Source organism: Camellia sinensis, unplaced genomic scaffold, assembly GCF_055761805.1.
Source record: "Camellia sinensis isolate YWXY unplaced genomic scaffold, ASM5576180v1 Unanchor3, whole genome shotgun sequence".
NCBI lineage: Eukaryota > Viridiplantae > Streptophyta > Magnoliopsida > Ericales > Theaceae > Camellia > Camellia sinensis.
Window position 1 is genome coordinate 5754352 of NW_028129178.1, and position 72089 is coordinate 5826440.

Consider the following 72089-nt stretch of genomic DNA (forward strand, 5'->3'; position numbering starts at 1 on the left):
AACCTTAGAACAATGGTGGAGGTGTGTGGCTATGAGGTGTGGTGTAAAGGTGCAAGAACAAGACCCTTTTGAACCCAAAATATAGAGATATAGATAGAGATATGTCTTGGACCCTTAGACCAATTTCAGAACCCTTGCAAAGGAAGATGAGGCCTTCCTTTATAGACAAGAGGGACTAAAGCTTCTCCAAGATGCTTCAAACCAAGGTGGAAGATCCTTCATGTATGGAGGATCTAGTCTGTGCCTCCCAGCTGGCACAGCTGGAATCAACTCACTGAGACAAGACTGGAGGAGGTAGGCCGACTAGTTTAGGTGGTCGTCCAGCCAGTTCAAAAGGGTCAACTCAACAAAAAGCGGTCGGCAGCCCCATTTGGTGGTCTCCCAACTGAATGCAAGCTAGTGGTATGGTGGGAGACCAGCAATTGTGGCCCAAAAATAAGGGAGACCAGTTACTTGACAAGAAAATCGGTCGGCGGGGGAAAAGTGGTCTCCAAGGAGAAAAGGTGGTCTCCCACCCTTGTACCACCTTTCAAACAATGAAAACAAGGTCCATGCCAAAAATGAACCAAGACGGATGCAAAACGAGGGTTCAGGGGTCAAAACGCGCAGCCGGGTGTCTCGAAAACAGGCTGTTAAGCATTGAAAGTGGAGTACGATCACGAAGGTGGTCTCCCGGGCCACAGTGTCTCTCTAGAGAGAGGAAACAAGGTGTGTGCCAAAAATCGGAGCAAACGGAGAAAGTTAAGCGGTCCCGAACCGAGGCACACGACCGACGGCTTCGAAAACTAGAAACTTGTCTCCAAACGGGAACAGTGGTTTACGACCACGAAAAGTAGCCTACGGCCACTGAGAGATGGTCTACGAGACCTCTCCCTCCCTTCGGGAAGAGAAAACAGAACTTGATTCGCAAACCGAGGCAAAGCACAAAAGAGTCCCGAAGTCCGGAGGCATGGCTCTTAGCCGAGACTCCGTAACCTCAGAACGAGCACAACATGCGCAATCACTGAGCGCTCAATCGATGACGTCTGAGTCTTAAGGTCAGTCAAAAATGGGGTGTCTACACCGGTTATGACACTAAACTTATAGGAGCGGGTTTAGGTCGTGACAGCTCACGCCACACAGGCGCACGTGTACGTGTGTGGATGGTGCGAACCACCATCCTTGCGGTGTGAGTGTATGTGCACTAGCATCCATTCTACAATTCCATATTCAAAGGAATATTCCATGTGACACTTTATTAAGGTAGTGTTTGATAAAGATGAAAACTAAAGACCGAAAATTAAGTGTTGAAAACTGAATGCTAAATTTTTTAAGTTGAAAAACTGTTTGATAAAAATTTATATGTTGAATTAAAAATAAATTGTTTGTCATGTGTAACATAAATGTTGAAAATTATATATTTTAATTTTTATATTGTGATGATTGTAATTGTAACAACCCCGACCCATGATTAACGTTAATCCATGTTTAATTATGCCTAATGAGTAATTAAAGTGAAATTTTGCATCATATGTTACCTTATTTGTGTTTATATATGTTTAACGTAGAAAGATCTGTTCATGTTTCTGTTTCGGTTTGCGAAATGAAGGCCTTATCGGCATCCGATTTAGAAATTGACTTAATTTATGTGTTATTTGGGATTTATAGAATTTTGTGGTAGGTTTAATTGAAATTCGATTCAGAACGATTATATTAGAATAAAATAATTCCAAATGATTAGTCTAAGCAATAATTCATGAAGCTTCACTAATTAGCCTATATAAGGCCACTGCCAAGCCTAAGACTCCCTTTTTCCTCATTCATTTTGAGCTCAAACGTGTGGAAGGAGAGAGAGAGAGAGAGAGAGAGAGAGAGAGAGAGAGAGAGAGAGAGAGATTGAAGCCAACATTAAAGGAGGAAGAGAATTAAAAAGGAAATAGGGGAGATTGAAGAGAATTGAGTGAACTCCAACACTTGCTAACTCAAGGCTTAAGGTAGGAAATTCAACTCCTTAATTATGAATTTGAATTACTTGGTGTAAGAATTCAAGAAAAATTGAAGATTAAGCATGAGAATCAAGCTAAAATTTGAGAATTATAACTCATACTATGCATGCATGCATAATTCCTTCTATTTTGAGTCTAATGGTTAAGGATTTTCACATGCATGTACTAAGTCTACAATAGTCTTGTAATTTCATCAAGTTTTCCATCAAATTACCTTAGTTGATCATGTTTTGGAAGCTATGAGTTCAAATGAATACATACATGTCATATTTATAGCATGTTCTTACATTTCAAGTTAAATTTTTGCACAATTGACTTATTTTTGGGCCTTGATTTCATGAAATGAACTTCAAACCATGATGTTTTACAAGTTCTTAGATATTTTCCAGAATTTTGGTCCAAGAAAATGAGTTTTGAGGTATGGAATTTGAGTTTGGAGCTTGAGGGTGCAATCTAGAAATTCCAAATTCTGTACTTCCGCTCGAGCATGAGATTTTGTGCTCGAGCGGCCACCTTTATTTTTACATCTCCGCTCGAGCTACTAGAAGCTCGCTCGAGCGTGAAATACATGGTCCTAGAAGTTTTATGTTTTTGCAGACCGCTTGAGCGTCAAGAGTTGCGCTCGAGCGAGGACATGAGTCTCACGCTCGAGCGACCATCGAACGTGAAAATCACATAACCACTACTTTTCAAAATTTGTAGAATGCTCGAGCGTGGGAAGTTTCGCTCAATTGTTCCCTCACACATTGTATATCCGCTCGAGCGGGGGAAGTTACGCTCGAGCGGGAGACCCTATTTTAAAAAATTTGACCAAGTGTTTTCCAATACATTTTAGCATCCTCATTGCATTATAGGCATTCCTAAGCCAAGATTAAGACATAGTAATGAGGGTAAAATGTAGAAACACACTAAGAACGGAACGTAATGAGTTAAATATATTCCAACGTGTGTTTCAAATATATATTTGTTATGTGTTGATATAGGTCACGTGCCGTAAACCGTTTGATTAATCTGCTCTATCTGTCTACACCCAAAGCTATCTGTGATTAATAACTTAGTAAAGTTATGTTCAACTTTATTTATTTTTTGTATGATGAATTAAGATCTATTTTCTGAAATGATATGTTTTGTACAATGAATGATTGTCCAATTTCTAATAATGTATTTGTGGCATTATTAGCATCATGTGATATCTGTTAGCTGTTTCCCGGTATCGGTGGTTCCATTATGGAACTTATTATGTCTGTCATCTATTATCCGTACCGGAGGCTCTATTATGGGGCTCAGCATGTTTATTCTCTATTACTCGGATCTGGAGGTTTCTTTATGGAACTAGTTACTCATAACCACTACATGTTCTGCATCTGTTCTGTATCTGTTTTATTAGCCCTAATGGATGTACCATGTATGATTAAGCATGAACTCTGATTTTTGTATATGATTTGAACAAGAATATGAATTTGTTTATGAATCTGAATTATGATTTTTGAATCTGGTATGGATATCATTCATTAAAACCCTTTACTCTGTTATTATTCACTGGGCTTTCGCTCACTATTTATATTACGTATGTAGGTGATCGAGCACGTGACCAGGCTCAAAGTTGAGGACCTGGCGTCTCAGTTTTTTTCAGCCAACCTTTGTGCCTCCCGATGAGGTTCCGGATTAAGTCAAGTTTAGTGGCTGTTTTTGTGAATATACTAGATTTTGTTTCTTTTGAATTACGAGCAAGATTTTTGATAATGTGCTCATGGAGTGATGTGAAAATATTGTATCTTTTGGCGCCACTCGCTATTTTATAAAAGTTTTAAATTATTAGTCTCATGTATGTCTTCACAGCTCAATGGGCTACATATATTTTGTATATTTGCTTCCGCAGCCCCTAACTATATGTTATTCTATTCGGAGGCCTTTGGTAATCCAATGATTACTGGCTAGTTATAGTGCTAAACCTGTAAGGGCGTGTTTGGGTCATGACAGTAATGGTGGTGGTGGTGGTGGTGGTGGAGTGGTATAGTGGTGGTGATGATGGTAGTGGTGGCGGTGGCAAGGTAGTGGTAGTGGTAGTGGTAGGGATGATAGTAGTAGTAAAATGATGGTGATGTTCATGGCAATAATAACAATGGTGATAAAGTTGATGGTAGTAGTAGTGGTGGTGGTGGCAGCTATGATGCCATGATGGTAGTGGCGGTGGCGGTGGTGGTAGCGGTTATGGTAGTGGTGGCATGGTGATGGTGGTAGTGATAGCAATAGTGATGCGAGTGGTAGTGGTAGTAGTGGTGGTGATATGATGGTGGTGGTGGTAATGGTAGTGATGGTAGTGGTAGTGGTAGTGGTGGCGGTGGTATGATGATAGTGGTAGCGATGGTGGTGTTAAGTTTATAATAGTGTATATCGATATTTATGTTTAATATTTATAAATTCAGTCAGAATTAAGTAAGTTTTATATGACTTAAAATTTTCTTAAATTTTAGCTTATATTTTAAGAGGCACTTAAATTTTTAAATGATATCAATTATGATTATCAAACCTTAATTGATTATCACTTAATCAATTCAATTTTAGACACTAAATCATATTATCAAACATCTCTTAGATGGTGTTTGTTTTAGGGGATTGAGGGGTGGGATTGAACTATTAGTCCATCTGGACTAATAGTCCGTTGTTTGGTTCAAAATTTTTGCATCAGACTATTAGTTCCAAATCCATTAGATTATTATATCCCAGCGGAGGCGGTGGGAGGGGGGTGGACACAAATGGAGGGATAAGGGGAGATATGAGATTAGATGGTGAAATGACCATTTTGACCCTCTACTATTTAATTATATATTATATTTAGTAAAATTCAATAAAATTTAAATGTTTCAATTTAAAAACAAAATAATTTTATTTAATTTTTATTGATGTTTCATTTATTTAACTTTTTTTAAATAATTTTTTATAGATATTTTATTGATGTTTTATTTTAAAATTTTGTTTATATTTTATTTAATTTCATTATTTAAATTTTAATAGATGTTTTATTTAATTCCATTATTTAATTATTATTATTTTTAAAATAAATATATTTAAAATTTTAATTAAAAAAATAACATATATTTTTATTGATATTTTTTTTTTTAATTTTGTAAAAAATAAAATAAAATAAATTTTTATTTAATCTAGTCAAAAATAATTAAAATATTAAAGATATGTTTAATATTGGTATTACTTAGTAAACAATTGAATATGTTTAATATTGATATTACTTAGTAAATAATTGAAAAGGGTAAAATAGTAATTTAAACATTTATCCTTCTCCATAATATCTCAAACAAACATAGGATTCATATCCTATCCAACCAAATAGTTCTTTCCTAACATCTAATCCCATGACTAAACAAACATTGGATACAAATCCAGTCCAACCAAATAGTCCGAGGACACTGTATTCCATGACTAACAATCTAGTAGATTCTAATCCCATCTCCAAACAAACACACCCTAAGGCCATGTTTGTTTGGGCAAACTGGATTAGGTTGGATTAGTATCACCATGACTAATAATCTTAGGACTATGAATCCCTTTGAATTGTGTATCATATCCTATGTTTAGATTGAGTTAGAATTATGAGGAGTGACTAATAATCCAGACTTTGACTTAGTCCTTCAATTTATATCCAACCCCTCTTTGTGGGATTGAATAGTCCATCATGTGTGGAATACTATGTCTGGATGGATTGTTAGTTCGTACTTCAATTGTTTAATCAAATATCGGATTAATAATTTTATTAGACTATTAGTCCAATCCCAAGCTCATGTTCACCCAAACAAATATGGCCTAAGTGTTCTATGTTTTTCTCTCTTTCCAACATGGGACAAAATCCCCCAAACTTATTTAAAACTTTCTAAAGAAAAACAATAAAGGTTTTAAAAACACCCAAAATCTAAATTATAAAATTTGAAAATCCCCCAACACGTATTGTCTTTTAGTCTTGACTGAGATTTCGTTACTTGGTTTTCAGTTTAACTAATCTACAAATAAAAATAAAAAATAAAAACAAAAGAAAAACTCCACTGTTGTTCCCACAACAAGGACTCCTCTTGGAGAAAAGAAGTTCAAAAAGAATTTTAAATTGTACAAAAGTTGGGTCTAGCCTAATAATTTTGAAATTATGAATTCAAATTTTGGGACAATTATTTTGTGCATTATATCAAAAAATAAGTGTGTATCTAATCTTTTATTCTCAAACACGCATTAATATGTAATAATTGAAAATTGTTACAAAAGTTGTACGTAGATTAATGAAAATTAATAAAAGGAATAAATATATTTGATTGACAAAATCAATAGATTAATCACATGAAATTGATGGAGGCATGTCCTTATTTTAAACTGTTCAAAGTTTGTTAAAAATTGAACATCAATCCACTTTATTTTATATATAAAAGCCAACATCAAAGTTTGTTTTTTGAGGGGGTGGTGGGAACTGAAACATTCCTATGAGATTCTGTGTGAGAGTGCTCAATTATTGGACAAGTTGTGCAGTCTTATTTTTAACATTATATTTTTTCCGTTTAGTAGAATTGTGGAAAAGTGATTATACCTTATACCTTAACAGCTTATACCTTATAACTGTAAATATAAGTTAATTTTGACTTATAAATTAAGCTTCTCCTCCCTCACTCAAAGAATAACTTACAAAAAGTTATAAGCTGTATTGTTAAGCTAAACCAAACACATCAAAATAACTTAAATTAAACTAAAAGCTGAAATAAAGTGAAAATAAGTTCTATCAAACAGGGCCATTATAGATAAGCAAAGTTAGAGACAAATAAATTATCTTAAGTTTTGGTTACAAACGCACGCATAACTCGTCACTCACCTTAAGTATTAATTTCGGCCTTTTTTTTTTATTTTAAAAATACAAAACCTCAAGTATTAAGTTAGATAGCCAAAGGATCACTTTGATTTTTTATGAACTCTGTCAAGAAAATCTATCTTTTGGTCGGTCTAGGTTTTCTTATTAACATTGAACTTTCTTTTTTTATTCAATTCATGAATGAAGTAACGAACATTTTGCCAATTTCAACAAAAAAAAATTTATGGAGATAACCAAAGAAAACATAAATATATACACAATGTCTATACATTTTTTTTTTTTTTAAAGATTGATAACAGCTAAAACGAAATACATCAAATAAGAAAATTTGAAGTCTCGGACAAAACAAGATGCACTAAGGAGGGAGGGACCTCCTCCATTCAAATCATGGGTTCTACCACTAAGGGGTTGTTTGGGAGATTCTAAATAAGTGTATTTTTTGACTTTTTATGAAATATAGGTTGGGTTTGAAGTGATGTGGTAGAGAGGTGATGTGATTTAAATGGGATGATGTGACTTAAATAGGATAGTAACTTTTTGACTTTTTGACTTTTTTTGAAGATGCCAAACTTAGCCTAAGTTGCCTTGACACTTCACATGTTGGAACACCTTTTCTTCAGAGGAGGGAGGGACCTCCTCCATAATGGAATTGGAGAGGCTGTTATGCAATCTGCGAAGCTGTTGTATTGTAAAATAGGCCTATTTCGGGGTATATTTTTATAATTTGAACGATTCAAATTTTAGAATATATCAAGTAAAACATGCTTGTAAAAAAATCAAGTTAATCGGATATCTTTTACCTATTCATCTACTCACATTTATATTCATTTTAATATTTTAAATCACAATTATTATTTATTTTTATAGATACAAATGTGCGTTGATAAATGGGTAAACGATATTTGATTAACTTGATTTTTTACAGGCATGTTTTACTTGATGTGTTCTAAAATATAAACTGTTCGAATTATCAAAATAAATCCCGAAATAAACCTATTTTACCGCACAACAGTTATTGTTGCGCGGACGCGGCAACCCCAATTCCAGTGATAAATAATATGGTCAAACCCAAGATCCTAGTTTGCAGGGGAACACACAGCACAAAAAACACCTTCCAACACCACCCATCAAATACCCAAATCTTTGTGACCCATCTTCGAATGCACTTTGAACAATATAAATTAATAATTGAATAACGACGTACATATAAAATGGCATAAATTTACACTTTTTGAATCATAATTAAAAAAATTATAACAAAATATAAAAAAGTCATAATTAAAATTTTAAAATAATGTCATAATTAAAGAAAAAATTAGTCATAATTAAAAAAGAAAAAGAAAAAGAGTAACTAAGTGTGTATATGATATGGGGCGTGTATAATAGAATTCTCCATAATTTATATATAAAATAATGTAATGGTGTTAGAACTTAGGAAAATACTATGGTGCACATCCTTCAAAGAGTGTATACCATATATACCTCATAACTATATAAAAAAAATGACATAATTTTAATTTTCTGAGTCATAATTAAAATATATATATATATATATATATATATATATATATGATAACTAAATACAACGGTTTATTTTGAGAAGTATGTTAAAAGTTAGCTTTTTAAGTTTTTTCTTGGAAAAATATGTAAAAAAGTAGAGAGGTGATGTGACTCAAAAAAGTCAAAATTAAAAAGTTGGCTTTTAGCTGAATTCCCAAAATGGGCCAACATAAGGCATAATTAAAAAATTTATGAGTCAAAAGTAAAATAATATCACAATTAAATAAGAAATTTTATCATAATTAAAGAAGAAAATTAGGTAGTTTAATTCTAATATACATTTTTAAAAGTAAATATGATTTAAACATGTCATTATTTATACATGATAAATTTAATTTTTAAATAAATAATCTATTAAAGTCATTAAAAATTAAATGTTCAAATTAATAGATTTATAACGTACTGAATAAGAAGTTACGATTCAAATAATTAATGGGATTAAAAAACATCCTATGTAAAATTTATCATATTTTTGTAGAAAAATATTGAGTTGTATCACATAGCATAAGAAGCAACATAAAATAAATAAATAAATAAATAAAATTGATGAAGTAATTAAATAATATATAATAGCTCTTTTGTAAATAAGTTGAGTGAGGAAAAATAAAGAATTGAGGTTTTCTCTAATGCAGCATAGCATAGCATAGTAACATAGTTAGAGTATTTGTGAAGGAATTTAGAAAGGGAAAAGAAAAATGTGTGTGAAATAAGGTGAAATGTAGATATATTTTATTCATATTTCACTTATTTTTGTCATTTTTCTTTTTAAATCTCTCAACCAAATACAGCATAAGTGACCTGTAAGGCAGGCTCCATTTCTTGTGAGAGAAGTCAAGGGTCTGTACAGAATTTCTCACTCAAAAATAATTAAAATAGAAATATTATCACTATTTTTCGTAGTAAAAATTGAAATCAAATATATATATATATATATATTGGGTCGGGCCTGATATACAAATATATTGAGGCTCAGAGCTTACCGAGCTGAGTAAACCCAGCGTTTACAAGGTGGACATAAGCCCATTAGTTTCTGGACCCTTGACCAAACCCAACCATGGTTATCAGAATCCCGATCCGGATCTTACGATCCTACGATCTTACGATCCATTTGAGTACAATCGATCCGAATCGTGTAAAAAATTCATTATAGGTAGGATCTTTCGATCTTGGTAATGGGATCTTATAGGATCGTGGAATCTCGATCCGAATCCAATCCTATCCGATCCAATTTACAAGCCTTGTTTTGTATTGTATGACATATTTTATTGTAAATTTTATGTTTGTTGTCTAAATACCAATTTATGTGATCAAAACAAATAATAAAAAATAAGTAGTGTTGAATCAAATAGACTAAAAAAAACAAATTAGGAAATAAACATTCAAATATTACGGTAATTTAAGAAAATTAACGAGTTGAAAAAACAAACTTAGCTTTAGCAGAGTTTACGGAGGGTAAGATTATTGCAACTTTATCCCAATTTTTGGAGAGATTATTTTTGTGACTCGAATCCGCTTCACCAGGGATGCTAACGACAAACCTTATCATTCGGTTGAGCTGTTCTTTTGAGTTCTTAATCTATTTTCATATCCAACTTTGTTAAATATTTTTTCTTCACTTTTTATGCATTATTGTAAATTGTAAAGTATTTTATTATAGAATTCTTCTTCTTCATCTTCTTTTTTGATGAAATACAAAACTTTTACTATCGAATTTGATATTGTATAATATTATATGTACATTTTACATAGATTATTATATTTTTCACAATATCTTCATTTCTTTTTAATAGAATATAGGCTCATTTTGTGTATACTTTCAAGAAATATTTATTTAAATTAAATTATTATGTAATTTGTCTTTTTATTTTACGATCCTCGATCCGATTCTACGATCCGATCCTATAAACACCTCCAACGATCCAACGTAGGATCCTGATTTTAACAACCTTGAACTCAACTCATCTACAAAACACACCCACCATGTGGACTATGGTCCATACGGGTTGGCCCGAACTGCCCATTTGCACAAACAAATAAAAAAAACCTTGAGGAAAACTCTACCCAAAAAGAAGCTCCAAATTATCGTGAGAAATCGAGAGAGAAAATGGCGATGATGAGGTCGTTATACCGCTCGATCTGCTTCAGATATCTCTATTCCTCTTCCGCCGCCGTCAACACCTCCCACAGGGCCTCCACTATTTCCATCTCTCTCTCTCCTTCTCCTCCTCTCCCCTTTCCATTTTCTCCCAAAACCATCCCTTCCGGTACTTTCTCGCTCTCTTCCTCATTTTTTTGTTTTTACCCATATATCTAAACAGGTGCTTTGTTGATTGAGACTAATCTGAATATACATATTATTCTTCTTTTTAGGGCAAGAATTTATGTATTTATGAAATTTAGTGTGCAATTCTTTTGAGCGCTTCACCTGTTTGATTATATGGCTTTAGTGCACTCTAATATAATGTCCACTGTTCCTATTTTTTTTTTTTTTTTTTTTTTTAATATTTAAGTGGAATTACCTCTGACATGGGTAAGCCCATAAAGGATATAGTCCACTGTTTAGAGCCCAATACATAACTCAAATATTAAGATCCAATATTGCTGGAGCTCAAAATGGCATTAAGAACCAATAACACCTAAACACGTGGCAAGAGAAGGACAAGCCACATAAGCAGACAAAGATCCTGCAAAGTTATTGCACTGCACATCAGCCATTAATGAAGGCCCTTACAGCATTTATTGTGATAAGCCCTCCCCGTCGAGACAGAACGGCCTCACCATGAACAAGGCAAGCTAGAGTATAGACTTTCGGCCATGGCGACAGGTCGGAAGGAACAACAAAATGATTACCAGAGGATATAAGCAGACGTCGAAAACAAGAAGAAGGGTAAGCTTTCTATCTCTAATCTATCACTACATTCCGCCTCTCTTTCAAACTTGCTTGTCGGAGGGTTCGTTGGGGGACTCTCCGTTCCCCGTTGAACTCTTGTGCAGGTCTTCTGGTGGGCTTGGTACCTCGGGCACCGGTTAGAGAAGTGTGGATCAATCCGACCCGTTCCATCTGGAACACGTTGTATCATCAGTTGGTGCCGTCTGTGAGAACCCTTTTTGCTCCGCGCGCCAGTTGTGCTCATTGTCGCCGGAGAGCCCCTCTTGATAATCCCTTCCTGCCACCCACTAAGGTGGATGGTCACAACTAGATCCATGGCTTCTCACCACAATGTTGCCGACCACCAAGCCGACCCTACCAACCCAAACAACCCACCACAGTACTTCACTGAGCTCACCAACAGCATTAACCTCATCGCCGAGCAAAACCAAGTCTTGATTAATGCTCTACTCCACAGAAATCTTCCTATGCCTCCTCCACCACCTCTAGATATACCACCCAACCAAGAACGAGCCCCGAGTCATCCCATCCAACAGCCCTACCCGCCCAACTTGGAGGGTTTGCAACCCCTTCCCCCAGATATGAACCTGCTTCCCCAGGCCCCTCACCCGTCGGTCCAGGCACCCACTCCCAAGGGGGAGGCCAGTAGTTTCTAGCCTTCGCTGCATTCCGGTGGTGACAACGTTCCTTTCTGGGATGCAGAACTCCAAGCCATGAAGCTCAAACTCCAAGGAGTCATGCAGAACATGCAGAATAAACCATTTACCACAGCCAACTCATCGTTCATTGCCTCCATCAGGGACAAACCCTTACCTCCTAAATTCAAAATCCCCTCGCTTGACTCTTTCGACGGCACAACAGAGCCGGTTGACCATTTGGAAACTTACAGGACCCTCATGATCCTCCATGCATTCCCTGACGAGATCATGTGTCTCGCCTTCCCTGTAACTCTTAAGGGGTCGGTGCGACTCTGGTTTAGTCAACTGCCAGCAGACTCTGTCTCCACTTTCCAGTACCTAAGTGACTCCTTTCTCAGCCATTTCATTGGTGCCCAGCGCCAGCGGCGTTGGGCAACCCAACTTCTCAATATCTGCCAGATTGAAGGGGAGTCGCTGCGCAGCTTCGTCACCCGCTTCAACACCAAAGCCCTACAGGTAACGAAAAACGATGACAAGGTCATCCTCACGACTTTTATAGCCGGTCTACGATCATCTGACTTCCTTTTCTCCCTTTCTAAAAACCCCCCGACCTCCATGGCAACCTTACTTTCTAAAGCCCAAAAATACATGAACTTAGAAGATTTCCTAGCTGCCCGACAATATCCTACAATCAAAAACCCGACCCACAAAGAGAAAAGAAAGGACTCTGAAACCAGAAACACCCACTACACTCACCTAACACCTCAGTATCCCGACCGACCACCCCGAGCTGACCGGTCGGCGCCAGCCCGACCGCCCGGCCGGTTCGAGCGATACACATCCCTCAATTCCCCTATGGAACAAGTCCTCAACCAAATCCAATGAGACTATCCCCTAAAATGGCCCCAACCGTCACGGTCTCCTTCCAATCGATGAGACCAGTCCAAATACTGCCACTTTCATTAGGACCACGACCATAATACGGAGGAGTGTGTTAACCTCAAAGACCAGGTCGAGGGTTTGATACGTCAGGGACGTCTCAGTCGGTTCACGGCAGCCGCCCTCAGCAAAGGCAAAGGACCGAACCTATCAGAAACAACCGACGGCTCACCCTCGACAACTTGCCCAACCTAACCAAGGTCATGATAGGCCTCCACAACAACCCCGGGCACAAGGCAATCCTGCTCCCCCTGTCGAAGAGATCAGAGTTATTACTGACGAACTTGCTTGTGGAGGACCATCCCGTTCGGCCCAGCAGGCAGAACTTAGAAAAATAAGGCAGGGCTCAGATAAAGAAGTTGCAACACTGGACCGCCCTTCTAAACATCCCAAGCAGTGGATGGAGCCCATCACCTTTACGGAAGCCGACTGCACAGGCATCCGTTACCCCCAGACGACCCCCTCGTCATCTCTGCTCTCCTCTCCAATTACAAAGTCAGACAGGTTCTCATCGACAACGGCAATTCTTCAGACATCATCTTCCTCAATGCTTTTCGCCAGTTCATGGTTGGAGAAGAAAGTCTGTTTCCTCTCCAAACCCTACTGGTAGGCTTTATTGGAGATCGGGTGACCTCTATTGGCTCCATCGATCTTCCCATCACACTCAGAGAATACCCGCGGCAGACCACAAAGTTGCTCACCTTCCTCATCGTCAACTGTCCCTCTGCTTACAACATTATCCTCGGTCGCACCGCCTTGAATGCCTTTCGAGCTGTGACATTCATTTTCTATCTTGCCGTCAAATTCCCCACCGACCTTGGGGTCGGCACGGTGAGGGGAGAGCAGACCGTAGCCAGAGAATGTTACGCGGATTCACTTAAAGAGGTCAAACTAAATGAGGTTATGATTGTCGAACCACTCGACGTCAGAGATGAAGACGAGCTGATTAGAGGGGATATAGCGATCCCGGTTATCCCTTTACTGTTCTGTCATTTTCCGGACGCGGTTCCGTGGAGTTGGTAGTTGTACCTATCGTGTTGTCAACCTTTAAACTCTTTTGTTTGAGTTTTAGAATGTGTTGGGCTCGGTTGTTTCAGGTTGTTAGAGCTTTAGCTCCCATTGTTGTTGCCCAATTTTTGAATGGTCCACTCGAGCGGGTCTTCTTGCGCTCGAGCGGGGTTTTCACAGTTTCAGTATTTCGTGCCTCTGCAAAACTTCTGCAGATGTGCTTTCTGCGCTCGAGCTGGTTTCTTGTGCTCGAGCGGGTCGCGCTCGAGTGGGATTGGTAGCGCTCGAGCGGGTAGTACCTTTTTGGTGTAAGTTTTGGGAGGGGGAAATCTACGCTCGAGCGGACTGGTTTTCACGCTCGAGCGGATGTGCTTTATTTTTGTGTCTTGGCGCTCGAGCGGGCCTTTTTGCGCTCGAGCAGACCTAGTTTTTGTTCTTGACGCTCGAGCGTTGTGTTCTCCGTTCGAACGGGAGAGTCGTATATCAGTTGACAGCTAGGCTATTTTAAATCACTTTTTACATCCGCACTCTCTCTCTTACTTTTCTAAAATCCATTTTTGAGAGCTCCTCTCTCTAGAATCTCCCTTCTCTCTAGGGTTTGATCTAGCTAGGGTGTTCTTCTTACCTTTGGTCTTTTTAAAAGTTGGGTTGATCGTCGAGGGCTATCATTTGATCCAAAAATATTGAGCTTTGGAGCACGTTGAGTTTCTTCGTCTTCTCCGTTGAGAGCCATCTTTTGAGGTAGGGATATCCTACTCCTCTTTATGGATTTTGTCTTTAAATTTTAGCATTTTGATATGTTGGGTGTTGTTGGGTAGATTTGAGAAAGTTTGGGCCTTTTGTGTAATTATACAAAAATTGGGGTTTTGTTTGGAATAAACCTATGTGCAAGTTGGATGATGGATTGTGGATGAAAGTGGAACCTTAGAGTTGTTTTCTTAATTAAGGTAATTTGCCATAATTGTTTAATTTAATTAATGTATATAATTGATTAAAGGAAATAAGGAACTGAATTGGAAATGTTGAAATTGGGAATGTATGGGACTAAAGGGTGTAGTTAAATCATTTATTGCTCACCTAATTGGAATGTTGATATATTATCCATTTGTGCATTTATTTCCTGTTTAGAAATAATTGCTTTGGGCTACCGGTGGAAGGTAGTATTGATTGTTGTAGACAATGTATAATGATTAGGTAAACTAAAACTAATCAATTGGATGTGTCATAGAGCATGACGGTTGATAGAACGCATTAACTTTATGTGTTGGTTGATTGTGCATATGGCCAATGTGTTTATATGCATTATGTGTGGACAGTTGATAGAATACATTAACTTTATGTATCGATTGATTGCGTATGTGATTCCGTGTTTATATGCATTACTTGTGTATGGGAGGAGATGGGGGATGTACTCCATGGTTTAGGGAAAGATGTGGGATATACCTCTAAACCGGTTAATGGTTAATGGTTAAGGGAAGATGGGGGATGGACCCAGGGATGCAGCTCATATGCTTTCCCATTGAAGTGTTGATACAGCTCATATGCTTGTCGTTGAAGTGTTGATACAGCTCATACGCTTATCTGTTGTAGTATTGATATAGCTCATATGCTTATCTGTTGTAGTAGTGATATAGCTCATATGCTGATCTATTGAAAAGTTTGTTTGATTTGATATAGCACTAACATGTATATCATCATCGTTTGTGAAGTATGGAAGTAGCTTATGTGTTATTGATACAACACCAAAATGTGTATCCACCTTGAATTTCGAAAATGTTCCAGAGATGAACTATAATCTCATCAAATGTTTTGGCCTGAGTACTGAGCCTTGTTTTCAAACTCAAAGTTGAATAAGAATCAGAAAGTGAATTGTAACATAGACTTAACCGTCATGGAATTGTAATAAGATGTAAATGGATGTGTAAGTATTGACCATCTATTAGTTGCTAATCTTTTAGGCATTGTTTATAGTTGGTTTAGTATATTTCTGCTAGGCTGTGGCTCACCCTATATGGAAACATCATTTTCAGGTACAGGTAGCATGCCACCTCTAAGGACATAGCTTGGGAGGCTAGAGGCGGACATACTTTGGCTGTCTTATTTTCCTTGATTGTATTACATATAGTTTCAAGCCAAGAGCTTAAGGTGTAATTGAGTTAGCACTCTCTTTTGTAACCAAGAGTTAACTTGGAAAGCTGTAAGCCCGTAGGGCATTTGCTTTTGTGTTGTAAATATGTAACACTGTTGTAATGAAATACCCTGATGAATAGATGAATGTGGACCTTTATGTATCAATGCATGTCCCTATATGGATGGGTTTAATGTTATTATTTTGAGGGTGTGACAGAAGAACCGGTTGAAAAGCTTGTTGAGGTCCCTATCGACCCCACCAACCCGACAAAAACGGCCAAGATCGGTAGCCAACTATCCCCACAAGCCAAGGCCGACCTTACGACCCTCCTGACTGAACACAAAGATGTGTTTGCCTGGACCCACTCCAACATGCCGGGCATTGATCCCTTCTTCATCACTCATCATCTTAGCATTGAGCCCCATTTCCGATCCTTTCGCCAAAGGCAGCGCATCTTTCACCCGGAACGCAATACCCTAATTGCTTCTGAAGTAGATAAGCTCCTTGAGGCACAGTTCATCAAAAACGTGGACTACCCTAGGTGGCTGTCGAATGTGGTCCTAGTCCGTAAAAACAATGGTAAGTGGCGACTCTGTGTCAACTACTCTAATCTCAACCGAGCTTGTCCCAAAGATGGCTATCCCCTTCCTCGCATAGATCTACTTGTCGATGCCACGGCTGGACATCAAATGCTCAGCTTCATGGATGCTTTCTCTGGGTACAACCAAATCCTGATGTACCCTTCTGACCAGGAACACACCTCCTTCATCACCGACCGGGGAACCTACCATTATCGTGTCATGCCATTTGGGTTGAAAAATGCTGGAGCCACTTACCAACGGTTGGTCAACACCGTCTTTCATCATCAGATAGGCAAGAACATGGAAGTATATGTCGATGACATGCTAGTCAAGAGCAAACTCTCCACTGATCATCTGGTCGACCTGCGAGAGACCTTCGGCACCCTACGAAAGTATCAAATGAAGCTCAATCCGGAGAAATGCACCTTCGGCGTAGGATCTGGAAAGTTCTTGGGTTTCATGGTCAGTCAGCGAGGCATCGAAGCTGACCCCGAAAAGATCAAGGCCTTGATAGAAATGCAGTCACCTAGAACGGTTAAGGAAGTTTACAGGCTTACTGGCAGAGTTGCCGCCCTCAACCGCTTCATTTCCCGTGCAACGGACAAATGCCTCCCCTTCTTCAAAGTTCTTCGGCAAACTTTCGAGTGGACGACCGAATCCGAAGAGGCTTTCCAATAGTTGAAGCAGTGCATGGCCAACCCTCCCTTACTCTTCCAGGCACTCACGGGCGAGCCTCTTTTCCTCTATTTAGTTGTCTCGAGCACCGCAGTTAGCGCGGCCCTCATCCGGGAAGACGGTTCAGTACATCGCCTGGTTTATTACATTAGCTGAGCTCTTAGAGGCGTCGAACAGAGCTACCCATTGCTAGAAAAAAATGTCCTTGGTATTGGTCACCATCTCAAGACGACTCCGTCCTTACTTCCAAGCCCACTCCATAGTGGTTCTCACTGATCAACCTCTGAAGAAGATAATGCAACAGCTCGAGCTGTCTAGCAGACTCATGCAATGGTCGGTCGAGCTCAGCCAATTTGATATCTCCTACTGACCTCGAATGGCGATCAAAGGTCAGGCTGTTGCCGATTTCATCCTGGAATTCACTAATCCCAATCTAACCACGGCCCCACCGCCCCCGCAACCCCATACTGAGGCAGAAGACCCCCATTCTTGGACCCTCAATGTTGACGGATCCTCCCGCAAAGAAGGCAGTGTGGCTGGCCTCATCCTCACCGCCCCCGAGGGTGGTTATTTCAAGTGTGCTCTCCGCTTCTTGTTCGACGCAAGTAATAATGAGGCCGAATATGAGGCATTAATAGCAGGTCTCCGCCTAACCAGAGACATTGGTGTCAGCCATATTCGGGTGTTCAGCGATTCCCAACTTATTGTCGGACAAATTACGGGGGAGTTCGATGCCAAGCTTACAGGGATATTGTACTCCCCTTTGCCCGTCTCTTCAATACTTTCCACATCAAGCACATCCCCTGGGCAGAAAACTCCAAGGCAGATGAGATGGCTTAATTGGCTTCTATAGACCAGTCCGACCTCTGCCATGGTGTCCGCCTCGAGTATCTAGCCCACCCTGTCATTTCCCCAAACCAGCAACAAGTCCACTTCCTCCAAAACGAACCCATTCCATGGGCGGCCGACATCTTTCTATTTTTGACAAAGGGGGAATTGCCAGACGACAAATAGCAGGCCGCCAAAGTCAAGTCTCGGTCGTCCAACTACATTCTCATCAGCGACCTCTTGTACAAATGTGGCTTTTCACGCCCATACCTGTGATGCCTCAATCCTACTCAAGCGACCTAAGTGATGAGGGAGATCCATGAGGGTATATGTGGTAATCATTCGGGTGCTAGGTCACTAGCCTACAAAATACTTCGCACTGGTTACTTCTGGCCTACTCTCAATCAAGATGCCACTGAATTCGTGCTTAAATGTGATAAGTGTCAACGCTTTGCCAACATCTCTCATGCTCCTCCGACAGAACTGATCACACTCTGCAGTCCTTACTCGTTCGCCAAATGGGAGATCGACTTAGTTGGCCTATTGCCCACCCGCCGAGGCCAAACCAAATGCGCAATCGTCGCCATTGATTACTTCACTAAATGGGTGGAGGCGGAACCCCTCGCCACAATCACTGAGCGGAACACAACCAGATTCATCTGGCAGTCGATCATATGCCGATTTGACATCCCTCAAGCCATCGTCTCCGATAACGACAAACAATTCGACAATGCCAAGTTCAGGAAATTCTGTGCAGAGCTTCAAATCCAGCCATGTTTCTCTTCCCTAGGTCATCCCCAAGCCAATGGCCAAGTTGAGGTTACCAACCGTTCTCTTCTGAAGATCATCAAAACTAAGTTGGAAGCTGCTAAGGGACTCTGGGCTGAGGAGTTACCAAACGTACTCTGGGCGTACCGCACTATCGCCCGAACCCCCACTGGGGAGACCCCCCTCCGCTTAACATACGGCGCTGAGGCGGTCATCCCAATGGAAATTGGTTTGCCCACCCCAAGGGTTCTGCACCCGAATCTAGAACTAACTGAAGAGCTGCGTCGGGCAGACCTGGACCTGATTGAAGAGCTCCGAGAGACCACTGTTATCAGATGGGCCTCATATCAACAAAAAATGAGAACACACTACAACTGCAAAGTCTGACCGAGGGAGTTCTCCGTTGGGGACCTTGTTTTGCGAGAAGCAACTCTTGCCACCAAAAATCCGGCTGAGGGCAAGCTGGCAGCCAAGTGGGAGGGACCTTACGTTGTTAAGGCCAGACCTCGTCCGGGTACTTACCGACTTCAGGACATGGAAGGCCGAGACCTTCCCCATCCATGGAACGCCGAGCACCTGAAGCGTTATTTTCAATAAAAGCTGTATTTTTTGTATTGATCAATTGCTATATGTTCTTTTTGACAATCTACATACTTGGATGTTTTTGTCCTTCGCTTGCATTGTGTAAATTTGTGATCAATGGGTTACGCTTTAAATGAGAACACTCTTATATCTCAGTTATCTGTGTGGTATTTCAATAACACCCTGTTTGCAGCCTCAACTAGACTAAGTTACTTAAAGTCTCAGCCCGATTGAGCACGAAGGGCTCAGCCAGACTGAGTTACTTAAAGCCTCAGCACGACTGAGCACGAAGGACTCAGCCAGACTGAGTTGCTTAAAGCCTCAGCCCAACCAAGCACGAAGGGCTCAGCCAGACCCCGACTGAGCATGAAGGGCTCAGCCAGACTGAGTTACTTAAAAGCCTTAGCCAGACTGAGCACGAAGGGCTCAGCCAGACTGAGTTACTTAAAGCCTAAGCCCAACCGAGCACAAAGGGCTCAGCCAGACCCCGACTGAGCACGAAGGGCTCAGCCAGACTGAGTTACTTAAAAGCCTCAACCAGACTGAGCACAAAGGGCTCAGCCAGCCTTAGCACAAAGGGATCACCCAGATTAAGTTAATTCTGGCTCAAGCATTCTCACAATTTCATGTTTGCAGCATAGTTGCCATACTTGGTCCAATTCTAGGTCCATGTTTTTACGCTTCTTAACATTCTTTACATTTTTTTTAACTTTCATTTCCCAATCATTTAACATTTCAAGACTATCACATTTTGAGACCTTTTCACTCTCACATTTTCTCAATTTAACACTTTAAGACTCTCACATTTTAAAGACCTTTACATTTCAAGACTTTCACATTTTTATTGTTAACATTTTTTGCCTCATAGTTTTCTCACAAGTTAGATTGGCTCCCTACTTCCCAAATTTCACTGTGGTTCATACACAAACATTATTTGAATAACCATTCTCATTTTTTTTTTTTTAAAAAAAAAAAAGACAATAGTATGAAAAACACAGTTCATAATTTTATTTACAAAGCTTACACATCCATCCACTACAGAAATTACGCGCCCAACATATACAAAAAAAAAAAAAAAAACAAAACAAAACAAAACGAACAAAACAACAACAAAAATTTTTTTTACACATCTGATCTGCCTCCATCACTCATCTTCACTCGACGCAAGGTTTTCTTCATCAACACCTTCGTCTAGGGGGGTCTAGGCCACGTCATCTTCATCTATTCTCACATTGTTGAAGTCCAAGTCTGGGAACGGCTCTTTTGTTTTACGCTTGAAGGTTTTCCAGCCGCTGTCCCAGAACTCAGCCATCTCATGCTTATAGAAGTCTGACTGCTGGAAGCTCTGGATTACTTCCTCTTCACTCCTGCTTCCAGCGGTCGCCCCCGACGGACCAGCCCCTCTATCCCTCTCTCTCGCCAAGTTGCTGGCAATCGCGGCATCGATAGCCATCTGGAAGTCAGCGGACCCCTTGAACTGCTCTACTGCTGCGACACATAAGTCGGGGTACGCTGCCCTCTCAGAGGCTAACTTGGTCTTTTATTCCTCCAAAGCCTTCTCCAGCCCCGCCTTCTCCTCCATTGACTTGGCCCGCTGGTCTGCCAACGTCCTCTCCAGCTCAGCGATCTTCAGATCCGCTTTTTCTTTTTCTTTGATCGACTGAGCACGAAGATCTTCATTGCAGGTCATGGCCTCATCCCACCACTCGTTGGCGACGGTGTAGGCTTTCTGGGCCTCTTCCAGCTTTTTCTGCTCGCCAACCAGCCGGAACTCGAGCGACACTACCTTGCGGCTTTCCATCTCCAACTCCAACTTGGTTGCGACCAGCTCAGCATGGGCACAGTCGGCAACATTGCTCTGCACTATCGCTAACACCTCCATTTTCTTCGCCTTCTGTGCCTCTTCCAGCCCCCTGACACACGCGCTCCGCGCAGTCTTCCTCCAGCCTGTGCTCTCCCTCTTCAAACTTTTAAGTTAGGCCTTCACCTCCTCCAACTTTGTCTTCTGTGGCCTTACTTTGCCTTTTGCTGCCGCCTCCTTGTTCAGTAGGGCCCCTGCTAAGGCGGTCACCTCAATTTGGGCAGAGCACAACCCCCTTAGCAGCTCAGCCTCAGTAAAACTGGCCATCAAGCGCACGACTGCGTTTTCCACTACTCCTAAGAGGCAATCTGCAGCAGTCCTGACTTCTCTTCCTTCTCCTTCCAATCGCCCGGACACTGCTGGGGCGTGGTAAAAGGTAGTCTTTAACCTGGCCCTCTCTTCTTCTCCTTGGGGCGCAGGACCCCCCTTGGGCTGCTGCCCTGCCCCCTCCAAAGGGCCAGTCGCCCCACCCTCCACTCCCTTTTCAAGGGTAGTCGCCCTACTCTCCACCCCATTCGCCGCCTCCTCCAGTCCCATTTCGAGGGTCTCCTCTGCCATCACCACCTTCGTTCTCTTCAGGGCTGGCCCCTCCTCCCTCTCCCTTACTCTTTTCTTCTTCTTCAATACAGCCTCCACCTCCTTTTTGCTCTTCTCCTTCAAAGGATCGATTGGAAGTGGTCGTGGCTTAAAACCACTCAGATCCTTCTCCCCCAGTGACTTGGGGTGCGGTCGGACTCACTTTCTTGCGACCGATTTCGGAGTAGGCCCCAACTTTGCCTCTTTATATTTGTCCGCTCTGGCGAACAATCTTCTTTCTTCCTCCTCCTCTGCACCTCCAACTCCTCCCTTGCTGGATCTTCCCCCAACGGTTGTGGTCCTAAGTTCAAGGAAAACAACGTTGAAGGAAGAACCAGCTTGTCCCACCTCTCCCCATTCTCTTCCCTCCATTCCCTCACCTTCTTCACTCGGTCTTCGGCCGCCCCGTCCAACTTGGGCTCGACCGATTTGGTGAGGACCTTCCACATTGTGCGAACCCCAGCCCCACCGTTCGCCGTCACAAAGAACCATCTCGGCCTCCACCCCTTTACCGAAGATAGAAGACCCGCCACTAGACCTCGCCCCGCCACTACTTGCAGAGTCACCCAAGTCTCCTGCTGACCGGAGGCCTTGTAGCAGGAGAAGAACTCCTCTACTGTCATTGCCGTCCCTCCGGTCGCCTGCAGCCATGCACTCGCGCAGGCCATTACTATCTTCCAGGCGTTCTGCATCAACTGCCCTAGCGCCATTTCCAGCTTATTCAGCACGTCCACCACAACTTGAGAGAGAGGTAGCCTGAAACCTCATCGCAACGCTTCCTCGTAGATACTGAATTCGTCCGACCGTACATCCGACGCTCTCTCTCTAGATGTGGGCAGCCTCAGGCCTATTTTCGTGGGAATTTGGTACTTTCTCCTTATTCCCTCCAACTCCTCCGCCGTCAGTATGGATCTGTTCGGTTTGGTGTGCCAGTGGTTCGACTCCACTTGACTAATAAGCCTCGCGGCCGCAATCATTGTCCTGGGGCGAGCCCGCACCGCCTGACTCGCTACCTCCCCCTCCCTTCGCCCCGTACGATATTATTCCACCAAGTCCACCGCATCGTCACCGCCTAACGGATCAACTCTTGCGGTTGCTGCTTCCTCTTGGGCCATTTCTCTTGTGTGTCTACAAATGGCTTCGGATGCAGGCACAAAAAAGTTCACAAAGTGTTGCAGGGGTGTATCACTGGAAACGAAAGAGTTTACTTCTGGAACGTTTTGATTTTCTGCAAAAAGGTAGGTAAAGCGAATAATACCAAAAGCCCAAGGTTTGCCTATATTCCAAGGGTCACAATTAAATTTCGCCAGTTTGAAAATTTTTAAAAATCCGCCAAAACTGTATTATCAACACCCTATATTGACCTATCGCTTCATTTCTTGCTCAACGCCTAACCTTTCCCATTACGGGATTCCGCCACGTGTACGACCACGATCCACTGCCCCTTTTCCCTACCCTGTCTTTTCTACTTCAAATCACCACGGGCCCTGCCACTCCTCGAGCCCCGCGCACTGTCCCTTCCCCCTCCACTCGACCACCCTTCGCAGTCGGCCCTCCTCATGGTCGGTCCCTCCACTCGGCCACCCTTCACGTTCGGCCCTCCTCATGGTCGGTCTCTCCACTCGGCCGCCCTTCGCGGTTGGCCCTCTTCATGGTTAGTCCCTCCACTCGGCCACCCTTCGCGTTCGGCCCTCCTCATGGTCGGTCCCTCCACTCGGTCGCCCTTCGCGGTCGGCCCTCTTCATGGTCGGTCCCTCCACTTGGCCGCCTTCACAGTTGGCCCTCCTCATGGTCGATCCCTCCACTCGGCCACCCTTCGCGGTCGCCCCTCCTCAGACTCGGCCCCTCCGTTCGGCCACCCATTGCCGTCGGTCTTTCACCACCATCGCCTTTTTCATTATTCCCTTCGTTGGACTAAAGCTGCACTTGGGAATGGGGGACTACTGACATGGGTAAGCCCATAAAGGATATAGTCTACCGTTTAGGGCCCAACGTTGCTGGAGCTTAAAATGGCATTAAGAACCAATAACACCTAAACACGTGGCAAGAGAAGGACAAGCCACATAAGCAGACAAAGATCCTGCAAAGTTATTGCACTGCATATCAGCCATTAATGAAGGCCCTTACAGCATTTATTGTGATAAACCCTCCCCGTCGAGACAGAATGGCCTCACCATGAACAAGGCAAGCTAGAGCATAGACTTTCGGCCATGGCGACAAGTCGGAAGCAACAACGAAATGATTACCAGAGGATATAAGCAGACGTCGAAGACAAGAAGAATGGTAAGCTTTCTATCTCTAATCTATCACTACATTCCGCCTCTCTTTCTAACTTGCTCGTCGGAGGGTTCGCTGGGGGACTTCCCGTTCCCCGTTGAACTCTTGTGCAGGTCTTCTGGTGGGCTTGGTACCTCGGGCACTGGTTAGAGAAGTGTGGATCAATCTGACCCGTTCCATCTGGAACACGCTGTATCATCAACCTCCTTTCTCATCCATCACCCAAACATTCCATTAGTTTGGGGATTTTTTTTAAAAAAAATGTTTTTCATCTAATTAATTTATTTCTAGTCTTTTATATTTGTATTTTTTTCATCCTATTTTACTTTTTTATATGCTTACGAATTTAGGAAGATGCCTCAGTGAAAGGAAAAAATTTAAGAAAAAGAATATAAAAAAAAAAATTAGAATCACTTTGGATCATCAACTAAATTTATCATTTTTTGAAAAATATTATGGATTTCAAAACGCGCGGTCCATAGCATAACACACTCGCGTATTAATGTTTTATGGTAGCACTGGTTCCATGGTTGAAGCTGAGAGGATGATAAGTAGTGAGACAGAGTTCCTTGATAAACAAAATAACATCTTATTATTGGCTCATGTGCATTCCTATGCTGTCTCACTGCTAGTTTCTGTACATCTTTGCTCATATGTTATTTTCATATTCAGCTTCCCTTTTTCTGAATTATGGTCTCATATTGTGACATACAGATTGCCGGCCTCCTTTCACAATGGCCCTTGGAAGTACACACTTTTTTAGTGAAGATGTGACCCACTTTCCTGACATAAAAGACCCTGAAATTCTATTTGTTTTTAAGGACTTAATGGCTGCAAGTTGGGATGAGCTTCCAGATACACTCATCAATGATGCAAAAAAGGCTTTGTCTAAAAATACAGATGACAAGGCTGCCCAAGAAGCTGTGGCAAATGTTTTCCGTGCAGCTGAGGCAGTCAAGGAGTTCAGTGGGATGCTTATGTCTTTGAGGATGGCAATAGATGACAACACTGGATTGGGTGGCGAGGTAACATAAGTTATATGGGAAGAATGACATTTTTTTTTTTTTTTGTCTCTCAAGTTCTTGTGGTCTAATGATTTAAAATTTTGCTACTTATTGTAGAATGTAAAACCCTTGCCGGAGGAATTTGTGAACACATTGCGTACAGTCTATCAAAGATATACTGCATATTTGGATGCTTTTGGGCCAGACGAGACCTATTTGCGCAAGAAAGTTGAGACTGAGCTTGGAACGAAAATGATACACTTAAAGATGAGGTGCAGTGGTATTGGTTCTGAGTGGGGAAAGGTATTGTAGTTTTTGCACATTGCTTTCTTGTCACTACGTTTATTTAGAGCACTCCAGTCCAGCCATACCACAATATGTAAGTTTTATGAGAGCCTATTTTGCTCGGTGTGTAAGATTTAAGGTGCTACATATTGTGGGCACCTAACCAATTACTATATTTCTTTTGAAACAGACATGAAAGCAAGCTAAAGTAATCATCAAATCGTGTTTACAATCAGCTTGTCTTTTAACTTACGTGATCTGTACATAATTGCACATATCCAATAGTGTATAGTGCTAGTTTGGGCTTATGTTGGAGTTTGGGAAAGTTTAGACGAAGATTAATTTTTCAGGAAACTCAGATCATTTGTTCTGTAGGAAAACCCCTTCCTTAAATAGTTGTGTTGTCTTAAAAAACTTTACATACTGAAATAAGTCAATAGCCTTGAGCTGCTCCCTGGCTGTACATGAAATTGGTCTAGATGAAAGGGTAGCTTTGCCCAACAACAGTAATGCTTGTCGTTAGCGTCCTTGATGCTATGGATTCTAGTCGCAGAACAGTTTGTCCGAAAATGGTGTAAGGTTGCATACATCTGCCCTTGTGAGACCCCGCTTTAGCGAGAACCTCGTGTACTGGACTGCTCTTTTATGAAATCGGTCTAGATCCTTAAATGCAGGTATAGTGTGACAAAGTCTTGACCACTAATTACACCAAATGAATATCAGCTATCATGAATTTTACAACTCATGCCTGTAACCGTTCTTTTGTGCAATATTGTGAAGAATATAAAGTAGCTTGTTTAATTATTGAATCAGTTCCTGTTTTGATTGCAGGTTACAGTTCTGGGGACTTCTGGACTTTCGGGTTCCTATGTTGAGCATAGAGCTTAGTTTCTTGGAGATGGTTAAAAGCATCATGTCTTCATGTTGTCTTTTCTCTTGGGGAACTTCATTCATGTTTGTTCCTCTTTCAGGCATTTTACTGGTGCTGTCATTACTTTTTAAATAAACCCAGTTTGATCTCATGTGCTCTGCTTCTTTTCTTTTCTTTATTTTTTTGAATGAAGTTTGGTGAAACTAATAATTACAACTTAATCTTGCACATAACATCAGAAAGCTCGTGGTAGGAAATTGGTTTCCTTGGGGTTAGAAATGTTTGTTTGCCATTAGTTTGTCCTGTCATTTTGAGCCATTGTTGAGTATTTGTATTTAATTGTGTTTGATTACCTTATGTAGGAAGATTATAGCATCATCTAGTATTAAATAAATACCTTGGCTGGGATATTATATTATGTTGATGAAGGGTGGTGCAATTAACGAAAATTGTATGCAAACAAGAAAATTTTATACTACAAAAGGCCTATCCAGAATGACAAGGCTCGATTTGTAATAATAATAATAATAATTATAAAAAAAAAAGAAAAAAGAAAATAAAGAGGTAATGCAAATGGTGATATGTTTTTTGTTTTTGCTTTTTTTAATCAGGGTGGTGCAAAGTTTTAAGGGAAACTTGCATTTCAATGGAGTGGAGCAGTGTCAAAAAAATTATATTTTTATGATGGTGTAACTCTTCTATCTGCATGGTGTAAATTTATTCTTGTGCTTAGTGCAATGTGTCAGAGTTGCATAAAAAAAAAAAAAAAGAAAAGAAAAGAAAAAAAAAAAGGTTCATTTTTAGTGCACTTATTTTGTGATTGTCTCATGTATTTACAATTTTACCAAGTTTTAATTTATTTATTTATTTTTTTTTTTATATTGAGGCTTGTCTCAATAATAAGGTAAAACGCATCAAGACTTTGATTTTTATGCTATACTCCCCAAAGGTTTCACATCATAGTTTAAGACGTGTCTTTTATGCGTATGCATATGAGTACGTATACGAAGAGGTTGCATTAGGCTATTGTTAAACATAGTTTAAACATAAAAAGGTAAAAAATAAACAGTATTCCTTTTACAATTATATTTTGGCGTTGGCTTATGTCCAGTCTTTAATCGGACTGGACCGTGCTGTTGGGCCCGTGGGGGCCCATCACGGGTCCCATTTTGATAATTTGAACCGTTCAATGTGTAGAACTCGTCGAGTACTATAAGGCTGTAAAATATTATGTTAATCAGATATCGGTAGCTATGTGATCAAATTAGATTTTTATCAACCGTTAATTTATTCACCGTCCATTTTTTTTATACAAAACTGATTTGATTACATAGCTACCGATATCCGATTAACGTGATTTTTTACAGGCTTATAGTACTCGACGAGTTTTACACATTGAACGGTTCAAATTATCAAAACGGAACCCGTGATGGGCCTCCACAAGCCCAACAGCATGGTCTAGTCTGATTAAGGACTGAACAAAAGCCAAGCCCTTATATTTTATAGTAGTAAACGATCAATTAAGAAAAAAGCACAATTAATACTCAAGTGAGAAGCTCAATTGTCAAAACTAAGAATATTAATTTCACTTTCAATAAAGGTAAATTTCTTTCTCTACAGTGTAATATTCAATGCCTTGAGAAGAAAAGTATTTAAATTTTTAATATTTTTTTAAAATATTTAATTTATTTATTAAATATGAAATTTTAAAATTGAAATGCTCACGCCTTGACATCTTAAGATATGCCTCGCCTCATAAGAGGTCAAACGCATCAAATTACACATTCAGCTTTAAAAACTTTGATCAGATGCTGTTATTTGCAAATTTCAGTTGGATGTATATTTGTCGAAATTATATAAACATAGCTTTGTTGACATGATAATGGATGATGATGACATTTTCTACAAGATGGTTTTAGACTTTTTAGTGCTATCATGCACTCACCAAAGCACTCTTCTCTTCAACAAATAAGAGTTAAGTGGATGAAACTGCTCATTCGCAATGGAAAGGTATATTCCTTTTTCAGTTGCAACTCAAATCTTCTTTTATGCATTATTACATTAGGAAAATGTCAACACTAAATGCACTTTTTATTCTCACATTATTTTGCAGTCATGAACTACAGGAAAACATCATTTCATCAAGGTAGCTTCCCCAGTCTAACACCTTTACGCCATGACCATGACTCCGATGGAGATTTGGGCAGAGGTGGAAGCAACAGTGCCTTCCGGCAGAGACCAAAAGGCCACCCCTTACAGTGACAAAACTCTTGAATAATTGAGCGCCGACGCAACAATTCTTGATAATCAATGCCATGCCAGAACTCCTGAACGACAAAGGGCCTGAAATCGCGACAATCAAGCCTGCTTAAGCTTGAACACCGAGAAAATTGTGTCTTCACAGACAAAAATTCTTCCACACTTGTAACTGTCGAGCAGCGAGAGAGACAACTGCCAACAGAGAAGAAGTCCTCTTTTTCTTCATGATCACCGTCCTCATTTTTTTGCATTGACTTTGGAGTTGTGAACAATTCTACGGTACTTGGAGAGATGATCCAGTTAAAGCTATCCATCGAAAAGCTGGCTTTACGTCTTGTTTTTGCTTCCATTGCTCTGCTTCGAATCTCTGAAACAACTACCTGAAAGAAAGATCATACCCAGTAAGCTTTTAACCCAAAAAAAGACAAGTATGTTGCCAGAAAAATGATCTTGAACTTGAATGAGCCTTTGGGATTTTAGAAACTACTTCTTGATCATCATCCGCATTGCTCCCTGAGTCCTCTTCATCCGCGTTTCTTGAAGAAATCCGTCCACGGCACGTTTGGCACTTGGCAAAAGCATCCTTGAGGGTTGAGGTGAGGAATTTGCATCTGCTAGTGGGATTTGGTGGCTCCTCATGATAAAGTAAGCTCATTGTTGGAGAAAGTTGGGTGGAAATTATTGATGGGTTTGTGGGTTAGAATGATATTATTATGTATAGAAGTGAATATTTATAATTCATGTTTGGTTTGATGTGAAAATTGAAATCTTTCGTGGGATAGTGGCCTCTCAGCTTATCCCAATATTCTGCACTTCTATCCTTTGGGGTAAAGACTACGTTGAAACAGGATAAGAAAGTTTTAACAAATTACTTATAAATTTCACTTAAGCATCTGATCGTTATCAGAGTAGAGAAAACCGATTTTTGTAAAGTCGAGCTGAGCTAAATTTTGTAGAGTTTGAGCTCAGCTCATTTGTTTATCGAGCTTGAAAATCACATTCAAGCACAACTTGACAATTAATTAAACTTTTGGCTTAACTCATTAATATTAAGCAAGTTCAAGCTCGGCTTGAATTTCGACAATGAGAAATTTTTTAGATATTATTTATATATTTATTTTATTATTTAAATAAATAATAAATGAACTGAATTTATTTAAGTTGTGCTCATTTATTAAATGAATTTAAATGATTCGAACTTGTTTATTTATTTAATGAAATGAGCTTATAAACAACTTGATTAATTTGCAGCTCAACGAAGTGACATATGCATTGCTTGAGGTGCCACATTTGGAGATTTTGAGTTTCACTTAAAGCTTAAGATAAGAGTAAGCTAGACATGGCACCAAACCATCACTTTTACTCCACAAATTTCATAAAAATAATAATACTCCCTCAATATAAGCTTAATCTAAAAGATCAGAAAGTAACAAAATGGTTGTTTGGTATACATTCTAGGACAACTGCAACAATATCACTACACTCTTTAAGTACTAAAACCATTGCAAACATGAAGTGTGGCCTACGGTTGCCACTTTTAAAAATCTATCATTCACAAAACCAAACCAAATTATACAAATTGATTCAGTCCAGACTAAATAACGGTTCAATCGTTTTTTTCATTTCAGGACATTTTTATCTAATGTTGATTCATATCTTTATTGTTTTCTGATGTTCTCTTAGCCGGTCCAAATGTAGACAATTATTTCTAATCCACAATTTAGAAGGATCCACAACACCCAATCTCAAATGGGTAGGTCTCACCTTGTGAAAAAAAGGCAGCCCCAAACTAAAACCAAATTCATTAGAAAAATAAAAAAATTAAAAAAGGGAAGAAGAAGAAGAAAGAATAATCATTACACTGATCTGTGTCTATATACCCGTACAAATAACAAACAATATTCTTAAAGAAACAACCCACAGAATTGCCTACATCAAAACCCGTATAGACAGCCAAATACAAAAAATTTTGGCAAAATATCAGCACCAATGCATTTCCAGTTTTTGGATGTTTTTCCCAAACTGAAAGACAGCCTCAAAACACCTACTCTGCAATTTGAAAAGCGACGACAAAAAATAGACTGTTAGATCATTGACAAGCAACGATCATCAGCCAAAATAATTTAAGCAAAACCCATATCCTATATTATAGATGATCGTTGGTTTGAAGCTTAATATCTGCATTAATCAACAGACGGACTTGTAGAGAGCAAGAACCACAAGAAAGAATAATTGATGAAGGCAAAGTAGCGTCTGATATATGTAAAGAGATCTTGCTCCCATCCCTCAATAATTGATACCCCATCTCCTCCAACTCAGAAGAATCAATGGAGAAGTAGTCACCACATCGGCACTGGTAAAAGAGCTCCAAAAATTCTCCAGTATTTTCAACCATCAAATCCTCTAAACCAACATCTTCTGCAGCTACAAAATCATGCCTTGATGCTTGTAACTCACTATCATAAGCCTCACGCAACTTTGAGTTGCTGAGGATTTCCCAAGCCCTCTGCACCTCTAGAAATCTATTTCCCGACTCATGGTTGGGAAAGGAAGTCTCGGATGTCTTTTGCAATTTATCTGGATGGGAATCGAGGATGGCGGACCGATAGCTTGTACGGATTTCTTCATAGTTTGCATCTTCCCTCACACCTAGAATGTCATAATGGGTTTTACCCATCAATTTTTTGCCTAAAAGCATGGTTGAAAATCGCAAGTAGCTTGTAACAAACCACCTCCACTGCAAATGCACAAAACATTTCACATTTAACTTTTTTTTGAAATACACATAAAGGAACTGCACTAAAAATTAAAATAACTAAATCTTAAATAAAGTACTGATGAGAACAATATTATAATTCTAACAACAATATTAACATCCCAAGGCAAGCAATTGAAGACAAATTGAGAGACAAAAGCAGTTCAAGACTTTCCAAGAACAATAAACAGTTCAACAGTACCAAAGGAAGCAATAACTTCAAAACACACACACACACACACACACACACACACACACACACACACTAATGCTAATGGGCTGATTGGTGTTGGGAAATTGTAGTGGAAATGGAAAAGGAAAAGAAAATGAGGAGGAAACCAGTTTCCTTTGGTATTTTCCCTACTACTTAAACCAAACCAAACCAAACGAAGCCTTAAGTCCCATCAAATGGGGTCGGCTACATGAATCCTTCTTCTCCACGCGGCCCTATCAAAGGTCATTTCATTAGTCAAATTAAGTAGATTCATATCTCTAAAATTATCGGAAATCATGAAAAATAAGAGAAATGACATCTAAAGTAAAAATTCTCCATTTTGTTATCCGCTTCTTCTTTTCCATGGTACCTAAACAAGAAAAAATGCTTTCATTTGTCCCTTTTCCCTCACGAAATCCATGATCCAAATGAAGCAAAAGCAATAGTAGACTTCACTGCATTTTGGGAACAATCATCACAATTTTGCTAGGTGAGCCATGAGTTTCCAAATTGAAGCTACCTACCTAGCTATTGCACACCGCTAAGCTAACTATTACAATTTACAAGCATGACACATGATTTGAGCTCAAAAGGATTCCAAACCAAACCTTATTGAACAACCTATCCACTTCCATAGAAGATTCTTAAAACAATTCCTTTTCCATCTCTGCCCCGTCCACCCATCCATTTCAGTTTTCTTTTCTTTTAGTCTGTGTTTGGTTCATGGATTTTGGGAGATTTCATTCCCATTTAACCTACCTTATCCCTTTTCCTTTTCAAATCCATGAACCAAACACAACCCTAAGAAAAAAATTAAAATAAAAAACATATAAAGCACAAAACACAGATAAACAAAGAAGTAAGCATAAATAAACAACTTCATGACTTGCCTAAAAATGGGTTTTTGATTGTTGAGGGAACAACAAAAAAATCAATTTTTATTAATCCACAAATTGCAAGACATTCTTTTTCCCAGAATGAATCAATATATAAAGGGCAGAAAAATCAATCAATAATTTTTTACAATCAAACCCAAAAGCAAAATTAACATTAAAACAAGAAACAGAGAGGTCACAATCAAGCTCGTCAAATTTTAATTCTAGAATTCAAGAAGAAGCTAGGCAATACCCGACGGCTGCGATCAGCTGCTGGGAGTACTGGCGGCTGAGATCTTCGTCATGATCGATGAAAGACGAAGAAGAAGACGGACGACGGAAGAGAGGCTGAAAAATTGACCTAGTTTTTTAAATTGGGTATTTTTATAATATTGATAAGTTTTGGGGTAAATTGCAGAAATTTGGATTTCGGTAAATATTACAAAAACAATAACCAAAAATTAATAATGTAATTATAATAGAGGTGTGATTTTGAAAAATAATTACACTAGTGAAATCTTTATTTATTATCAAATGGTGGTGTAGACATCCCATATTAATCGATATTAAGACTTGAACGTTTCCTTCCAAACACCTGAGGATGAAAATTAAAATATACTACCTTATAAATTTTTCAGTAAGAGACCTGAGTTCTAGCCTTAATTCCATTCTCATACTCATTGACTAAATTATTTTAAACTTATTCAAAACTTCCTGGGGCATCCCACAGGTGGCATGTTCTATTATTTATATTTATTAAACATAGGATTCCGAATTTCATCTTCAAATTTTAGTTTTAAACATCAAGTTTTTAATTATTACTAGTTAGAGGGCCGCGTGCAAGGCACGCTAACTAATGTCTAACTAGTGCCCATTACATATGTGTTTTGAACTGAAATTTATAAACATATTAAGTCTAGAGAAGAAAATTATATGTAGAGAAAAACGTTATGTACATATAAACTAACTTAGAATTGAGCTATCTGTTTAGTGGAAAACAATTGCAAGAGAATTTCTCTCTAAATTTCAATATATCACAAGAGATAAACATAGCCGGTAATACTCAAAAATAAGTGTAACAAAATAACCAAGGCCATTTTTGACTTGTAGACTCTGAAAGGGTGATCCTCATGGTGAACTGACTCAGAAAAGAAAAAAGAAATGTGATAAAATAACCAAGGTCATTTTTCACACTCGTAGAATTGGAAAGGTGATCCTCACAGTGAACTAACTACATTCCAAACGACAGCCTTCTTAGCTTGGCATGTAGTTTCGATTCGCTTACTTGCTCAACCATGAAAAAGAAAAGAAAAAAATTAGTAATAAACTTAAACATTCGCAAGAGGGAAAAAAAACAATTCATAATGGCTGCTGAAAAGATTAATAGTAACATAACCAAGGTTATTCCATAGATTTGTTTTTGAGCGGCAAAAGAAAAGGAGAATATATTACAATGATGTAGGAGGAAAAAAAATTGCATCATTGTCCAAAACACCTCAGCCCAACTGTGTTGGCACCTAGTGATGGACCAATCATGTGCACTCCTAGTAGCAAACAAACAAATACAAACACAGTTGATAAGGATTCAACTCAAACCAGCAATGAATGCAACACACAACAACCAAGCTTAAACAGCAAGTAGCAGCAGTTAAACTGTTGCTAGGCCTTTCATGCAATCACCCAGTTCTCTTATCTTAAAGTCTGGTTGTACACTTTGAAATACACATTCATTCCCTATGTTTTGAGCACATTCATTAAAGTTTTTTGTGATCAAAACCAGTCCACCAGTGTAACAGCCCACCAACAGTCCCAGGTATGAAATACACATTCAAGTGCTTTTTAAAATGTATTTAAAAACAAAGAACAAAAAAAATAAATGGGCAGTCAACATTAAGCATGAAAATTTAATCGGTATTACTGAGTTTGCATATTAATTAAAGATATTTGGTAGAAGAAAAAATAAAATAATCAATTGTGAAATAACTTTTTCCAAACATCACATTTCTCTTTCCCACCTCTCAACATGTAGACACAAAACAAAACATGTATTTTAAACATAATTAGAAATGCACTAGATATATAAGAAAAATGAAAACAAAAGTGCAATTGTGAATTATACCAAATGTTTTAGACTTGATCATTCGAAATGCAAACATTTGTTTGTTAAAATTAGCAAATTTTTCTAACTTAAAAGTAGCATACTTCATAAAGGGTACACTTTTTGTTGTATAATTTGTTCAATGCAGTTTTTGTTTTGTCTAAGTTGAAATAATGAACATTTAATGCTTGAGATCATTATAATAATTATCTGAAATATTATGTGTGCAAATTATCAAGTAACAATTACCTTTAATTTGTGGTTTCAAAAATTATGATAGCTAAAAATTAGAAGGTACTCACCTTGATCTTGTTAATCCTATGTATTTGGTAAACTATGTTGTTGTCACAAAATCCATTATTTCCCTGTAATAGAGACCGAGAAAGTGTAATCTTAGCCTACAACAACTCTCTCAAATCCCATATTTGTGCACACATAACCAGAGAAAGAAGAAATGCATATCCATGTCTAGATGATTGCTGTTATACACCTAGAATTTGTTTATTAAATGATACACAAATGAAAAAAATATGAAGCAAGTAACAAAATCTACTAAAGTTAACAAAGGAAATTATAAAACATATTACAAACTCACATCACAAAGAAATATTAAACCACTAAATATGAAGCAAACCATTGGCCAAGACTCCAATGACTATGTGTAGTTTTCTTCACATTTTTATTTAACCCTCCATAGTGGCCCAAGACACTGACCCCCAATCAAATTAAAACATGATTCATACTAATGTGATATACTTCTCTTTTATGAATGAAACTCAAACAAAAGTCATTCCAAACCCCCCCTCCCCCCCCCCCTAAAAAAAAAGCAATGAAGAGAAAAGATTGGACCTTTAATAGTTCAAATCGACGTTTAAAAGTGATCTTAAGAAATTGTTGACGTTTATGGAACATGTAAAGAAATATAGTGACACAATTTGTTAGTTAATGAACATAAGGAATACAAAGCCAAAGCAAAACCACCCCACAACCCTTTTAAATAGAAACAAAAATAGAAGCAAGTTCCACAAAAAAATCGTGAGAAACAAAAATGAAAAATAGGCAGAAAAAAAAAATCAAGATCCCCTTACGCAATAACAAAAAAAAAAATAGGATCTGGAAAAAAGGCAAAAACCCTAACTTTGTTAGTCGACCTCTCATAGAATTCCCATTTATGATCAAACAAGGAAGACAAAAACGAAAACGAAAACGAAGACAAAGCACAACCACCACACAACCCTTCAAAATAGAAATAGAAAAAGAAGCAAGTAAACAAAAAAAATTGTTAACAAAGAAAAATTAAAAATTAGACCCCCTTTTAATGCAAATAAATAAATAAATAAGATAATGTACAGTAGCTGAAAGAAGACAAGAACCTTAATTTTGTTAGGCAAACTCTCATAGAAGTTCATGATCAAAGCAGGAAGACGAAGACAAAGCACAACAACCCCACAATCCTAAAGCAAGTAAACCAAAAAAAAAAAAAATGAAAATCCCCATTTTATGCACCCAAAACAAAACAAACAAACAAACAAACAAAAAGCATAATTTTTAGTACATGGAAAGTACGAAGAAACCCTAACTTTGTTAGGCAAACTCTCACAATACCTCCGTTCATGATCAAAGAAGGAAGATGAAGACAAAGACAAAGCACAACTAACACACAAAGCAAGTAACAAAAATAGAATTGCACCAACAAATCAATCATCTATTCAATTCCTTAAAAATCAAAGATAGGACAAAATACAAAACTTTTCCAAATAAGAGAATTAGCAAGAACATACTTGTTGGTGAAGGGAACTATGTCAACCTACTACTTTTTGACCACATCAGTGATTATGTGGCAATTTGCCTTCCAATTATTTTATCAAATAATTTAAGCACAAAATTCAAACACCCAATGGATATAATCTTTGAACAGAACAAAATCTCCAGTATTCAACCTAAAGAACTAAATTCCATCACAATATTGATTATATGCTATGAAGCACGGACACGGACACGCGACACGACACGGACACGACATGGACACGCAAATATGTAAATTTTCAAAAAATAGGGGACACAACACACTAGGGATACGTTCAATATATATAATTAATTTTATTTATTATATGTCATAAAATAATTAAAAAATCATTAAAAGTTAATCATAAATACAAAATAATATTATTAAAATTAATAAACCCATATTATTAAAATTAACAAACCTAATAAAAAAAATTATATATTGAAATGAGTGGCATAGAGTAAAAAAAAATATTAAATGAAATTAGGAAAAAAAAATAGAAGACAGAGAGAGGGAGAGAGACTACCCAGTATATAAAAAAAAATAAAAGAAAAGAAAAAATAAAATGAGACAGAGAGGGTGACTGAGGCAGAGAGAGAGAGACATCGACTGAGAGATCGGAGAAAAAGAAGAAGAAAATCCAACCAGAAGAAGAACGAAGAACATCGAAGTAGAAGGACGAAGAAGATCAGCGATTAGATGAGCTACGAGCGATGGACAAGGAGCGACGACAGCGATGGATGAGGAGCGACGAGCGACGAGAAGCGACGACTGACGACCGACCAAGTCTCTCTTCTCTTCTGTTCTCTTCATCCTCTCTCTCTCTCTCTCTCTCTCTCTCTCTCTCTTCTTTCTCTCTTTCTGTTTCGATTTAGGGCAAATATGGTTCCATTTTTTGTTTGTTACAAATCGACCCCAAATATGTTTTGTAAATTCTGAAATTCACCCCGAGCGTGTCCCACAAGTGTCGGAACGTGTCCGGAATGTGTCCGTCTTCAAAAAAAATAAAAAAAAATAGGACACTTTCTAGTGCGTGTCGGACACGTGTCCACCGCGTGTCGGACACGTGTCCGACACTGGTACGGAGCCCTCCGAGAGGTGTCCGTGCTTCATAGATTATATGTTTAGTCCGTCAGAGCTAGAATTGGGTTTTGAAGTTCAATCGTTGGCATTAAACACATCTTCAAAATTCATTTCAAAGCCAAATAGGAAAACACCAAAAAAGTTTTGAATCACACAAATTGAGTTTTTAATTTTTATTTGCGCAAACCCTAAAAGTTTAACAACATATAAAACCCATAAAAATTAACTAAAAAATAAAAAAATATATATTATAGACAAAAATTACAAAGCTAAATAATAAACCCTAAAAATTTTCTGAATCACACAAATTAAGTTATTGATCTACACAAAACAAAAAATTTAGGAGTCACACCTGGATAAATGCCCAAAATAAAAATACCCACACATCATGGTAATCATAGAAACCAAACAAAAAATTTAGGAGTCACACCTGGATGAATGCCCAAAATAAAAATACCCACACATCATGGTAATCATAGAAACCAAAGAAAATGGAATCAATAACAAGAAGAATGATTGAAAAATCAGAAGTTACCCAAAAACATTGCAGCATTTACTTTATTTTGTACACTTTGATTTTCAAATAAGAATATAATTAAAAAAAAAGAAACAAACAAACAAACAACGAAACTTACCGTATCAGAACTCGGAAATCCATCTTCCAAAGACCCTCTGTAGAAGAAAAATCAATTTCTTTGATTGAATCTGAAGATATGGTTCAAAACTGTGGATTAGCTCCAAAACACACAACAAAATCATAATGAAATCAAACATTTAACAACACAAAGAACAAATAAGAAAGGGAAAAAAATAACAAAATTGTGAAATTTACCGTATCAGAACTCAGAAATCCATCAAAAAACCCTTTATAGAAGAAAAATCAATTTCCTGGATTGAATCTGAAAGCACTTCCAAGTCAATAAGTTTATCAAAGAATTTTTCTTTCACAGTGCAAAAGAAAAAAGAAAAAAGAAAAAAGAAAAGATAAACAATTCATTCCTATGTTTGGGACTGAAAAGGAAAGATTAATCCTGGATTAAAACGATAATAATTTGAAGAATTGTTTTCAAAATGAATTTTTTTTTTTGTACTTAAAAAAAAAAAAATCTTAGACTTGACACACTTTTTAAGGTGATTGGGACTTTGTCCAAAGAAGGCCTATCAAATTAGTATTAGTCAACAACTTAGATGTTTTGGACTTTGTGCAATTATCATTTTCATAGTTTTTTTCTATGTTTTTGGTTGTCTTGGTTTGTATGAAATGTTGTGAAAATGTTCAAAAATATTTTTTTTTTTTGTGAGTTTCAGTAGGAAGTTTTTCGTTATTGTGGCCTGTATGAACTAAAAGGTTCACTTTACTGAGTCTAATTCAGCAATTAGAGGTTGCCAAGGTGAGCTATTCAATGTTACAATTCAGTATCTTCACTATATTGAAGGAAATCTTATACTATGATTCTCTGTCCTTGAGAACCAAAGTCTTTATGGGATTTTAATCTTGCATTTATTATTGATAAGTTATTTGACAAATATTAGTGGGATGGAGGTTGAGGGATGGACAAGTTCTTCAGGTGGAATGAGTGATTCTGAGGTCTGTGTGCCCGACACGAATAATGAAGAAAATTACTTTTACATCCGGTGATATACCCAAGTTGCAGTTTAGGTAGAAATTTTGATGAAAAACTGTTTATAAATTCTTTAGATCATTGTGTTTTAACAATTAATTGTGTATTTTTTCATAAGGAAAAATATTTCTAGGGCCCATTGGGATGATGAGATGGGAATGGCTGAGGTTGTTGGGAAGAAGGGTAGCATGTGGACAATAATAGGAATAGTCCGCAGCAGCAAGATCTATTGCTCAATTGAAGAGAATCTGTAAGTGATATAATGATGTTCTTTGAATTTTCAACTCTTATCCTCATTGTAATGGTAAAGGCACACTGGAGATCGAAGTGATAATCAATAATATAAGGATTGAACAAGTTATTTGATGTTTACCCTCCTAATAGCAAATTTAGAAAGTCATTTCCTGGCAATCCAAGTTTCGTTCTTTGCATGACCAGGTAATAAATATTGTTGATAGTTTGAAGTTATATTATGCCTTTGTTCTCTTCTTGTTGCTGTCAATGATGTTTCAATCTCACTATTTTCCCCTTCATTTTATTTTATATCTACTTGGTGTTGTCTTTAGGTTGTCTTTAGTGTTACCATTCAAATTATACACTCATCTTAACATCATAACCCTGCTTTTCTGCTCCAACCATACCACAATCTGACCCCAATATCAGATTGTATTATATATACTGTTAGGAGACTTCACAATTGTTAACAAAAAAAAAAGAAAAAAAAAAAAGACATTTAACAAGCAGACAACCGTAACTTCAACAAAAAAAAAAGAGGAAAAATGACATTCAATCTGGTTCAATCTGTTTCTTGCAACTCACAAAAACTATTCCAAAAAAACTATTTTCATAAGAAGAGAAAAACGATGAACATGAAAGAAAAAAAAGATTAAAAACAAAAATCAGATATTTTATGTATGAAAACCCTAACTTCTGAAAAACGAACCTGAACGATGGGAGAGGGGAGTGTGAGAACTCTAGCAGGAGGGAGAAGTGAAAGAGCTCATTCGTTGCTTAGCTGAAGCGGGCGAATGTCAACCGTGTCTGTGATATCCCTGTTCCGTAGTATGTTAATTGGTCCATAATATGAGTATGATTATGTGTTTGATATGATTTTGTGTGCCATTATGTGAAAATATGTGGTTTTGAATTTCTATCTGTTTATCGTAGGAATATCTGTTTGATTATCTGTTTTGGGAATTAAATTGAAGGCCCTATCGGCCACCGAAACCAAAATTGTTGCGCCATTGTGATTGGCATAATTTTTAGAGCTTACGGTGAAATTTAATTAAAAATTAATTCGGATCAAATTAACTGGATTAAATTAGTGCTAAGTGCTCAAATATGTAATATTAAATTAATGAGGCCTAGTGGGCTTATATATGGGACCATTATATGTGCAATTCCCTCTTTTATTTCACTCTTGGCTGATTTAACTCTCTAGAGGAGGAGAGACCCGAAATTAGAGAGAGAGAGAGAGGGGAGAGAATCAAGGTTTTGGTCTTGAAGCATGATACTTTGAAGCCATACTCAAGAAATTGCTATTGATTGGAGAAATTGAGCCTCTAGGTAAGTAATTGATCTTGAATTCATAAGTTGAATTTGTAATTTTGTAGGTTCAGGGTTCAATTGTGATCAAGAGCTTAATTTGAGTTGAATTTGTTGAATTGGGAGCTTATATGAGCATGCATGTGCATGATTGCTATAATTTTGCATATTCATGCATGAACCATGTTGAACAAGAGGAATCGGGCACCAAATCTCACACGCATACATGGTTTTCATAAGTTCCATGATCATGAACCTTATTTGTACCATTTGAACTCAAATTGGAAACTAACCTACTTGCATGCTTGATTTTTGAAGAAATGGAGCCTATGTGAAGTTTGAAATATATGGGTTTTGTTCATGATAAAGAAATGAGAGTTGTTTGAGAATGAGATGATGACTTTGAACAATTTGATGTAATATCCTCACACTCTTGTGTAATATAATGTGTTTTTATGTTTTTGGAACTGAAATCATGAATTGAACCCCTTGAACATCAAAATTGAAGCCCAAGAACAATTCTGGGTTTTCTAGAATTTTGATGTCCGCTCGAGCGGGGAAATCGCCGCTCGAGAGTGAATTTCGTGCTCCTAGTATTTTTGCAGACTTGGATATCCGCTTGAGCGGGAAAGTCCACGCTCGAGCGGGGAGCTATGTAGACAGACCTTCAGCTAGAGCGTCCGAGTTCATGCTCGAGCGTAAAAATGATGCATCCAACACTTTTTACAAACATGGCGTCCGCTCGAGTGGGGTAATTTCACGCTCGAGCGGGGAGCCACGAAGAGAGGCCTTCCGCTCGAGCGCTAGACTTCAAGCTTGAGTGTAATTTTGATGCTCCCAGTACTTTTACAGGCCTCAAGGGTTCGCTCGAGCGGGGACCCTGTTTTTCTGAAATTTTGTTTATGCATTCTGAGTTCCGTTTTCTGTTCTCTTTCACTTCTAAGTACTCTTAGGCATGCATTGAGCATTGTAATTGAATTAAAGAGATAAGAATAAAGCCTAAAGAGGAAAATGTGAATTTAAGAACGGATTGAATTGTTGGTGACTCTTTTGTGTTCATGGACTGTGTAGGGTCGAGCTCCAGGGCAAACCAACCAACCGATCACTGCAAGTAACATCGATATTTTGAAGTTTGTCAATTGTCCAATTGCTTATTTCTCTACCAGTCTACTAGTTTGAATTATGGACAACCGTTTTGACATAAATGATTGGGCCGAAGGCCGTTTTGACATGAATGAATGGGCCAAAGGCCGTTTCGACATGAATGAATGAGCCGAAGGTCGTTTCGACATGAATGAATGGGCCGAAGGCCGTTTTGACATGAATGAATGGGCCAAAGGCCGTCTTGACATGAATGGATGGGCCAAAGGCCGTTTTGACATGAATGGATGGGCCAGAGGCCATTTTGATACAAATGAGTGGGCCAGAGGCCGTTTGACAGGAATGAAAGATAAATGGGCACAGTCACTTGACTTAAATTGCGTATATAAATGGGAAACAAAAATGTGAATTGGGCCCAAGGCCGTTCGGAATATGTTGTTCTACATATTGTTTGTATCTTCTTATTTGATATTATTCACTAGGCTATTGCTCACGCTCATTCATGTATTTGTAGGTGAGCCAAGAGAGGTCCAGACCCAGCTCCAGTGAAGTCTGTGTGGAACAACCGAGTTTTGGAGAGTCAGCCCTAGTGTCTCACGCATGAGACCTGTCTTCGCCTTTCTGCTATACTATTTTATTTTTGTCATGTTGGCGAGGACTTTACATATGTCTGTATATAGTTGTCATGGGTTGACTTAGTTTTGGATGATCCTGTTTGTACAGAACTTATGCTACTGCATTTCTGTTGTGAGTTATTAATGTATATGTGTTTGGTTGTATGGATGTGTCATGTAAGCACAGCTCTATGGACAAAGTTTTGAACTGCTTCCGTTTGGCCCCCAATATCTCTGTTAAAAATACATTTGTTTTGGTCTGAGGCCGTAGGTAATCTCATGATTACTGGCCGGTTATGTCCTTAACCCATGGGGGCGGGTTCGGGTCATGACAGTGTCGGTAGTCACGGACGGGTCTTCCTCCTCCGTCTCCGTCTCCTTCGATTTCTTCTCTCTCTCTCTCTTCTCTATTTGTGTTTTGTTGGTTCTATTTTTAAGCTTTAGAATAAGGAGCGAAAAGATAAAGACCAAGGGGCAAAACAGATATTTCAACACCCGAGAGGTTACTGTTCATTCAAGGCAAAAAATACTGTTCATTATACATTGATGCTTTATATATATTGTATAGATAATAATTAGGGTAAATTACACTTTCGCCCCCTGTGGTTTGCCCCAAAAATACGGAGCCTCCCTGTAGTTTCATTTGTAACACTTAAACCCCTAAACTTAATACTAAACTGTAATTTTGGACGGACGTAACAGAAGTAATAAAAAGTCATAAATACCCTTAGATATTTTCCACTCAGTCATTTTATTTGTATTACTTCGTATCTCTATTTCCATCTTCTCTCTCTCTCTCTATCTTCTCTCTCACCGTGAGCTCCATGTCACCACCACCTTTCAACACCAAGCCAACATGTTCATCCAGCTATGCTACGTCAAGCTATATCAGCAGATGTGCTAGCTTGAATACAACATTTGCAACGCGCATCATGCGCGTGAACCATCTTTCTCTTTTGCCCAACGCCGGATACCATGCTTACAGTTTCACTACCACCCTCATCCCCATCTCACAACCTCATCACCAGTGACGGCCGGTCAAACACAACAAACCGAAGCTTCTAAAATAGTCGTAGCTAGAGAGCAACAAACATCAGTCAATCTAAAATCGAACACCGGAGTAGGAAAGAAATTGCCGGAATGGTTTAAGCTCCCAAAGCCGCAACAATTCCTTACTGAAATGAACCCGCATTGTAACGCTATTGCACCTACTCACATGGGACTACCGGAGTAGACCAAGGCAGCAACACACCGCGCAATCACGCTGGCGAAACTAACGCCGAATGAGAACAAACCAGAGCAGAAATATCACAGAGGGGACCCTTGTAACCAGCACCAGTGACTTACCATCTCCGATATCAACACAAAACAGACAACCTGGACATGGAGAGCATCGTTACCGGAGACCAAAACTAGTCCAGCGCCAGAGAAAAAGACATACATAGGTGCATGAGAGAAACCAACAAAGTAAAGCAGCAACCAGGTACTAGAACAAGCCAACGAGCTCTAAACCCACCACTCCTTTCACCACCATGATTAGAACTTTCTCTCTCTAGAGAAAATCTAGAGAGAGAGACTCTTCGCAACATGAGCTACACACCGTAAGCTTAACCAGCCAAGAAACCAGACTGGACTAAGCTCAAACACAACCACCACCATGCGCGTTGAGACCACCAACACCAACGGCAAGAAGCAAACTGGCAGGCCGACATCCTCCAAGACTGGCGGCACCAACTTCACAACATCATCTAAACTTCCCATCTTGAAGGCCCGAGCTGGATAGAGCAACCATGAATAGAATAACACTCCAGCCATAGTCTGAACACCATATGGCCAGACCAATGATGCATTGGAACAACACCAAAACTCAATACTCACAAACTAGTTCTATATATAGCTGAATGCACATGTCACCACCACCTTTCAACACCACCTTGGAAAAGATAAAGTGGGTTTTGTTGGTATAAATCCCATCAAAAAAATTTTTTAGCACTCACCATTGAGTTTTTTTTTTAACCCTCTTCCTCACTTTTTTTTTTTTTTTCCTTTTTATGAAAGTAGCCATGGCTGTCCTAGTTTAAGCAGCCACCTACATACAACACCTCAAACCAAAAAAATATGAAGTTGTGAGGTAAAAACTATTTCAAGTTCCAACTATTCTTTGCATTATAATTTGCAACTTTTATTGAACAATTCAAAAAAATAATTTCCTTTAATTCTAACTGGGTCCGATCCATTTGACAAATTTATTTGGAAATTTGCTTTTGAAGATGTGTGTATATATATTAGCTATAGTGCTGCTAAATGGGAATGGTGTGGCAGTGCAGTGGGTAACGCCTTGGTTTGTTGGATGAAGCGAATGATAAGGAAAGGGAAATGAGAAGGAGATGGAGGGTGGATGGTGGTGGGGAATTGCAGGCTAGTTTTGCTGTGCGGTGAGGAAGAAATCCTGAGATAATCTGGGCAATTTCAGAGGCCTCAATGTGTTTGTTGCATATTTATATAATAAGGGGAGAGAGAAAAGGTGTTTTGGTCCAAAAGTGTAATGTTTTTGGCAGGAATGAATGCTACGTACACTTTTATACTCGTGAATCTCACGCTCTGATTAAAAAAACGGATCTGTCAAAAATTACAATTTGGTACTTAGTTTAGGAGTTTAAGTGTTACAAATGAAACTACGAGGAAGCTCCGTGTTTTTGGGACAAACCACAAGGGGTTAAAGTGTAATTTACCCTAATAATTAAGTTTTTAAATTTTAACTTTATTTGAATATAACCTTCCTCTATCATTTACAGTTAAAATTAAGACTCATGTAAACTATGTAAAGCACATTTTTAAAATATTAGAGAAAAAACTTTTATTAAAAAAATTACTTTTCTCCTTAATTTTTACTCAAAATTCATTATAATTATTTATGTTTCAACTTTCATATCAAACCATAAAGATGAGAAACTGACAACCACAATAAAATATAAGGATTAAAGTATTAGGACTTAACTACTGCAATTAGAAGATAAAGAATCAAAATAAATTTGAAACAAAAATTCAAAGAATCAAACATAGTCAAGATTAAAGAAAATGACAAAATCAATATTGTTTGAATTATTGCATACTCGTTGCATTTGCTTTGCCAAAAACCAAATGCTCTAACAATCATGCATAGCCGAGATAGTTAAAAATATTTGGAGAGAGAGAGAGAGAGATGCTTATAAGTTGACAATACCAATAATACATCGAAACAATTTATCATATTACATCCTTGGGGCACAAGCATTTGCACAATTGCACACCTGACTATTAGAAAGCCCCTTTTTTCTCAGTTTAGCACCGGACTTCAACTTCAAAGCATCGGCACCAAACCCACCACAATGAATCATCAACAAAATCCGACCAACATCAAAAAGAGTGAAACAACAAAAAGACAAATGTTGAAAGCCCCAACTGATATATGAGCATATTGCGAGTCTAGAGATTACAATTACAGAGGGGCTTCATGCAGGTAGTATTTGTAAAGTTTCCACAACACAGTTAACAGTTACTAACTCTACCGTCTTCAGATTTGCTGTCAATTGTTGACAGAAACCAATTACCCAGTAACAACACCAGAGACCCATGGAACAATCACGGGCACATTTGGGTGGGAGTTCCTATAAGATTCCGAATACTTGTCTTTGAAATTCACTCTGGGTTTTTCCGCCTGTGTTATAAAGATCAGAGCAAGAACAGCCAAAAATTCAGATGCCATTAAAGTTAAATTGCAAAATCGGTCGGCCTTGTTTGGTGAAGCTTATGGGGCTGCTTATAGCATTCCTTTATTATGAAAATTGTGCCCGAGTGTTTAGTGCAGCTTTTATTTACAACTTGTGAGGCAAAATAGCTTAAAAAAAGCAGGAGCAACAGTGCTTTTAGCTTTTACTTCTAATTATTAGGTTTTATTTAAAAAAGAGAACTTAATAACTTCATAAGAAGGTACGCCAATGATTACATATTTGAGCCAGCACTCCATATGTTTGTGCTCATAAACGTCGGGGGAATAGCACCCTGTCTCTGATGGGCAATATACCCATATATTGCATTTCTTTTCGCCTGGTCTGGCACGTTTTGAATGATCCAAGCAAGCCTGACAACAGTCATTTGCACTTTCTTTATGGTGGGTAAGGCCCCATCTGACTGCAGCACCATCGTAATCCGTATGAAGTTCAGGGTGGCATTCAGGAGGAAGTTGCCTTCCAGCTAAAATTTCATCATCTGGAGAGAACATACATGCCGCAGTAAATATCAATTCAAGAAAACAATACAATCTAATTTTTTCCCTTTCAAAATAGGTCATATATCGGAGATCAATTCTTCAAACTAGCAAAATAAATATTGATTTATTACCGAAATCTGTTGCACCCTCCAGTTTGTCATCATGTTCCTCATTATTGATTTCAACTGGTATCCAAAGACCAATTTCGTTTGACAGCTGACTCCAACCGGACTCTAAAGGTCTTGCAAGCGTCCCTACAAGCATATCCCCTTGCAATTCTAAGTAACAATCATCCTTCTAGACAAAAATTGTCACAAAAGCGACTTAAATTCTTACTGATGGATTTTAAATATTTCCTATAGGCCAAATAGTCTTCAAACCCATAAAAAATAAATAAATAAATAAATAACTCTTCCAAACATGGATGTGATAAGAGAGGAGATTCTACCAGCTTCCTTTGGCGGAACAGTTGAGCTCAAGGTCTTTCCAAGAGTTAGTTGTTTTGCTTCTATTAGCTTTTCCTTGCGCCAGCTTTCAACAGCTTCTGTCATAGAAAACAATATCAATACGATATCAGGAAAGATAAGGGGAGCTAATATTATAGACAACAAAAAGATTGCGAGATAGAAGATTACATAATTCACTACAACTGTTTTTTCACATTATTATCATTAAGGGTGCACAAAATACCCAGAAAACCCGAGAACCAAAGGGTCTGGTCGGGTTAGTTTGGTTTTTCCAATACATTCCTCGGAAGATCCCATGGTAGACACAGAGATAATACCCCTTTCAGATTGGCAGAAAATACTACACTGGTGCACTGGTGCACCATCCATAACGAGGAATTACCAGGGGAAAAACTAGCAATAAGATTGTGCTCTAGCTCCAACACACAACCCATTTGGTTCCAAATTTATTTAAGAACAACTACAAATTTGTTGTTGACTTCATAGTAAATATGAATTTAAGGTAATACCTTTTGAATCAACCATATATATAAAAGCACTACATTATCAAGTCTAGAGTAACTAGATTCATGATCCAAATCCAACCCCTGCCATTATTTCAACAAGAAATAATTTCCCACTACCCTATACTATTTGGTTGAGTTTTCAGAATAAGTTTTCTAAAAAATTTTGAAAAAATATTTTGGTGAAAAAAAAAAAAAAAACACTCATCATTAATTTCATATAGTTTTCCTTTTAGTTGGAAGGAAATAATTTTTAAAAATTCAAAAAAATATCTTCTGTAGTGCTTAGTTTTGTCAATCTAGTTTCTAATTTTTCAACCAAAAAAAAAAAAAAAAAAAAATCAGAAAACAACTTCTGAGAACTCAATCAAACCCAAAGTATATTGAAATGTACCTAAGGATAACCAATGCTACTTTCTGTGTGATGCGGCATTCGTAATTCTAGTAATAAGATTTTCAGTGTGTAGTAAATGTAAAGCAACACTACAGAGACAGAGTGTGATCAGATCTAAAGACTTGTTTGTCCATGAAACAATTAAAAATGCCAACGTATCTTCAAGGAGACATCAAATCAAAACCAAATACATACTGAACCCACCAATTGATAATCAAATATCAGATAAGAATGTGTCCATTAGTCAAGAAATAAAACATAATAATTAAGGAAGCTTACGAATCATTGACAATTTGCAAGGATGCAGCAACCAACCAAAGATCGTCAAATGTTCAATACAAATGTATCACAAAAATAGTGGACATAAAACATTGTAATTAAGGGCAATATAATATCCATATCAGATAAGAATGTGTCCATTAGTCAAGAAATAAAACATAATAATTAAGGAAGCTTACGAATCATTGGCAATTTGCAAGGATGCAGCAACCAACCAAAGATCGTCAAATGTTCAATACAAATGTATCACAAAAATAGTGGACATAAAACATTATAATTAAGGGCAATATAATATCCATGAGCTTTAACATCAATCACTTCATCCCATAGCATAAAAAAAAATGTTTTTCACAATATCCAGGGAAAAAGGTCCTGATAGATTTGGTCATAAGAGAAGAGGCAATGACAATTGAAGAAGGATCATCTCTCGTCATTGCCTAAACAGATTCCATTCTTTTGATCATGCAAATTCAAAATAAGGGACATTTTCATAATCCAAATTCGCTAAGATGAAGACCAAAAATGAAATTCTTGTGAAGATGGACAAATTCAACTTTGGAAGGGTTCTATTAGCAGGATTTTTAAAATGATCACCTGAAGGCAGGATATCAACAAAATTAAGGTGTTCTTTACAAGCAATTCCCTGTGGTTTATTTGGAGTTGAATTAATAATAATAATCCAAACATGCAATATCCACCTAAATCACGAGATTTGCCAAACCACATGATACTGATTAGATTGATGTTGTTTATGCAAACCTCAAACATATTAGTTAGAATGTCACATTGCAACAAGTCCAGTTCAACTTCAACAAAATTTGACAGGTTCGGATAGTCCATCTGAGATCCAACCACCTACTTTTAGATGGTCCATCTGAGATACAACCCCCAATGCATCTGGATCTCCGACATGGCTTCCCATGTCATCGCCATAGTACCTCTCCATGAGGTAGTCATCCTTTGTGAGGCAGCCATCAAGAGGCAACTCTTAGGCCGCTTCGCTTGGCATGCTCGGCTTAGTGGCTCACCGTCTCAAGTGCATATCTTCTGATACTTGTCATGCCAATTTAGTTGAGGAATAGGGCTCGGGAACCTCCTCTTGGTGTGGTGCCTCAATCATGGGGAGTCCAGCCGACTCATGACCCTTCATCAAGGTTCCACATAGAACTCACCTTGACCGAGAGAGAGAGAGAGAGAGAGAGAGAGAGAGAGAGAGAGGCGTCTACAAGAAGATAGAGAATGTTGACCAAGGCAGGTGACTAAACATATTTACCCAATGCATCTCCTTGATATGAACCCTGAGGTTTGAACATTGGTGCAGTTGTGTCAAGAGGGATAACTCCTATTTATAGGTTGTAGACAATCCTAAAAACTCATGGAAACCTTCTCAAACTAATCCCACCCAACATAAATACCTAGTAAGACTCAAATCGTATCACAAAAGTAATTAAAAGTCCTAATAGAAAGAAAATAGAGCAACATTAAATCAAAGGCTCCTAACAAAAATAACCATTTAAATTTAATAGTAATAATCAATTTATTATCTTCTTGTGGGTCCTACATTAACAAAGCAGCATCATCTCCTTTGATGGGCACATTGAAGGTGTTTAGATTTCCAGGCAGCTCTTAACACACTCTTAAGAAGAGTGAAATAATTAATAATCCAAACCACCACCACATAGAATATGATTCATTAACATGGTTTTTTAATTATTATGATTATTTGTTTGTGAGGAAGGAATAATAATAAAAGAAATAGCTTGGATCCCACGCTGGTTAAGCTAGCAATAATTCTAATGAGAGCCACCATGTGGCATGTCAACACCATCAAAATAACAATTCAGTAACCTATATGAACACAACCTCATTAAAGAGATGAGGGATAAGCAAGTTTCCTCAAACATAAGAAACTTATTCCTACAAGACTTAGCAATAAGATGTGGCCACTAGAGGTTTGCTTGGTCTTTAACTTTAGTGCCTCCAAGGATTAGTTCTCGATTGTTCACATATGAGGTAACTCGGACCCAATTGGGCTGGGCAAGGCGCGAGAGATACCCTGGATTATCAAAAAAAGATGTGCACCATATCTTATCATTAAGGGAAATCTCTAAAAGATGGGACTTGGGCAACAAGCATACTTACATAGCAAGGATCCTCACATTATAAATAGACTTACAACTTCATAGGCCAAGGTATGTGATACAAAAAACACAAGAACACTATCATTTATATTTGAAGACCTTCGCTGACTTAAGCATCAGAATGCCCTCCGGTCTTGTTTTGCAGCAATTAAAAGATTGATGCATACTCATATCACGTCCAGAACAAAATCAACTTGTTGGTACCTTTTTCCTTCTATAGTTTACTTTTTCTTTATGCTTACTCACCTTTTTCTTTATTTTCTTGTTGGCACCTTTCTTTTGGTTGGTGGCAGGGAGTGTCAAAGTGGGGTTCTTAACAAAATAAAATGCTATACATTACTCTAACTAATACATATATTCAAATTCCTAAGAGGCCATAGCTTGCCTATCCTATCTATATGGAGTGTTTGGAGATTGTCTATACTTGCACCCAACTTTTGATTTATTCGTATAAAGTGAGTGCCCTTTGACTCACACCCATGTATCCACACTTGACACCATGACCCATCAATAAGAAAAAATGATAGGGACCCCAAATGTTTTACCAACATTTCTATCAAATGTCTTACATGGGTGTAGGACCCACACTATGTGGATCCCATGTGGGTCTCACACCCATGTGAGACATTTAATATAAATGTTGGTAAAACATTTGGGATCCTTAGCATTACTCCATCAATAATAGACCATAGAAATCGTTTTAGATGAGTTTCTCTCTGATTATACTTATTTTTGTTTCATAAGTTCTCTGTTATTATTATAATCTTTATGGGTCTAATCATTTATCTTAGATTCTTTACTTTTATTCTTCTTTCTTAAATTCTCGCTCCCCTATATATATCTTACCTCTATAATTTTTGTTGGGTGCACGTATCAAATAAATAAGATAATTGGTTGCACTCACAAAAATCTTTTTTCCCTACTTGGAAATTGGAGCCTTTGATCAAAAATAGCAATTAGACGCCTCCTAACCAAACAAAAATCAAATTTTTTTTTTTCTTTTCAATCCAAGCACAACACATCAAAGTATCAACATTTTCTTTTGTTATCATAAAAGAAAATAAATGGAAACCTGTTTCATATTTGTTCTTAAAAATTTTAAAACAACCAACACAACCAAATGCCTGAATAAACTATGCTAATTTGTTAGCCATTAACTAAAACAAGTTCTGAAAATATTTTGTAGATGAAAAGATCACTTTACAATGCATAACCATTTGTATCAGACAACATAGGCTAACAATTTTTTCGATCTGCAAGCATAGGGTAAGAATCACATATTCTTCCGAGAAAGTGTCAGATAAGAATCACATTAAGAAAGGATTGTGTTATGTTTGATACATATTGGACATGCCCCTGAAATGTGTCTTATTTTTAAAAATTAGAACCAAACATGCTTCAAATACTTGTAGGAAGTGTGTGCCCATCACTTAAATACGCAAAACACATCACAAATTTGAAGAAAATAGCTCAAGTCAATGATTAAAATCAAAATAATGTGAATTCATACCTATTAATTCCTAAGTCTGAAGCGTAAAAGTTCCAATTTGTTTAGGGCATTTCAAGATAGCCATTAACACTTTTCATTAACCCTTCTTTTCTAATATATAGGATGGGGGAAAAATCTCTCTAATTGTTTTGATATAATAAAATGTATGTATATGTATATAACAAATAAATGTAATTATTATTATTATGTATTTAAAACATATATTTTATCTATCGTCCTGTCTTTATTTTTTGAAAATTACTGTATATACCCGTGTTTTGTGTCCGCATCTATGCTTCTTAGGTCATAGAAAATGGGTTTTCAAAGTTTTAGGAGTTTCCCATCATATATATAGACTTCCAAAGAAGCAGGTTTTCTGTCAAAATTAAATTTAACCTTAACCAAAATAGAAAAAAGATCCAACTATGTGATACTTAATTGGAAACAATCAGTTTACAATCTTTCACTCATTCATCAAGTTGCACTGCCAATGTTTAATACATCCACTATATAACTCACTGCTATATGCTTAACATTACCACAACTTTTAACAATTTACAGCTCAACAAACTCTTAGGCACTTGACTATTTGCCCACTTAATCAAACTAAAGTAAAAACTATGAAAACTTACAACAGAATTAGACTTCCACCTTGTACAAAATATTGTCATTGTTGGCATCAACTCTAATGCCAGTAAATGTTAAATAAGCAAGAAGGTTCAAAGTAACATGGCTTAAAGTCCCCATAAACTTCCATAAATAAGTTTTATTTTCAAGAAACAGCCAAAGTGTAAAAGAGACACTGTTTAAAATCTTGTTCTACATTGCAACTTTCCAAGCAGAATTAAAGTAGCAAAAGATGATATAGTATAGTATAGACAATTGTAACAGGGTAAAGAATAGAGGACCAAATATGAATTAACACTAACATCACGATGCAGGCAAAGAATGAACAGAATTGGTAAAGTTACTTGTTTAAGTAATATGTACTGACCTCGCTGCTCGCTCACATTGGCACCAGCTCTCAAGCCCCTCAACCTTCCAACGATCTCATCCGTTATCTTCTGTTTCAAGTGCTGCGGCAATTCGACCAGGCTTTGTTCACTTAAAAATTCCTTCTTGATTTCTTTTACCTTTTATCACAACAAAATGTTCCTCATTACACTATATTTTATCAATCCAATTAAACTTATCAAAAAAAATTCAAAAACATGGTACACAGATTCGCTGAAACCTAAAATGGGTCTTACCAATTTAATTACCTCTACAGGTTCGGACGCTTTTCGTATTCGAATTGAATCTTCCATTTTCCTAATCTGATCTGGGGTGTACTTAACAACTGTACAAAGAGGGAAGAACATAGAGAGCAACGCCAATGTTGATTGAGCATACGGTGAGAGTGGTTCGCTTGTACGAACACCATTTCCCTCTCCCATTATACCCCCACTCACCCCCACCCCTCGCCATCTTCCTTCGTTAACTTCGTCTCCATCCCACATATCTCTCTCTCCCTATATCTATATCTATCTATCCATCTATCTATCTATCTATCTGTACTATTATAAAGTGTACATCTCTTATCTTATCTGTCCTGACCCTCATACCACTTAAGTTACGTACGTATTATAATATTATTTTTATTATTATTTTTTTTAATTTTTATTTATTTAAGTACACATTATAATATTAATTTTATTTTTATTTTTTTTATTTCTATTTATTTAAATTGTGCGGCCGCTAGTACTATTATAAAGTGAACACCTCTTATGGTGTCCTGAAGCTCTACTCTCCTCATGTCATGTGACAGTATTTTTTATTTTTAAAAAAAAAGTTAAACAAAGAGATGGGCAAGGCTTGAACCCATGACCATGGGTTTAAGTACAGGACTCATATAAGTACACATTACAATATTAATTTCATTATTATTTTTTTTTATTCTTACTTATTTAAATTGCACACACATCGTGTGTGCCACCCACTAGTACTATTATAAAGTGAACACCTCTTATGGCAGTAATTTTTATTTTTTTAAACATCATGTGTGCCACCCACTAGTACTATTATAAAATTAATTTCATTATTATTTTTTTTTATTCTTACTTATTTAAATTGCACACACATCGTGTGTGCCACCCACTAGTACTATTATAAAGTGAACACCTCTTATGGCAGTAATTTTTATTTTTTTAAACATCGTGTGTGCCACCCACTAGTACTATTATAAAGTAAACACCTCTTATGGCAGTAATTTTTATTTTTTTAAAAAAAGTTAAACAAAGAGATGGGCAAGGCTTGAACCCATGACCATGGGTTTAAGTACGAGGACTCATACCACTTAAGCTAAGTACACATCATAATATTAATTTCATTATTATTTTTTTTATTTCTACTTATTTAAATTGCACACACATCGTGTGTGCCACCCACTAGTATATATATATATTAGCAGCAGCGCACACGCGATGATGAATTATAATATGAATTTTACATTAAATTTTTTAATAATGCACATATAAATCACATGTATAATTATGTGTAATGTAACATTTAGGTCAAGTTTAACATGATTGAAAAAAAAAATAAAAAGTCAAAAAGTCACTATTCTATTTAAATCACATCATCTTATTTAAGTCGCATCACCTCTCTAACACATCACTTCAAACTCAACTCAAACCCAACCCATATTTCATAAAAAGTCAAAAAGTACATTTATTTAGTCTTTCCAAACTAGGCCTTAATATTAAGATATTTGATAAATAAAATAGATGTACGTTTAAATTTGTTCAATTTTTTTTTAAAGAAAATATAATATTTACTAATCTTAACTAAAGAAAACTCTATAATAAAAATTCATATAAAATCTTAATTTGGTAAAATAAGACTGAAGATCTTACAAATCTTGTAAAAAAATATATAAGATAGATGTAAAAATTAATTTACAAACAATGTATAATGATCAAATTAAAATTTTACGTTATTAAAATGAACCACAATTGTACACATGCGTACTTTGACTAATAGAGTACAATAATAATTTTGGTTTTCTAATTGTCTTATTATATATAAAGGCACAAAATGTAAATATTATAGAAGTTTTTATGAATGAAACTAAAAAATTTTAAAAATACATTTTGACATAGATTAACATAATCCAAATCAAATGGAAAAAAAATCTCAAACTTTTTAAGTCTAAGTCTAAATAATTACACACATTTTATGCTTCACAGTTTTTTAAATATATATAAAATAAAAAAAATGATATAAACTTACAAACATAGATGTTGGTATAAATCAAGAAAAAAAATAATTGATTTTTGTTAACCTAATAACACAATGAAACATTTAATTTTGTAAATTTTTTTATAGAAAGTACAACTAACAGTATTACACCAAAAATAAAAAAATATAAAAATACAAACTCAAGACACTCATTTTATATGATTTTTTTAAGAGCACTGGATTTTATTTTAAATAACATACAAACAAAATTAAGTGAACAAACAAATCCGATTTTTAAAAACTGAATTTATACACACAAAAAAAAAAAACAAAAAAACAAAACAAAATCGAAAAAAAAAAAGAAGCTTAAAAGAGTTAACCGTGAGGAAAAAAAAAAACTTTTTAAATGTAATCTAAGTTTAAATAATTGCACACATTTTATACTTCGCAATTATATATATATATAAATTGAATATAAACTTATACTATATGTTTTTTTTCCCAAAGGAACCTGGTTCGGAAACATTTCACAGAAATATAGAGAGATAAAATTATACTTTTTTTTAGAGAGAGAAGCAAAAATCACCCATGCCCATAACTCAACAATCAACGGTTTTGATGTCCACCGGTGTCGCCACCACCGCCAACGCCAGTCCCGGACTACACACCACCGCCCATCGCCGCTGCGTCGGAGATTTCATGGATTGTGAGAAATCATCAGATTGTTATTTGTTAAACGGAGTAGATTACGATTACAATTACGTTTATGACCACAATGACCACCGGATGATTCGGTACTTATGGTTGCTGAGGAAGATGGAGCTGATGAGGGGGTTAGCGATTGCGCAGTGTTTGGTTTCGGGAAGGAATATGGGCCGTACGATCTTCACGGCATTGATGATGATGGTGGTGGCTTTGGTGTTTGTGACAGGTCTCGTATTGTGGATGTGTGTGTATAATCCATACAAAAATTTCAATTTACAATGTAATATATATAATTCATACAAAAATTTCTCATACATACATGATTCGAAAAAATTTAAGCATATTTCTCGCAAACAATTACATCAAAGAGCCTAAACTTGTATTCCCTTGGGTACAAATGCCATCGAGATTAAGATGGTGTGCTTCAACCGCCATGGAAACTGATTTCTTCTTCTTGGTTATCTCTACTCTTTCTTTTTCGTTTTTTCCCTTTTCTTTCTGTGTAGTTTGGGTTTGGGGACAGAGAAGAAGGGGAGGAGAGAAAGGAGCGAAGAGAGTGAAATGAACAAAAGCATGCAATAAAGGTGGCAAAGCCGTATGGTGGGGTTGAAAGAAGATGGAAGTTGAAAGAAGTTATTGAACATGGGAAGTTATTCAATGTGAGAAGTTATATTTTGTGAGTTAATAATTTATGATTTTATCCTTAATTATGCATTGATATGAGTTTAAAACTAGTATAATTATTGAAGAAGTTAAGGTTATTTTAAGAAAATTAATAAAAAATTATGAGAGCATGACTTCAAGAAACCAAAGTACTTGTTGGCTTTTAATAATAGTATAGATATATATCTATCTCTCTTTGATATTCAAAGAATGTTTCTTGATTGCCTCTAATGGATCAATCGATTGATCGTATCATCAATCAACCGCTTTCTTCTTTTGGGATTGGCAAATTATGTGCTTTTTGTCTCAAGATATTGAAGAAGATCTCAGATGATGAGAAAAGTAGTAAAGTAAAAAAAAAGACAAAAAGTTAGGATCATGAATTTTTTTTCATGAAAATGATCATAAAAGATTTATGATTCTTGGATTACCTTAATTAGTGTGTGATGCTTTATTCTAAGTATAATTCAAAGGTCACAAAACTTTCATGATTATTTTCATAAAAGATTTTTCATGATACGTAGCATTGCTGGAAAAAAAATTGAGAAAAAGATGTATTATGTATATGAGTGTTGTGATTTGGTGCTGATTTTGGCCCCAAATTAATTTGTGTTAATTAAGTTTTAATCCACATTAGACTGTGTTAATGTGTAAAATTAGGTTCGAATCATGATTATTATTAAATTAAATATTAATAAGTAGGATTATTAGTGGTTGTAATGGCGGTGTGCCTAAAGTGCGCGTGGTGGGTTGCATGATAGGTTGCTCTGTTTTTTGTGAGCCACGTACTAACGTGCGCTGGAAGAAGGGTAAAGTAATCAGTATTGTTAGTACTCATTTGGCTAAGATTTGGAGATTAAAAATATATAAAAGGATAAAATAAGTTATATAAATCAATAAGATCTACTTTTTACCCATAATTATTACACTTTTTCTTTTACAAAAGTAAAAAAAAATTCAAAACAAAAACCAAACAAGGTTGAAAAAGTCCAAGGCTAAAAAAGTTGGCTATATCAGTTAGTGCCAAACGACCCCTTATTTGTGGGGACATATTTTATGAACGACAGCACGTGGCTAAGGTGACACTGAAGTGTCAGCCGAGGTGCCACGTAGTTTGGTCATGCTAAAGAGATGATCTCGACTAGACCGAGGTTATCTGCGGAAATACCAGAATCTGAGTTAAGCAAATAAAGGACAAGAGTTCTAGAACAGAGAAGTAGGGGTGGTCACGGATCGGTTCTGTGCGGTTCGGATGACGGGTTGGACCCGCCCGATGGGGTGCGGGTTGGGAAAAAATGGAACCGCATCCGCCCGCAGTGCGGGTTGCGGATTGAACGGGTGGGTCATATGGTTGTGTAGGCAGTTTGTGAAATATATATATATATATATATATATATATATATATATTTTTGGGCTTTTCCGTTGGGGCTTCGCCTTCCCACTTTTTGAAGTCATAAAACAATGAAAACGCAAGAAGAATTCTAGAACCAACAATATTCTTATTAAATAAACAAAGCAACAATGAATACACTTTTTTTATTAAACAAATAAACCAACATTTTCACATACAAGTTACAACAATGAAAGATTTTTTTTATTAAATAAACAAAGCAAAAAGTTATAAAGAAAAGTCTTCAAACCCACAACCACCCAAACCTTGAATCTGCACGAAAAAAAAACAAAACAAAATAAAATAAAAATTTTCCAACCTGGCAATGAAAATTGGTGTTGAAGAACTTCATAGTCAAAATTGCTTAAAAAATTATGACCCAGAGAGAGAGGGGGGGAGTACTTGTATAACCCAGCTAATAAACACCCATACCTATAACATAACTAGCAAACCATAAATAAATGAAGATAAAGGATTCCAGATCTAGGATTCATACCTTCGTGCAATGAAACATTTTTTTTCTTTTTTTTTTCTTTTTTTTTGAAGTTTCTACATCTTCTAGATCTGGCATCTCCAGATCTGATTTGTGATTGGGAGATGGCTACGGGGAGGAGATGAAAGAGACGTCAAGCAAGGGGCGAGAGATAGTGGTGGTGACGGCGACGAGGAGGGGAAAGAGAGAGAGAGAGAGAGAGAGAGAGAGAGAGAGATCTATTTGGGCAAAGAGAGAGGAGGACCAAAACAAAAAAATGAGATTTTTTTAGTTTAACAGTGGGATCGTTGTGTTATTTTAAATAAAATCTACGGGTGGGTTGTGAGAGTAGATTTTTTTATTTGAAACATGATGTTACGGCGCGGGTTATGCGGTTTCGCGGGTAGGGTCGGGTTTGACCTAAATCTGATTTTGTATGGAAAAACAGATTCGCACCCGCCCTATTTATGCATGCGGGTAGGGTCGGATTTGTGCGGGTAAAGTCGGTTTGGGCGGGTTGTGCGGGTCGGATAAACCGTTGCCCACCCCTACAGAGAAGGATCTCATTCTGGATAAAGATAAGGCTCAAGCAGAGTTTATCTCTATCTAGATGAGGGTCCAATATGAGTATTAAGCTTGAGTCCACTGAAGTAAGGCTTCTAAAGGGATCAGGTCACTGCTGGTTATAAAAGCAAGGCATTCTCGTAGGTCTAAGGTAAGTTCTTTCTTATGAGTTTAAGCACAATTTGCTATCTGTGAGAGATATTGACTACTGACTTGATCGTTGGAGTGCTCCCGGGTAGACGAACCACTACTGGATTCTCATATTCTTTTGTAGGTTGTTGGGCTTAGTCAATTCTGCCGGTGCTCTCTAGCTGAGTTCTCTGTTTGGTTGTGTGGTCAAAAATCAATATCTACAATTTGGTGCCATCTGTGGAAACTTAAGGAAAATAGATGGCCAACGACGGATAGGAAGAAAATATTGAAGATGACATTATCAGTGAGAGTGGTGAGCATACAGATCCTAATGTCGGGGAGAAAAAACTGTAATGAAGGAGCACAGGATCCGAATCTTAGGGAGAAGGATGTCAGCAAAGAGGGTAACGCCCCGAAGAAAGTAGGCCGAGATGAGTGTTACAACGAAAATGACCTTCAGGTATGGAAAAATAGATGCCTGAAGAGGGACGGCGAGATGAAAGGAATGGCAAACAAATTGGTAGACCTACAGTCGGTTGTCAACTTCATGATGTAGAAGAATATGATGCGGCCACCGTTCTCGTTGTAGGACACGCCAGTACCAGCGGCAAAGACTGACACTGAGAAAGGGGAACAGGAAACAATCCCAATAGACCCGCAGCATGGCAAGGAAAAGGGGCGCTCACATCGGCCTTCACGATATGTCGGGCGAGCAAAGTTAGTGAAAGGTGAGTCACAAAAGACACCTCGTACCAAGGAAACTTATGTCAGAGAACCTTGGCATGTCCAAGGGAAGGGCTTGTATTTTAATATAATGAATGAAGAGAAGTTGAAGAGGATATACAATGACACCGGGAGTAGCTACCAAAAAAGCTAAAATCTGTTGATAGCCGAGCTCCCAGCCGAACAAATGAGGATTTGAGAGACTAGAGGAAACAACTCAACACTGAGGTAACATCCCCCGTCAAGCCAAGGACACCCTTCTCAATGGAGTTAGATAGATTTGAGGCCCCGAAGAAATTCCACATATCGAGGTTCCAGATTTATGACGATAAGTCTGATCTGAACTTTCATGTTGGTTTATATTTTAATTCGATGGCTTTGTGAAGTGGGAATGAGCAGTTGTTGTGCAAGGTGTTCCCTTTATCTTTTGGGAAAATCGCATCGAACTGGTTCCATAAGTTGTAGAAAAGAACTGTGAAGAATTGGAAAGGCCTGGCCGAAATGTTTGTGACCAGGTTTGTTATAAACAAATTGCAGCCACTCAAGGTAGACTCACTGTTGGCTTTGAACATTAGCAAGGGTGAAAGTCTCAGGACTTATGCCAAAAGATATTACGAGGTGTTCAACCGAATTCCTACTTGTAACCAGGAACTAGCGGTCGTGTCTTTTAAGAATGGCCTAGAGGATGAATGCCCGCTACAGAAATTGTTGGCCAAGACCTTACCAAAAAGTATGGAGGAGTTCATGGCTCGGATCGAGAAATACGCCAAGGCAGAAAAGGATATGCCAGGAATAAAGACACCAAAGCAAGAGAAGAAAAACAGCTCGCCGAAGTGAGGCCGAGGTAATACTGGTTTCAACAGGTAGGAAATAGGGTTAAGGACTGCACAAGCAGTCACCAATGCATTCAGAATCTCGGTCTACAAAGTTCTTAAAAGGATCAAGAACCAACCATACTACAAAGCACTGGAGAAGATCCTTGATGAGTTTATGGGAAGGAGCCTTGGGAAGCATTGTGCTTACCATAATGAAGATGGGCACTTGACTTAAGGATATAGGGCTCTGAAGACACACTTGGACGATTTGGTCAGACAGGGTCACCTGAGTGACCTAGTAAATGAGGTCAGGACAAGGGAAGAGCAAGCAAGGCTACCCCAGGCATCGGCAGCAGCACCTCCACTACTGCCACCGCAACAAGCAGATGGACCTCGGGTGATTAATGTGATTCACTCAAAGGTTAATGAGAATGATGTACGTGGGGAAACTCAAAGAGTAAGGCATCTACAACATGTGTACCAGGTCTAGCAAAAGAAGCCTAAGACAAATGAGTACTAGGGGCCAGTGGTTTCTTTTACTGAGGCTGACCTATATATGGTGCAGTATCCACACAACGATGCCCTGATGATAACGCTGAATATTAGAGAGTGCCAGGTGAGATGCATACTAGTTGATCAAGGTAGTTCTTGTGACATCATGTATGTTAGATGTTACAAGGAGCTTGGCCTTCACCTAGATGACCTAGAACAATCTAACAGCCTGATGGTGGGATTCAACGGAACGCCGACGTGGCCTTTAGGAGCCACAAATTTGGAGGTACAGACAGGCACCAAGAAGGTAAGTATGGAATTTACAGTAATTGATGCCCCCTCTCCTTACAATGTTATTTTGGAAAGATCATGGTTACACGCAATGAGGGTTAGTCCCTTAACGCTGCACCAGCTATTGCGGTTCCTAACGGAGCATGGAATTGTGGAGGTCAAAAGGGATCAGGTGTTGCTCCATGGCAGCAATGAAGTCCACATGCAATATGTGGGAAACGAAGACAGTTGAAATTGAAGACGAGGACATGGAGGTCCTAGATTATGTCGGCAAAGAACCAGCCGACAAGAGTGAGAAGGCTTTGAAGAAGATTCAGGTCCAGGAAGATGATAAAGAGCGCTTCTTCCTTTTCAGCTTAGGCTTAGCCGAGGAGGAGGAAAGATAGTTGGAAACTTTCTTGCGAGTGAACATAGAAGTGTTTTCCTGGACGCCCTATAAGATGCCAGGAATCGACCCCGAGTTCACTTGCTATAGACTCAATGTTGACAGGTCGGCTAAACCTGTCATCTAGCGGGCAAGGAGGCTGAGATTAGTACATATGGAAGTAGTTGAGGAGGAAGTGGACACGCTGTTGGAAGCCAAGACCTTTCGGGAGGTGAACTACCCAACCTGGCTGTCCAACACAGTAGTTATAAAAAAGAAGAACGGTAAGTGGAAGGTTTGCATGGACTTCACTAGCCTAAATAAGGCTTGCCCGAAAGACAGTTTCCCACTATCTAAGATTGATCAGTTAGTAGATGCCACTTCAAGGCATAGGAGGGTGAGTTTCTTGGAGGCATACAAAGGCTACTATCAGATAGTAATGTATGCCCCAGATGAAGAGAAGACGGCATTCATCACCTTGAAAGGACTCTATTGTTATAGAGTAATACCTTTCGGATTAAAAAATGCGAGACTAATCTACTAACGGTTAGTGACTAAGATGTTCAAGCATCTGATTGAGAAGACAGTAGAGGTCTATATTGATGATATGGTCGTGAGGACCAAAGAACCTGGGAATCATAGCCGACATGGAGGCAGTCTTTGACATGCTAAGAACATATCGGCTGCGACTCATTGCTTCGAAATGTGCATTTAGAGTCGGATCTGGCAAATTCCTAGGATACTTGGTCGCTAGGAGAGGCATTGAGGCAAGCCCAGATCAGATCAGGGCTATCCTTAACTTAAAGAGCCCGGCATCAGCTAAGCAAGTCCAGATTTTGAGCGATAAGGCAACAACCTTGAATAGATTTATCAGCCGAAGTTCTGATAAATGCAAGCCATTTTTTCAATTGTTAAAGAATGCCACAAATTTTTTGTCGATAGAAAAGCGCGAGGTCGCATTGGCCGACTTGAAAAGGTACCTGACAACACCTCCAGTTTTGTCAACTCTAATACCTAGGGAATAACTATTCCTGTACTTGGCAGTATCAGACCAAGTTGTCAGTGCAGTGGTAATCTGAGAAAATGAGAGAGAGCAAAAGACAGTATACTATGTGAATAAGACCCTAGCAAGTACAGAAACCAGGTAACTGCCCTTAGAAAAGTTAACATTAGCCTTGGTGATGGTTTCCAAAAAATTGAATCAGTATTTTCAAGCCCACAAGATTGTGGTGCCGATTGAGCATCATTTGAAGTTCCTGTTACAACATGGAGATCTGACAGGTAGAGTAGCTAGATGAGCAGTGGTGCTGTGCCAATAGGACCTGGAATTCAAGCCTAGAACAACGATCGAAGGGCAGGTTTTGGCCGACTTTGTGGCCGAGTTCACCCCTGGTACCATCTGTAGACACCCTATTTTGACCGTCCTCAAGACTTGGACGTCATCGTTTGAACACTCAACGATCATCCATGTTCGTGTTCATTTTGAGATCCCAAAGGACTCAGCTACGCGCCTTGCCTTAAGATCTCTCGACTTGACTGTTTTGTGCTTGGTTGTGGACCAAGGACTAGTGGTTTTTGCACCTGAGGGTAGGAAGTGGCTTGTTAGCCATCCCTTAAACCCACCGGCTGTGGCATGAAGCCACCGGCCTTGTTTTCTGTCTACCGACCAATTGTTTGGTCGGTTGGCATAGATATTTGGTTAGTCGGCCATTTATTTGGCCGATTGTCTCTTTTTCTGGCCGGTGCCTCATTTTTTCCTTTTTCAAGCATTGTGCATGCCAACTGTGCTAGCTGGAGTGCACGGCCTTGTCCTCCATACACATGTATGGAGGACTTGCACCCTTTGCACCCTTTTGCTCTAAGCTTCTTGAAGAAGCTTAGACCCTTTGTCTTAGCTTCCTCCAGAAGGTTGAACCCTTTGTCTTAGCTTCCCCAAGAAGCTTGGACCTTTGGTCTAGCTTCTTGAGGAAGCTTGACCCCTTTTGCCTTAGCTTCTCTAAGAAGCTTTGGTCTTTGTTTTGTTCTATAAAAGGAGGCCTCTCCTTCCATTAAGGGGGGTTCAACAAATCAGAGATATATATGATATATATATCACACTCTCTCTCTCTATATCTCCATCTCTCTCTTTATTTGTGTGTGTTAGAGTGACCAAAAGGGTGTTTTGTTCTTAGTTTTGCACTAAAACACCTAGTGTTACACCATACGTCGGTTTTGGGAGGTGTTGAGAGTTTTTTCTTGGAGTTTTGAGTGGGTTTTGATCAAAAGGAGGGGGCTGGAGTTACTGTTCTTTAAGTATTTTTCAAGGGTGAGCACTATTGCTTTATATTCTCCATTTTTTGCACTAGCTTTTAGCCTATCTTGCATGTTGTTTTAAGCTTGGTGTTTAACTAATAAAAGTTTTAATTTTTCATGTTTAAGATGTTTCATTAAGTTCATTTTGGTGTTTAGGGTTGTCCTCCTCCTCTTAGGCCTTGTTTGGCCCTTTTTGTGCCTTCTTTGTTTGAGCTTTGAGAACTTTCGTGTATTGGTCTTCTCATCACTGAAATCCAGAGGATTTTCAGTGGTGGTGAAGAAGTTTTGAGGTCTTGTATAGGGGAGGGACACCCCTCTCCCTTTGTGTCTCATTTGCTTGTGTTTTTGGCTCATAAGGGTAGCATGCATGCTTAGTCAATTTTGGTTCCATTTCAGAGGGTTTTTGGTGTTATTTGGTCATATTATACCTCTATTTTTGGTCGGATTAATAGTCCATTACATGCATCATACACTTGCTTTGTAATCTCCTCTATTGTCACAACATGCACCATGCATTTAGACCCCCATGCTTGCATGTTTTAGCTTGACTTCATGAAACTTTTAGTCATGTTTCATCATGTTTAAGCTCTGTTGGGTGTTGATTTGGTCATGCTTTTCATGCTTTGTATAGCCTCTTTGCATTCTAGCTTGTTGGCTTCGGGTGTGTGAGTCTTGAGTATGCATTACTTGGGTTATTTCGGTGATTTGGAATCACTTATCGTGCCATTTTAGTCCATGTTTCATGCTTATATACTTGCGTTTGCCATCCTCTCAATGCTTTGAAGGGTTGTTGTTTTGTATTCCATGTTTGGGTCATTGTGTATGCCTTTAGTCTTAGGCCATTTAGATGCTATTTAGGTGGGTTTTGGGGGCTTATTTGGCATGTTGTAACTCTGTTTTGTATTGATTAGTCCATGCCTTGCTTGGTTGTGATAGTTGTAATGGAGTGCTCTCTTTGTAGTCTTGAATGCCTTTGCTTTTGGTGCCTATTTCTTAGCATGTTTTGGCCATGTTCCATGCATGTTCCAGCCCTATTTTGGCCTCTCCTAGGACTGTCCTAAGTCCTCTTGGCCTTTTGGGGTTCGTTTGATGTGGCTATGGTTTGAACCCTTTGGTTGGTCTCAAGCTTTGGGCCCCTTTGCATCCTATGTTCCACTTGTGTGTTTGGATTTTGCACTCCTTCTATCATGATTTCAGAGCTCAGCATATTTGTAAAATGCCCATGTTTGTCTCTTTTAAGTATGCTTAGAATTGCCTCCTTTATGCCTTAGGTGATGGGCCTTGGTGCATGCATGCTTGTATGTGTCATTCGTGTTTTTGTTACATCATTATCGGCCACTGTTATGGACAAGGCTAAGGTCTGTCCACCCATAGTGTAAGACCATGGATCATGTATTTGTATATTGTTGCATGCTCATTACATTGTATGATTGTTGCATCCTTGTAGTTAATGCATTGTTGCATTGCCTATCACTTTGCATAGTTGCTTATTTAGGTTGCATTGTAGTGTTGTATACTTGTCATATTGCCATGTTGTTTGCATGATAGGTTGCATTGCACAGTGTTATGTTTCATTACATTAGGTACATATGTTGCATTGCTCATGTTGCATTGCATCAATTACATGTTTTTGCATTGCATTTGCCATATATGCATCACATTTTTGTTTAGTTTGGCGTGTCAAACCAAACATGAGGAATGAGATGTGTTCGTACTTAAAGTGACGAAACATGTCTCACTCCTCGGTCGCCGACGCCCTTGATCTCAACATGATAGGGCATGAAGCATCCATTTGTTTTGTTGCATGCATTTACATCGATTTGCAAACTTGGTACCTTTGGCCATCATGCGTCAAGATGCGTGATTGGTGGCCCAAGTATTGAGGGCTATACTCCCTTGAGATCATAGCATGATAGGAAGGGTGGCTATGCACACACTGTCTTGAAAATTCCATGCCATGCATTATCTGTCCTTTGTTGCAGCAAAACCAGTATTCTGCAGGAAGAAATGGCCGGTCGTCCACTTTTACTGCCGACCGACTATCAATGTCAAGCCGGTGATCCAATCTTTGGCCGATGGCCACATTTTCATGGCCGGTAATGTTCTATCTTGGCTGGTGGCATCCCAAAGTGTGCAGGGACTGTTTCAAAAGCATCACAAATGTTTTCATGATTCTCAGAGGTGCAGAACAGTGTAAATAGAGGCAACAGTGGCATGGCGACGGGTTTCCGAGCGAGGCGAATCGAGCATGCATCATCCAAGAATTCCAAGGTGGAGCTACGGCGGCCTCTTTACTACTTTAGTTGACAAGTTAATTTGTTAATTAGTTAAATGGTTGTGTAATATTTAATTAGCTTGTTAGTTAATTAAATTTATATTATTCTTTCGGACCCTCCGTCGAGAGGGCGAATTTTATAATAAGTGTGCGTGAGTGTGTGCATGCCTTCCAACCCCCACTTCTCTCTCCCTTTTACTTACCTGCTTTCAATGGTTAGTTTTAGGGCACGTTTCAATTAGCATACTTATGATAGCATGTTTGCATCATTCATCTGTATTGCATGCACCGGGCTCGGCGCATCCTGCTAACTGCATTGTATTTCAATTCCAAGTTGAATACATGTTATCTGTTGCATTTCATATACCATGTTTAGAATAGCCGAACCTATCTGCGTTGCATTTTGCATGTGTTGCATTAGTCATCTTAACATGAACTAGGATCATGCATTTGATTACTAACTAGTTTCTGTTTTGGCTGGGAGTACTAGGTAAGCATTTACGCTTTAGCATTCTTGCATGTGTGTGAGTGTTGCCATGACAGCATGCTTACTATGAGGCTATCTGCTTACGTGATATAACTGCATGAATGCCCGTGGGTGAAGGTTGGGTTGTTTGAGTTGAGATAATTTATTGAAATTCGTATTTTAGCCTACTTGCAAGTAGCAAACTTCAAACCATTTCCAAACAAACGGATATGCGATGCTTTGTCCCAAATTAGGCGACCTAGTCTATACTTGTTTTGCTGTGCGCATCACATAGTAATTCTAGCTAATTAACAGGAATAAGAGCACATAATGTTTTCAAAACTCGATATCATGGTTAGTAGAGGCCGTTCTTTGATCGGGCGAGCGGGGGTGCTCATAGCTGACCTTCCCCAATTGTACCCAAGTTCTCGAGCCGAGGCAACTTTGGTGATGACGGACACGTGGCCTTAGGCAAACGAGTCAGGGTTTCCTAAATTCTCCCATAAAAAATATTTAGGTGGCGACTCTGTATCTGGCAAAGCAGTCCATGTTTGGCACTTCTTTCTCAAAATCAGTTTTCCAAAACGATTTGCCGGATTTGGACTCTTTGCTAATTTATCAACCTTGCATTGCACTTTGCAAGATCAGATTAAGAACCGTGACAATTTGAGTCCAAACTGTAGTGAGCCCCAATGAACAAAACGGGGGATTCCCTCCCGGGACGTTCGGGGATGCCTACACCATCCCACGTCGAGCTCCAGTGAGCCGCGGCTTGGATTGTCCAGGAAAACCAGAGAAAACCTAACTGGGGCTAAAGAACCCCGCACCAGTAGCGCAAAAGAAGGAAGAGAAACTAAAACCCTGCGACATCTACATCGACGACTCCTTCTGCCTATTTGTTGATGGAAGTTCAAACTGTCAAGGAGCGGAGGTAGGAGTGGTGTTGGTATCACTAGATGGGCGAATGATTGAGCAATCTATTCGTTTGGGTTTCAAGACCTTAAACAACGAGGCAGAGTATGAGGTGTTAATTGTAGGATTGAAACTAGCAGCAGTCGTGGAAGCCGATAAGGTGGTAGTCTTCTGTGACTCCCAACTTATTGTGAATCAAGCAACGGGTGAGTATGCAGCCCAAGATGAAAAGATGATAGCCTATGTTAAAGAGGTTGTCAAGCTGCTAACACTGTTTGAGAATTGCCGGCTACAATAGGTTAGCCGTGATGACAATAGTCATGCTGATGCCTTGACAAACCTGGCTAGTGCAATAAAGTCAGGGAAACCAAGGACAATCATGGTTGATTATCTGACAGGACCAAATGTAGAGCCTCTGATAACAGAGTACGAAGCAATGTGTGTGGAAATGGGTCCTAGTTGGATGGACGCCATAGTTGTGTTCCTTAGAGAGGATAGACTGCCAGACGACCAAAAAGAGGCACACAAAACTAAGTTGAAGTCGGACAGGTTCTGCTTGTTAGCAAAAGGTCATCTGTATAGAAGATCCTTCACTGGACCTTCACTCCGGTGTGTGCATCCCTCTCAGGTAGAGGACTTTTTATATGAGATCCATAAAAGAGTTTGTGTAAGCCATGTAGGGGGCAGGTCACTTGCCCATAGAGCCATCTCCCAAGGATACTGGTGGTCATACATACAAAAGGATGCTGAAGCCTATGTCAGGAAGTGTGAAAAGTATCAAAGGTTTGCTCATCTGATACATCAGCCAGCAGCAGATCTGAACCCAATGTCCAGTTCTTGGTCGTTTTCCCTGCGGGGCATGGACCTAGTGGGACCATTGCCACAGGTAACTGGACAAAGAAAGTTCTTGTTAGTAGCCACAGACTACTTCACAAAATGGGTAAAGGTTGAACCCCTTGTGAAGATTCGAGATATTGAGGTGAAAAGCTTCATCTGAAAGAACATCATCACCAGATTCGGAATCCCGAGGGCCATAATAGCAGATAATGGCACCCAGTTTGGCAGTAAGCTAATCAAGAGCTTCTGTGCAAAATACAAAATCAAAAACTAAGGTAGCGTTTGGTAGAGTTTTGTAAATGTGATTTGAGAGTATGAGTTGTATTTTGAGTTTGTGTGTTGTGGAGTTATGATTTGAGTGTAGAAAATTTGTTTGGTAAAGAGTTTTGAAAATAGTTTTGGAAAAGAGGTTTGATTTGAGTGGGGAATTATTGATGTGACATTTGATATGTGATACAAAAATTTACAACTCATAACTAAACATACAATTCAAAATTATTTTAAAGCACATAAAAAATTAAAAAAATTTCAGAAAATATTTTTTCCGATTATATAAATCAATTGCAAAAAAAAAAAAAAAAAAAAAAAAAATTACTGTTCCGGACAGCCGGCCGGACGTCCCCTTAGCAAAAATTTTGAAAAAAAAAAACAGAGCAAAAGAGCGGCTGAGACAGATTTGGTACAGAGCTCTCAGCAGAGCTTTTGAAACGTGATTCCAAAATCCTAAACAAACATCATACTGAAACACAGGTGTAGAATCACGTTTCAAAAGCACAACCAAACACAGCCTAATGCTCTACCCCTAGCTTTCTCCAGAGCAATGAATAGGCAAATGCATCCAACAAGACCATCTTGGATGGGATCAAGAAGAGACTGGAAGTAGCCGAGGGCAAGTGGATGGAAGAATTACCCAATGTGTTGTGGGCATATCGAACCACACCTAGAAGATTAACTAGGGAGTCCCTTTTTTCCATGGCATATCGCATTGAAGTAGTCATCTCACTGGAGGTTGACATCCTTGAAATTAGAACCCAAGGAGTGGAGAATGGGACTAACAAGGCATTCAGGGCCCAATATCTAGATCTATTAGAAGAACGAAGAGAGAGAGAGAGTAGCAATTCGGCTGGGGGCATACCAGTAGCAGCTTGCTAGGACTTATAACAAGAAGGTCAACCCGAGAGAGTTCAAGGTTGGGGACCTCGTCTTGAGGAAAGTTGTCCGCAACAAGAAGGATCCTAAGGAGGACAAACTTGGCCCAAACTGGGAGAGGTCTTATAAAATCATCTCGGTTATAGGCAATGGGGCATATCGACTTGAAGACGCTGATGGCAAAGAGTTGCCACGACCCTGGAACATTTGCAATCTAAAGTTTTTCTATCATTAGTTTTTGTTTTTTGAGATTTATGTAATTATTTTATTAGTCGACGTTATAATAAAACACTAGCTAGATTTTGTTTTTATTCTTGTTGAAATTTGTGTGATAAGGATTAGCAGTCTTATAACGACGTTTCCGAATGAAACATAACGAATAACTTAGACTTTTCATATAATAGAGTTAAATTCAACTTGCCTATGGTAGAATTGAGCTAAGTTTGCGATGTTTCCAAATGAAACATGATGAATAACTTAGACTTGCCATATGGTAGAGTTGAATTCAACTTGCCTATGGTAGAGTTCAACTAAATTTGCAATGTTTTCGAATGAAACATGACGAACAACTTAGACTTGCCATATGGTAGAGTTGAATTCAACTTACCTATGCTAGAGTTGAACTAAGTTTGTGATGTTTCCAAATGAAAAATGACGAATAACTTAAACTTGCCATATGGTAGAGTTAAATTAACACTTGCCATATGATTAAGTTAACCTAAGTTTGATCTAGTTAGATTAACAGCAAAATTGAGGTAGAAAGTCTCAGCTAATCTTTGTTTGAATTAGACCTCGGCAAGAATTGGAGTTGAATGCGTAATGTGAACATAAGTGGTACTTAGGTTCGCGTTAGGGGGCAGGAAGTAGGAATAGGCTTGACAGATATTGGAATTTTTGAAAAATTTACAAGTTAGAGTCAGCTGAGGTATCTAAATAAGGGACACTCGAATTGTTTGTTACACGAGATCACCAATCAGGTTGTCAAACTTGGAAGGGTTGAAAGGGTGAAGTCTTGATAAAAGACAGCAAGTACAAGTAAGGAAACAATACTTGTTGATTATTCAAAGAATGTTTCTGAAGTGCCCGTTGGCTGAGATCACAGCAAAAGGTGAATTCCGAGGAAAGTAGGTTCGAGATGACCAAGGCTGCACCCATGACAAAATGGGTCTGAGGTGATACATGTAGGATGTGTTTCGGCCCGAAATGATTACACAAGTTAAGGTATACTTGGAAAAAGTGCAAAAATATTCTAAGGATGGAAGCATACAAAATAATGAAGACAGATAAAACATAAGGAAACAAACATTCAACACTTAGAGAAAAAGAAGACTTGCATTGAAAAACAAAGTTTTGGATTACAGTAGAGGGCATATCAGCTAAACAAAAGCAAGCATTGTTCACACAGCAAAAAGTTACAACTGTTCAAAAAGTAAAAAAGCACAAGCAAAGAAAAAATTCTAAGTACTGGAAACATTAGCGTTAACTTCGGATTACTCAACCTTGGCTATTGGCATTGTGTTGGCCTCAGTCGGCAGAGCTCCCTCATTCTCGGCCGCTATCTTGGCATCAATTTCAAGAAGGGTCTAGTCCGGACTCTTCTTTGCAGAAGTAATATTTTTGGGGACCTCATCCTCCTCTCCATCCTAAGTCAAGTCTAGGACTTGCTCATTAAGAGTTGGGGACTTGGCGCCAGCAGATTCTTCAGCATCGACTTTGGCCCCAGCTTCTTCTTCCCCCTTAGCCTCATCCTCAGATTGGCTTGGAGTATGAGGGAATGCCATGACAAGTCAGCTCGTATCCAAAGAAGCGAGTCGTCCGGGATGACCAACTCCTTCAAAGCAGTCATCCAGCCAAGGGTGTAACCCTTGTTGCATGCCTCAATGACTTGCTTCTTGGAGGCATCACAGACGTTGGCTGCCCCTTCGACGTAGGCTTTCTCGTCGGTAGCTTTAAGTTCGGCCTCTTTTGTGGCAAGCACCGATTGGAGCTCGGTCTGGGCCTAGGCCTCTGTGGACTCGCCTTTTTTCGCCCCCTTTCAGAAAGGTTTGAAAAGAAAGGCCTCACAGTTCGAACTCCCGCAGTTCTGAATCTAGTCTCATAAAGTGCAATGTGAAATTAATAATCACCAAAGAGTCCAAATCTGACAAATCTTTTTAGAAAATCGATTTTAAATCAAATAATGCCAAAATTGGACTGTTTTTCCAGATATAGAGTCGCCACCTAAATATTTTATTTTTGGAGAAATTTAGGCAACCCTGACTCGTGCCAAAGGTCACGTGTCCGTCATCACCAAAGTTGCCTCAGCTCGGGAACTTGGGTATGAGAGGGAAAGGTCCTGAATTGAGCACCCCCGCTTGTCTGATCAAAGATCGGCCTCTACTAACCATGATATGATGTTTTATAAACATTATGTGTTCTTATTCCGATTATTAAACTAGCTTTACTATGTGATGCACACAAGCAAATATAGACTAGTTTGCTCAAGTTAGAACAATTCAACTCATGTTTATTTGCGAAAATGGTTTAAATTTGCC

General features: G+C 38.4%; 3 protein-coding genes, 2 long non-coding RNA genes and 1 pseudogene across 7 annotated transcripts; 2 read left to right on the top strand and 4 right to left on the bottom strand.

Annotated features, from left to right (window-relative positions):
* The first annotated feature begins 10397 nt into the window (after nt 1-10397).
* LOC114275329 (succinate dehydrogenase subunit 5, mitochondrial) lies at nt 10398-26599 on the top strand. 2 transcript variants are annotated; one of them, XM_082912440.1, is made up of 4 exons: nt 10398-10670; nt 24982-25185; nt 25282-25467; nt 26281-26599. In XM_082912440.1, the coding sequence occupies exons 2-4, from the start codon at nt 24988-24990 to the stop codon at nt 26335-26337; spliced, it is 441 nt and encodes a 146-aa protein (XP_082768566.1). In that variant the 5' UTR covers nt 10398-10670; nt 24982-24987; the 3' UTR covers nt 26338-26599. The 2 variants fall into 2 exon arrangements, with proteins under 2 accessions (XP_082768566.1, XP_082768565.1); XM_082912439.1 differs by having other exon boundaries at nt 10418-10670; nt 24875-25185.
* Nucleotides 26600-27615: 1016 nt separating this feature from the next.
* Nucleotides 27616-29340, top strand: LOC114275314 (uncharacterized). The gene is made up of 2 exons (XR_003633669.2): nt 27616-28330; nt 28434-29340. It is a non-coding gene; the product is annotated as an uncharacterized LOC114275314 (long non-coding RNA).
* LOC114275311 (uncharacterized) lies at nt 28301-29234 on the bottom strand. The gene is made up of 2 exons (XM_028217327.2): nt 29067-29234; nt 28301-28959 (listed from the first exon to the last, which is right to left on the bottom strand). Exons 1-2 carry the CDS (start codon nt 29232-29234, stop codon nt 28462-28464), a joined length of 666 nt encoding a protein of 221 aa, XP_028073128.1. The 3' UTR covers nt 28301-28461.
* Nucleotides 29341-30421: 1081 nt separating the features above from the next.
* Nucleotides 30422-32809, bottom strand: LOC114294328 (uncharacterized). Its single transcript, XM_028238449.2, has 2 exons — nt 32677-32809; nt 30422-31316 (listed from the first exon to the last, which is right to left on the bottom strand). Exon 2 carries the CDS (start codon nt 31275-31277, stop codon nt 30726-30728), a length of 552 nt encoding a protein of 183 aa, XP_028094250.2. The 5' UTR covers nt 31278-31316; nt 32677-32809; the 3' UTR covers nt 30422-30725.
* Nucleotides 32810-45343: 12534 nt separating this feature from the next.
* LOC114294330 (uncharacterized) lies at nt 45344-53276 on the bottom strand (annotated as a pseudogene). The gene is made up of 6 exons (XR_014358610.1): nt 53045-53276; nt 52789-52927; nt 46970-47065; nt 46653-46775; nt 46258-46520; nt 45344-45969 (listed from the first exon to the last, which is right to left on the bottom strand). The product of XR_014358610.1 is annotated as an uncharacterized LOC114294330 (transcript).
* Nucleotides 53277-57858: 4582 nt separating this feature from the next.
* Nucleotides 57859-58464, bottom strand: LOC114275316 (uncharacterized). The gene is made up of 2 exons (XR_003633670.2): nt 58268-58464; nt 57859-58044 (listed from the first exon to the last, which is right to left on the bottom strand). It is a non-coding gene; the product is annotated as an uncharacterized LOC114275316 (long non-coding RNA).
* Between the last annotated feature and the right edge of the window lie 13625 nt (nt 58465-72089).

Bases quoted from the DNA above. Each gene is read 5' to 3' on its own strand.
- LOC114275329 (XM_082912439.1), top strand. From the start codon at position 10,511: ATGGCGATGATGAGGTCGTTATACCGCTCGATCTGCTTCAGATATCTC. The intron at 10,671-24,874 runs GTACTTTCTCGC...TGTGACATACAG, and splicing joins TCCCAAAACCATCCCTTCCG to ATTGCCGGCCTCCTTTCACA. The intron at 25,186-25,281 runs GTAACATAAGTT...TACTTATTGTAG, and splicing joins ACACTGGATTGGGTGGCGAG to AATGTAAAACCCTTGCCGGA.
- LOC114275311 (XM_028217327.2), bottom strand. From the start codon at position 29,234: ATGAGCTTACTTTATCATGAGGAGCCACCAAATCCCACTAGCAGATGC. The intron at 28,960-29,066 runs GTAGTTTCTAAA...TCTTTCTTTCAG, and splicing joins ATGCGGATGATGATCAAGAA to GTAGTTGTTTCAGAGATTCG.
- LOC114294328 (XM_028238449.2), bottom strand. From the start codon at position 31,277: ATGCTTTTAGGCAAAAAATTGATGGGTAAAACCCATTATGACATTCTA.